We start from the raw sequence: 72089 nt of genomic DNA on the forward strand, positions 1-72089 counted from the left end.
AACGATGGGAGCCGAGTCGCGTCTGGAGGGGAGCCGTTCTTTCTGTCGTTCTTTTGTTCTTATGCGTGTTTCACAGATGCACACAAATTAGCTCCTCCGCGAACAGAACAGTTATAGGGGGAGGGGCACAAAGTTTATTTTACTTATTTGCAAAGTTTACAGTAGTTATAGTAGTAATAGTGGACTGTACGTAGACGATTTAAACAAAGATTTTATTTATTCTAATTTTATCCACAGTATATCTCTAATAATTTAAATATTTTTTGTTATCTTTCAAAATGTTCTTTTGTGATACTGTTCTTGTATAGATTTTTTCACTAAAAGCTGTTTTGCACAGACATTCATTGCAGCCCACTTTGTTATTGTTCATTTAAGACCTGAAGGGGCTGATGTCCTATTTGCAAAGTTTACAGTAGTAATAGTAGTAATAGTGGACTGTATGTAGACATTTCCATTTTATTTATTCTAATTTGTGTAAGTGTTTGTAGTAAAAGCTGTTTTGCACAGAAATTCATTGCAGCCGGCTTTGTATTGTATTGTATGAATAACATAAGTCAACGTAGCTTTACCCATACACACACTTTGTACTAAAGGTAAATCCAAAATAGTGATGTCACTGTCTAAGCAGAGGGATGTTGTGCAACCCTATGGAATATAGTCCACACATGACAAATTAGGTAATAATCAATATTTCAGAATAATTAAAACTCAGATATTGGTGTGTGATATCTGAGTTTTAATTATTTGACTACATATCTCACCTCATCATTCCTCCCAGTTATTATTTCCAGGATAAACTGAGATGCCCCCAAGCTGGCTTCTTAAAACTGACTAAATATTTAAAAAGAGCCAAAAGAGCCGTTCTTTTGAACGGCTCTTTGAAAGGAACGGATCGCCAAGATCCGGATCCCCTCAAAGAGCCATAAATCCCATCACTATGTACAATACATTCTACAGACACAATCCACCCCATTTCCTCTTCGTCTTTGCACGAAGATTTGATAGATATGAGGATTGTCATGATTAGATGATGTATAATGCATAAAAACTCAAATAAACACAATTTTTTTTAAATAAAATTGTGACATTGGAACACTGAACTCCTCCCCTATGGACCCTATTGATATATGTCTTCTAACTTTTGTGTTTTTACAGTCTGTAAGATGTCTAATAAACAAACGTTGATGATCCACACCTGAAATATTGTCACGTGTATGTCTTTTCTGGCTATATTGGTTGCCTCCTTGGATTTCCAAAAAAAGCAAAAAAAGAACATTTACACAATGTCTTAACTGTACATTATGTAATGACAAATGTCTTTTTCAAACTGGTATATATTTGTAATGCTTCAGGTGTCTGATAAACATATTCCACATTAAAATATTGTGCCAAGTTTTTTATTTAGATTGGAATCAATTTGAAACTTAGAGCAATAAGTGTGGTCGAAAGTTAATACCTCTGAAGGCCTTCAGAAAGTCTAGACTTAGCAAGCCCAAAATACAAAAAAAGCTGTTTGGAGTAATCCAGTGCCACACTGTATCAGTGCCGGCCCATCTTCCCAGCTTCTCTTTTTTTGCAATTGATGCATGCTAATTATCCTCAAAAAAGAGAAGAATGATATCGATGGTGAGTCTGAAAAATATACTCCTCCACCAAGTTTGAAGCTGCCTTGAAGACATTAAGGAAAAATAAAGTCAACACTTATATACTATAATAGCTAATTGGCTAGTTGGTGATCATTGCTAATCATGCCCAAGTCAAAGAAACACAAGGACGAAAATGATAGTGAGTCTGAAGAGTTTAATCCTGCTACAAAGAAATCCAAGAGAGATGATGGTGTCAAATAATAATAATAATAATAATAATAATTTGTTACATTTATATAGCGCTTTCCGGCAGCACTCAAAACGATTTACATATGAAAGGGGGATTCTCCTCAACCACCACCAATGTGCAGCATCCACCTGGATGATGCAACGGCAGCCATATTGCGCCAGAACGCCCACCACACACCAGCTTATTAGTGGAGAGGAGACCGAGTGATATAGCCAATTAGTATGAGGGATGATTAGTAGGCCAACGGGCAAGTTTGGCCAGGATGCCGGGGCACACCCCTACTCTTTTTACGAAAGACATCCTGGGATTTTTAATGACCACAGAGAGTCAGGACCTTGGTTTAACGTCTCATCCGAAGGACCACACTGGTGGCCATGTGGAAGGACTATGTGAGATACCTCAGTTGGATTCAACCCAGGAAGAGACTGACAACCGGGTTGTTCTGTACTTGCTGTATGTCGCTCAACTGGGGCACAAGGTGGCTGTGGTGAAGACTTCAGACACAGACATTTTCTTCATCCTCCTACACCACGCCCAATCCGTCCCGCTGACCATCTATGTCGACATTGGGATCGGAAAGCACAGGCAAATCCTAATGTCAGCGAACTGGCAGAATGTAAGGGGGCAGACTACTGCACAATACTCGGCCTCTACATCTTCACAGGGGAAGCTTTACAAGTACCTTTAGAGGCAAAGGGAAGGTTGGGTCTCTGAAAAAGCTGCAGAGTAATCTCAGTACCATGCAGCCTTCAAGTGAGTTTTTAGATATTCTGTAGCATGTAATGGCAATTACAGTTTTTTACAGATGCTAGGACACATTTCTCAATACATAGGTCACTTTTGCAAAACTCTTCACACAGTTCTCCTATCCAACTTTCAGCTTGGCAAAGCAGTTCATTTCACATTCTAAATGCACTACAACTACCAAAACCCTTTATTCAGGTCTCAAATCAACTCATTCTTCCAGAACACTAGCAAATGTTGACAGCCAACAAACACACTTTGTCACCCACAAAACAATGACCTAAAAACACTAACAACATGTAGCATTATACATTGTTTTCTTGTGTAAAACAAGGACACATCTCTGTTTATAATTCACTTCAATATATGTTACTGGAATGAATCAGACATGATGCAGAATTCTTCAATATTTTATATAGTTTACTTTTTATTTTTTGCACTGAGTAATTTCAGAATACAAGAATTTGTATACACACCATCCACTGATACAGATACAATAGTAATGCTAATCTACTCGGTCTTCCATATTTGGCCAATTGTTTTTATAGCATTTGATTTTAAGATTTAAAATATATATCATTAAAATGTTACTGTAGAAATGTCTTATTCAGTTTTGTATTATGTTATTGTTTTGAACATAAGTTTAACAGTATGTAAGCATGTGCAAATTGGCCTGTATGTAAAAGAGTTTTGTCAGTTGTTGTGTCTGAGTGAGAAAAGAATTCATGAAATTTGAGAGATGTAGTTATTGAATGCATTTTGTGCCAAAGCAATGATAATTGATTCTCAGTTTACCCCACATAGACTTCTGTTGTGCTCACTGTGTGAAGAGTTTTGCAAAAGTGACCTAAGTATTGAGAAATGTGTCCTAGCGCCTGTAAAAAAAACTGTAATGCTGAACATAGGTATTGATACATTGTGACTTTGTAATACTATAATTATTTATGTCCTCAGAAAACTTTGTGATCAATGGTCTGTGGAGCCAGATGTGGTGGAGGACATCGAGACTTTAGATGTGTGATGTATGGCCAGGCTCGCGAAAAATCTGTGAACAACGTGCGCAGCATCATGCTGAAAAGAATGATTGGAGAGGATGAGACGCTTACCACCAGATCCAAGGTGTATCTGTCCGGGCTCCCACCCTGCAGAGACAACCTGGTCCCACACATCAACTGTGTCAACCACCGTCTGGCCATCTACAAGAGAGCAGCCACGCCGATATTCTGGTGTCCCAAGCCCCATGATCCTGGCCAAGGCTGGGAAAAGACTGAAGAGGGTACTCTGGAACCAGTGTGGTCTTGTGGACCTATCCTCCCCACTTCACTCAATGGCTTGCTGGAGGAAACAGTCGAGGAGATGGATGGAGATGGTGAATATGACGAGGAGCAAGATATCGATTATGAAGACCTGGGCTGTTTCTCAATTCCAAGAACGCAAAGCACGGACTTGAGTCCTTGTGGAGATTGAACTTGCCAGGCGACCTCGGAAGAACGAACTCAGAAGGTCGCGAGAACACAGAACGCACTTATGAGAATTGAGATGTGTGCGATCTTCCTGTTGGTCACCTGACCTCGGCCATTGTTTTGCCTCAATGACTTCTGGGGCGTAAAGCGATTTCAGCGCGCAAGTCTGCACTCGTTGCATCCTCGATATCAAGAACACATCTGGGGATTTTCATGCGTCCTCTGTACTTGCGTTCTTAAGAATTGGAATGAACTTCGACTGTTAATGATGGCGTAGAGCGAGGACACGAGAACACAAGATCGCTGAAGAATGCATATTTAGAAACAGCCCTGCTGTATGATGAATAGACTTCATTGCCCTTGACCTTTTGACCTTTGATTAGAATCACTTTTTTCTATTTCAGTTTATTCTAATGGGGATTTGTTATACCCTATATATACACATATTTGACTATATGAGTGGTTTTCTCTTTTGTTTCTATAAATATAATACCAAAATAACGGTTTGAATAGTAACTCCTTATTATGGAAGATGTTCAGTTGGACCAACATGTGACAATATTTTAAGTAGGGATCATCAACATTTGCTTCTTAGACATCCTAAAGACTGTAAAAATACAAAAGTTAGAAGACATATATCAATAGGGTCCATAAGGGAGGAGTTCCAGTGATCCAATGTCACAATTTTATTTAAATTTTTTATGTTTATTTGAGTTTTTATGCATTATACATCATCTAATCATGACAATCCTCATATCTATCAATTCTTCGTGCAAAGACGAAGAGGAAATGGGGTGGATTGTGTCTGTAGGATGTATTGTTCAGATTCTATGTAGATTTAAATTTACACTTTTCACAGCCGAATATCAAGCACGGTCACAAAAGATGGTACAAAAAAATCACATATGGGACAATAATTTGCATGGGGAACATCAAAATTCCTTTACTAGACACCTTAAGGATTACAAAAAACTAGGTTAAAAAAATATACCTTTCGGGTGCAGGTGAACCCCCCCTTCCTACCAGACTAAAAAAAGTGCATTTGCAACAAAGGAAAGTAGTTTCACTAAAACTGTATTGAAGGTAATTATGATCACACAACTTCGTAATGCAAGACATTTCTCCCCTAATCCAGCAGCAGTAATTCTTTGTTTAGCACAACGATTAGAGACTAAATCCACCAACGTGTCATCAAGACAGCAGAACACGTAAGTGTAAGAACTAATTTCTGCGGGCACAGCAAGGGATCACCGACCTGTAACATTAGACCTTCTCCCTTCGTTTGTGTATGGGCCAGAAATATGGCAAGAAAAGGTTAAATCAGCACCTGCTGCATGACAGTCCATGTGAGCTGTTGAAAACCACATCATCAGAGTCTTTTCATTTATAAATACATTTCCTAAAATATAATGTTCCCCAGGGGTTTAGTTTCATGTGTAAATCAACAGAACATGATGATTATGTCTCTGTTTGGACAAAAACAATACAATAAATAAGCCTACACGAAATGTTTTACTTGTATAATTATCAGATTAACAAAACGACATAAAAAGTAGCCCAACTATATTATTTTCTGTTCTTTTTTATGACGTGCATTAAAACAGATGCAGCAGAAAGCGAATATTGTTTTTTATGATTTTAAAGAAGCACAATCTCTTCCTCTTATTGTGAGTGTACACAAATAAAACTACAGTTTCAAATGTTGTTTTACTTTTATCTGTATGACCCATCGAGCCATTATGCTGGCTGAACTGCGGCAGATACAAGTTTATCAATCACGTCTCAAGTGCATGCACAATACTGCCAGGCCGTTACATCGCCGTCTACTGATAAAAACCAAAACGGCAACCGAGGTCCGATAGATAAATGTTTACAGGCATTATTGTTATTCAAAATAGATTTAATAAATGTGTAATATACATAGAGGAAATAAATATGGTGAGATTTAACGCGATAGCGCTGTGGGTCCGTGACCGGCTGAGACTACACCCCACCCCCGGCGATAATGGTACGTTCCAGCCACAAACGCAAACACAGAAATGGAAAATTAGAATAAGAAGTCATTTTTCTGTTTGTTTCAAAGCCTGAAATTCTAAAGCAACAACCTAAACATGTAGAATTGAAAATTAAACCAAGAGACAATTATCCGTTTGTGAAGTAATCATGAAAATTGAAAAATGAAAGTTTGAAACCAATTTTTCATTTGATTCATTTTGATGGTGCAAATTGAAAAAAAACCTGCAAACCGTTACACGGACCAAAGTTGACCGTTACGCAGCTTTTGAACACAAGTTAATCTGCCTGTATAATATAATAAGTTATACTGTGCGCAATGGATATTGAAATGTTTGTGGAATAAAATAATTATCTTCTTAACTCTTTCGCCGCCATTGATGAGATAACTCGTCAATTAAGAGAAAACGCTTCCCTGCCAATGACGAGATTTCCATCTTTCCGCATTACCGCTATTATCCACCAGCTGGTGCACTTCCGCAACTTTTTACAACCTGGAAGTAGCGCCTCATGTCAAAGAAAAAGAACTCCGTGTATGTTTTTTAAAAATCGCTCTGCATCTGATCTCCATCAAAATGGAATTATTTCAGCTTTTTGCTAAAAATTGGGTGTTTTTGAAGAAACCTACCCATATTTGAGAGATGATAAAAAGAGAACCAATGAAGGTAGGATGAATCGTTTTTTTTTTTTTTTTTGAAAGCAGAGGGTCTGTTGTTTCATTTTATATTGTGCGTTTATATATTTAAAGAAGAAGATTTTCTGGAAGGCATTAAACTTTTGTGAAAATCATGAAAAATGCTGGCGCTGGCTGGCAACTTTTTTCTAAAAAATGCTGGCGGGGAAAGAGTTAAAGGAGAATTTCCCAAAGATGCAGACAAACATCGGCGATACATCTTAAAAAGAAGAGCTCTGAATTTCTGCCTAATTAGGAAGATTAATTAACAAAGGAATAAATGGTCAAGGGCTAATTTTATGAAATAAATACAAAATTGTAGTAATATGTCATAAGGTAGAGGTGGCCAAAATACAGACGTTTTTACAATTAATATACTTTAATGTACTTTTTGTCCAAATTTATGTCACAAAAGAACTTTGCTTGCCCAGCTTATCAATGATGTTGGTTTAACTATTGGTTAGTTTAACTATTTCAAAGTTATTTCACAGTTTTACTATGGTTAAAGCCTTACCTTTATATTTTGACTCACTTATTAGAGTCCTTGCAAAACTGGTACAGGTCAAACCCAGTACCTGGAACCAGTTTTTAGAACCAGTTATGTTTGTACTAAGAACAAAGAAGCAACTCACAAAACAATTCTCACCATTTTACCTGATGTTTGGGAGAGAAGCCAGATAACCTTCAGAAATCCCAGAACATTATCAGGTAAAACACAAATGTCACATTTTGTTTATTGCAATTTGACATACATCATTTTCAATTAATATTTTAGATAGTTATGCACTGAATATACACTTAAATGTTACAATTACTTTTTCTAAAATTTTTGCATAGGTGGATGGTTCTTTTGACAGTGTTTACATGGAAGAAACAGTTGCCATTGACATTGAACGGCATGAAAAAATTATGAACATTGTGGAGAAGAACACTGAAAAAAACACACAAGAACAAGAAGGCGGTTATCCAAAAAAGGACAGCAAAGCTTTCTGGTGGGAGATATGGTGTGGAGAAGGAATGTTCGCAGTGAACAGCGCAAATGAGGAAAACTTGACAGTGAATATCTTGGTCCCTTTATGATTACTTAAATAGAATGGAAATGTGTAGATCTTGTTAATTCGGAAGGTCAGCCGTTTTGCAAGGTCAGCATTGATCACCTCAAGCAACATATTGAAGAGAGCCCAAGGATACCTCATAAACTAAGGACACACCAACCACTTACCTCATCTCAGCAACCTGATGCAGCCTTATCCCCTCCTTCAGCTTCAGTATCTTTTCCTTCACCAGCTGAAGACATCTCTCCTCCAACAGCTTTCCTCCACCAGCTGAAGACATCTCTCCTCCACCAGCTTTTCCTCCACCAGCTGAAGACATCTCTCCTCCACCAGCTTCTCCTCCACCAGCTGAAGATATCTCTCCTCAACCAGCTGAAGACATCCCTCCTCTACCAGCTTCAAGTGAAAAGTGTATGTAACTAACTGAACTATGTTTCAGTTTAAATTAAAGGTAGGGTAACAGATTTGATCCTGAAACATTTTTAGTTATGCTGGTTAAAAATCTCCTCACATCCTGATAGAAATCACTGTGTTAAGTTGTTTAAATGTATTTGTAGAAATTTATGTCATCTGTGAAAGGCGTAGGACCAAAAAATGTTCAACAAATCATAGATTTCGGTCCGAACGGACGTTTCCTTTTTTGTCCCTCATATGTAAGCGTAATTTGAATTCCCACCGCGCAGCGAGTCCACGCAGACACCATACGTCATCGGCGCGTTCACGTGCGCTCACCTCCTGTCTGTAAACAGCAAGAACAGCAAACTTTTCTGCTGAATTGACAACCTGCACAGGAGCCACAAAACTAAAGGCATCTTTTATAACAACAACAGCAAAAACTGCCTGGATCAGCAAGAGCAAAAACCCAAATTAAAGGGGCGGTGAATTTGTCGATTTTATTGTTTTATACTGTTGTCTGAGGTCTACTTATGATGTTCGCGTGGTTTTTACATCCAAAAACATCAAAAACAATAAGTAACTCCCCCAGGAGTTATACTCTCACCGGCCGGGACTGAAAGCAGAGATGGATTATGCAACACGGGTAAGGAATTCACACGGAGGTAAGTACTTTACCAGCTGAGACTTGGCGTTCCTCTTCGGGGCGCGTCAGAAGCAAAGGTAAGTTACACCATAAGGTGAAGTATCACACAACAGCAGGCAAGTTCAGACTGGGACTATATGCTCCTCTTCGGGTTGTGCTAGAAGCAGAGGTAAGTGGTTTCATGAACTGGGGCTTTGCGTTCCTCTTCCGGGCGTGCTAGAAACGGAGGTAAGTTACACCACACAGGTAAGGTATTCAATGGTTGTCTCACCCAACACTTCTCCCGGGGGGGCAGTGGACTTTCGGGGTGCCTGCTGCACACAGGGGACGTCTGGTAGGTGCGTACGGGGCCTGAACGCTTCCCTAGTTCCCCCCTCCTCTCTGGTACTGGGGGTGTTGAACTGGGGCGGACTCTTGGAGAGGCTCCATACGAAGATGGAGGATGTGCATGCAACTGCCCTCGAAAATACCGTAGGGCCACACAATAGATGCCAATCGCTTTTACTCACACAGTTACGCAGGTATGATTTCCCACTGCCCTCACTCGGGATCGGCACGGGCTGGCGCTGACACACCGGAGATCCCACTTTTCTGGTTGTCTTCTCTTGCGCTGGTCTGGCCACAACGCGCTGGTAACTTCCCACGGTTCCACTGGACTGAGGGCGACTCCTGTTTCTAAAAGCACAGCACCACACTACAAGCTTTAGTGCACACACCCACAAAGTAAAGTTCAAGACTCACCCACAGCAGTTCTCACACATTTCACGTGACACAAGGAGTTTAACCAACTCAGCCCAGGTCTCTCGAGTGCCTCGTTGGGCACTATTTCCAGCACAAGGGGAAAAGGATCGTTGAATTTGTCGTTGGATCTCCCCTTCTGTTCCAAATACACCTCACTCGGCTCGCCCACGCTTCTCTCATCCAGTGGGGCCGAACCCTCGATCGATAAACTCACAACATAAGTTTAGAAAAACATAGACTGGCTTCAATAATGCTCTGTATGACAATGTTTGGGGTACTCACATATGGTAGGGTTTGTCCACAGGGGGTGTTCTCCTGCTTACACTTCAATACTAGCTGCCGGCTCGCCTACGCTTTTCTCCCCCGTAGGGCCGTCACTGCTTAGCACGCTCACACACACTTCCAGTAATTCTTCTTTCGTAACACTTGTGAAGATTTTTACTGTTACTCACATGTTCATACATCCGCAATACACCGTTGTTCTTCCACTGTTACTCGATCCCGTCACGTAGATTTTGTAAGTTTTCTTTCACCCAGTCACCTCCAATCTCTATTCCGTCCAGCTTTACCGTCAACAAGCTCCCGTTCTCTTCCCCAAGGGATCGGTTTCCAGCACGTACATGGATCTGCACAGCAGCGATCAAACACACCAAAAAGCACACCGTTTGAGTTTTCAAAGGCCTTGTTATACTCTGCTTCTCCCCTTCAACGACCTATCAGCGATCGCTTCACTTATTGCCCACACCTGTGCGTAATACGGCTTGATTTGCCTTCGGGGAAACCCCGGAAATTCCGGTGTTCGGAGTTAGTCTTCGGGGCGGAACCCATCTTCCCTACTTTTGGTTCCGCCCTTACAGATCGTCACCCGGTGACATTAACGTCTGTAAATTCTACAGACCAATGGTGTTCGAACCTGCAAAAGGGCGGGCTTATGCTCTATATATGCGGGTAGAACACTATTTCGCTTACCTAATTTCTTCTTCAGCTTGATCCTCTCTCTGCTCCGAAGAAGAAGCCTTTCCTGCTCGCCGTCGATCTAAGCCCTCAGCGGAATTCAGGCCCAGTGTTTTCCCCTACCGCTTTCTGGCTGAGAACCAAAGAAAAGCCTTTGCTTGCCATGGTACGAGCCCTGTGCAGCGGACACATGCCTAAAGCGGTCTCCCCTGCGGCCATCCGGTAAGAACTATATTCTTATAAAGCTATAAAAGCTAAAAGAGCAAGTCGCTGTTGTAATAGCGTCCCAGCACAGCAGCTCAAGTGAGCCCCCCTGCCCCTATAAATTTTCCTCAGAGTGCGTCGCTGGCCTGGGACCCCCATGATGCATGGCTGTTCTTTCTGTGTTACATGCTCCCCTGCTGTTCCTCTCTCACTGAAATAAGCAAGCAGCAGAACCGTGAGACTAAAGATAGATGCATAAGACAAGCAAACACGCGCTGGTTCAGCCCCTGTGTTCTGTCTCTTTGTCACAACGCAGCCAATCATGCTCTACACTCGCAGAGTCCCTCACTCCTCCCACACTCAGCCTCCAGGTCTCTTTCTGCGGGCGCTTCCCTGACATCCCTCTCTGGCTGAAACAGACCAAGGGACACAGCCGCACTGGCTCATTGCCACTGTAGTGCAGCCACCTTGTGTTCAGCGATCACAGAGCTTCACGCTCTGGCTCGATAGGGCGAGCACGCCATTATTTGAGCACTAAGAACACTTCATTTTAGAGCTTTGACCGGCCTGGGTCTGCCTCACTCTGGTAGAGCTCACACAAACTCTCACAATGCTCCAAGCAAGTTTGCTTGCCACGGCAGAATGAGTTTCATCATGACGCTCGGCTCCAAAAGGACGCAAGCTTAACACCAGAGCGCGCTCACAGTCAGATGTGTGGCGATCTTGTTTAAAGCGGGCTCACGCACCCCCCTACTAACAAGTCCTAGGAATGCTGAATCTCGTGGCGAGGGCATCCCCACATATTTGTTTCCTCTAGGCATTCTGTTCAGAAGACCACTTCAAAGAGTCCTGCCCTGAGCTGACGGTCGGGACGCTTATGCATAAAGCTGCGTGAAGTGCTATCGATATGAGCTCGCTCTGCATCTGCGGCACGGTGGGCACCCATTGCGACGGCAACCAGCCTTCGACTCATGCAACGCTCGCCTGTCTCATATCAATCACCTCTTAATGGAGTGATTTAAGCGCTGCAGCATTCTCAACCAAGGTATCCGGTGTGGTCGGGAAAATGACGGTGGTTTCATTGATAATCAACAAGACAGGATGAGATCTTGCCCCCTGTACAAGCTGACGAGTCATCTCCTTTATGAACTCATCACCTATATGTTCAATCAGAGCGATACGCATCTCGTGCTTATGCCACCACAGTGCAGACATGCGCTCCTGTAACAGCGGGAGAAACAGTCCACAATTGTAAATTTACAATAAGACCATGGAGATTCCACAACATTTTCCGTTATTTCCTGATTTGTCAGGATTTGTAGGCTATGAAAATGAATTGTACGCCTAACCAGAATGTGTAGCCTATTTATTTATTGCTTTATTTTATTAATATAAAACCACTAGTTTGCCTGTTAATTTGCCCCATGCATTTTTAGCTTCAGTTTATTTATTTAAAGTGGTGTTTGAGGTAAATGTAGCTTAAAGGGATAGTTCGCCCAAAAATGAAAATTTTGTCCTCATTTTCTCATCCTCATGTTGTTTAAACCTGTATGAGTTTCTTTTTTTCAGATGAACACAAACAAGATATTTTGATAAATGATGGTAAGCACACAGCTAATTGTAACCATTATCTTCCATAGTAGGAATAAAATATAATGGAATTCAATTGCTACCATCTGTCAGGAAATAACAAACAGACAAGGATCCAATTGCAATGTTTTTAATAAAGTCACCAAACACAGAGAGAGAGAGAGAAGAGATCCGCTGCTAGAAGAGCAGGGTAAAATATATGTAAAGACTCTAGCTGGAGAGCTCAGATGTGAATATATCCGCTGCTAGGAAACAGGGTAAAAAATCTCTGCTAGATCATGTACGTATCCACTGCTTGGTGACAGGGTGAAAAAATCTCTGCTGAATGATGAACGTCTCTGCTGCTAATGACAGGGTAAAAAATCTCTGCTAGATCATGTACGTATCCACAGCTTGGTGACAGGGTGAAAAAGTCTCTGCTGTAACTGACAGGCGAAGGGACAGCGCGGTGATGCTTGATTTCTGACACTCGCTAACTTCCAACTGTGACGAGCTCCGCTGCGCGTAGACAGGAAGATGAGATCGCTAGTCGTAACCAACGTGTAGAATTCTCTGTATAAAAACAGGGAGAAGTAGTGGTAGATTACAATGGAGAGAAAATCCACAAATACCAACACTACGAGAAAAAACTCGCTGTAAACCGCAGGGAGAGAAGATAGTAGCAAACAGTCAGTAGAGTCTCTGAACTAGCAGCGAGTATGGTCAGCAAGCACCACTGGACAGCGCCAGTACTGAAGACCTGTCAATCACAGTCCAACACAGCAGAGGTACACAGAGCGTAATCCTGAAGCAGAGAAAGTGACAAAAGCACACCAGGCAGCACGGGCAAAAACACGACAGAATGCACAAGAAAAATCCTAGACTAGAAAACAAATAAACAGGGCAAGACTAGAATGGCGATAAACATAAGACAACGGACTCGCAGAGAACTGCAGGAAAAGGGGAATTAAATAACAAACCGAGAGGGAGAAATAATTACCATCAGGTGCGGGCGCAGGTGAGAATGATGAGTGAAGGGAGGAGCACCCGAGTGAAACGGCGCGCACATCAAAGCTGTCAAAACAAGAACACACAGACACAACACAAAACCCAAAGCAAAGCAATCGACCAAACCGAATTCGTGACAGTACCCCCCTCCCAACGACCGCCTCAAGGCGGTCCAGGAAGGGGCCTACCTTGTCGCCGACGGAGGTCTTCGATCAGGCCAGGGTCCAGAATATCCCGGGCCGGTACCCAACACCTCTCGTCCGGACCATACCCCTCCCAGTCAACTAAATATTGAAAACCTCTGCCCCGACGACGCATATCTAGTAACCTCCTGACAGTGTAAGCAGGAGACCCGTCCACTAGTCGGGGTGCAGGAGGAGCGGGGGCAGAGGGAACAGGGTTAATGTGGGAAAAAATCACAGGTTTGATCTTAGACACATGAAAAACCGGGTGAATCCGACCGAGAGCAGGGGGCAATCTGAGCCTAACCGCCACCGGACTAACGACCTTAGTGATAGTGTATGGCCCAAGGAACCGAGAAGCAAGTTTGCGAGAAGGCTCCCGGAGAGGCAGATCCTTGGAGGAAAGCCATACTTTCTGCCCGCAAATATAACGAGGGGCAGGTCGCCGGTGACGATCGGCCGTGACCTTGGTTCGTCTTGCTGCCAATAACAAGGCTGACCTAGCTCTGTTCCAAGTGCGCTTGCAACGTCGAACAAAAGCTAGAGCAGACGGAACCGCCGCATCGGGTTCCTGAGAGGGAAAAAGAGGGGGCTGATAACCAATCGAGGTTTTAAACGGGGACATATTGGAAGATGAAACAGGCAGGGAATTATGAGCGTATTCTACCCAGGGAAGTTGTTGGCACCAAGAATTCGGATATCGCGATGTCAGACAGCGGAGGGCTCGACCGAGATCCTGATTAGCACGTTCACATTGGCCGTTGGTCTGCGGATGATAACCTGAAGACAAGCTGGCAGTGGCACCGATCTGTCTACAGAACTCTTGCCAAAAACGGGAAACAAATTGAGGACCCCTATCAGATACCACGTCAGTAGGCAAACCGTGTAACCGAAAAACGTGTTCAATTAATACCTGGGCCGTCTCTTTGGCAGAGGGAAGCTTGGGCAGGGGAATAAAATGAACCGCTTTGGAGAAGCGATCCACCACCGTAAGAACCACGGTGTTGCCTTTAGATAAAGGTAAGCCGGTAACAAAATCTACGGCTATGTGTGACCAAGGGCGGGAGGGAACAGAAAGGGGATTAAGCAGACCAACAGGTGACTGATGAGAGGTTTTACAGCGTGCGCAAACCTGACAGGCCAATACAAACTGTCTGACATCCTGACTCATAGAGGGCCACCAAAAACGTTGACGGACGGTAAGCAACGTTCTCCGAATTCCTGGATGGCAGACAAACTTGGACTCATGACACCACCGGATGACCTCGGAACGGAGTGCAGCCGGAACCCACAACAGACCCGCCGGGCACCCTTCTGGCACTTCTACCCCTCGTCCGGCCTCCCTCACCCGCTGTTCGACTCCCCAGCGGAGAGCTCCAACCACCCTTCCTTCAGGAAGGATGGTTTCGGCTCTCACAGCATCGGGACCCTCGAACAAACGAGAGAGAGCATCGGGCTTAACGTTCTTACTACCGGGCCGGTACGAGAGGGTAAAGTTAAACCGGTCAAAGAAGAGAGCCCAACGAGCCTGTCGCGAGTTCAATCTCCTGGCTGAACGGATGTATTCCAGATTCTTATGATCCGTCCAGACCAGGAAGGGTTCCGAGGTACCTTCCAACCAATGACGCCACTCACCCAAAGCCAGTCTGACCGCTAACAACTCCCGGTTACCTATGTCATAGTTTCGTTCAGTGGGATTTAACCTATGGGAGAAAAAGGCGCAAGGGTGCACCTTCCCGTCCTTAGAGGACCGCTGAGAAAGGACGGCGCCTACCCCGACATCAGATGCATCCACCTCAACAATAAACTGAGCCTTAGGATCTGGAAAAGAAAGCACAGGAGCAGAGATAAACCGGACTTTTAACTTATCAAAGGCCTCCTGAGCATCGTGATTCCAGAAAAAACTCTCCTTAGTGGAGGTGAGAGCAGTAAGCGGTTTAGCAATCTGACCGAAATTTCTGATGAACCGCCGATAAAAATTGGCGAAACCCAGAAATCGTTGCAACGCTTTACGTGAGTCGGGAATCGGCCACTCGGCTACCGCCTTAATCTTAACTGGGTCAGGACGGATCTCTCCGGCGGCGATAACAAAACCCAAAAACGAAACTGACTCCTTATGAAAATCGCACTTCTCCGCCTTAACAAATAACTGATTCTCAAGCAGACGCCGTAAAACTCTGCGAACGTGTTGAGTGTGTATCTGTAAAGAGGGAGAAAAGATGAGAATATCATCGAGATACACAAAGACAAACTTATTAATCATGTCTCTCAACACGTCGTTGACCAGAGCCTGGAAGACAGAAGGGGCGTTACAAAGCCCGAACGGCAGAACGGAATATTCGAAATGTCCGGACGGGGTATTAAATGCTGTCTTCCACTCATCTCCCTCTCTAATACGCACAAGATGGTAAGCATTGCGTAAATCCAATTTGGTGAAAACACGAGCTCCCTGCAGCAATTCAAAGGCTGTAGACATTAAAGGTAGGGGATACCTATTCTTAACAGTAATGTCATTTAACCCTCTGTAATCTATGCACGGACGCAGAGAGCCGTCTTTCTTTTTAACAAAAAAGAACCCTGCTCCAGCTGGAGAGGTAGAGGGACGGATGAGACCGGCGCGAAGAGCATCATTAATGTAACTATCCATAGCCTCTCTCTCAGGAGCAGACAGAGAATAAAGTCTACCTTTAGGCGGAAAAGTGCCTGGGAGGAGATCGATAGCACAATCGTATGACCGGTGAGGAGGCAGAGAAGTGGCCCGGGCTTTACTGAACACCTGAGAGAGATCAGCGTACTCCGCCGGGACTCCAGTAAGGTCGACCGCTGGAACCTGAAAAACAGAAGAAGAGCCCGAAACAGCTGCACCAAGACAGGACACGTGACATGAAGAGGACCAACTCAAAATAACATTACGCTGCCAATCAATGTGAGGATTGTGCTGTGCCAACCATGCATGACCCAAAATAATGGGAGATAATGAATCATGCAGAAGGTAAAGCACAATCTCTTCACGGTGATTACCAGAAACAAAAAGACTTACGGGTGGAGTGCAATGAGTGACCTGTGCAGTCTGTTGTCCCTTAAGTGTCCATACTGCCAGAGGTACCCTGAGTTCACAAAACGGAAGTCCCCACTCTCGAGCCGTCCTCTCATCCAGAAAGTTTCCTTCAGCTCCCGAATCCACGAGAGCCCTCGACAAAAAATCCGTACCCTCAAAAGAAACCGTGACAGGTAGATGCGTGGAGGAAGAAAAGGAGATTTCGTTCACAGCAGTGCCCACCAGAACTCCCGGAACTACCGGTGGGCGTTGGCTTTTAACGGACAGCTCCTCGCCAGATGTCCAGACCTCCCGCAATACAGACATAGTCCATTGCTGAGTCTCCTCTCTCTCTCTTTCGGTGTGAGCCGCATTCTGCCTAGTTGCATGGGTTCGCTGGGGACAGCAGGATTAACAGGGTTAGAATGTGAAACAGAAGTAACGGTCTCGTCAGAAAAAACCCGATGACGAAGTGACTGGCGCTGGCAGCGATATAACATACGACTCTCAATGCGAAGGGCCAGCTCAACCAGTGAATCCAAGGTGCGAGGAATCTCGTGAACGGTAATCTCATCCTGGATATCATCTCGTAATCCTTCCAAAAATTGTGCCCGTAGAGCCGCATCGTTCCAACCACACGCAGTAGATAATGTCTGAAACTCCACAGAGAAATCCGTGACTGTCCGGTCACCTTGCTTCAGTCGAACCAACCGGGCTGCAGCCGCCTCTCCCTGTGCTGACCGATCGAAAAGTCTCATCATCTCTGTCTTAAAATCCTCGAATGAGTGACAACACGGAGCCTGAGTGTCCCATACTGCCGTTGCCCACTCTCTAGCTCTTCCGGTAAGAAGAGTGATGACAAAAGCCACACGAGTACTTTCGGCAGTGAATCTTCGTGGCTGCAGAGAAAACACAAGAGAGCATTGAGAGAGGAAGGAACGACACGAACCTGGGTCACCATCGTAAGTGGGAGGATTAGTGATGTGAGGTTCTGATTCATTAGGACGGCGAGACTCCAGCCGCAATCGATCCATCTGGGTGGTTAATTCTGTAAGCCTGGCAGTGAGACCTTCAACCTCTCGAGCGGTGGCAGAAAGCTGGGAATCCTGCTGTCCCAGCCAAGCTCCTTGTTGTGCGATTGCATTCCGTACCGTATCCACATCTGCTGGATCCATTTCTGGCGAGTCCGTCTGTCAGGAAATAACAAACAGACAAGGATCCAATTGCAATGTTTTTAATAAAGTCACCAAACACAGAGAGAGAGAGAGAAGAGATCCGCTGCTAGAAGAGCAGGGTAAAATATATGTAAAGAGTCTAGCTGGAGAGCTCAGATGTGAATATATCCGCTGCTAGGAAACAGGGTAAAAAATCTCTGCTAGATCATGTACGTATCCACTGCTTGGTGACAGGGTGAAAAAATCTCTGCTGAATGATGAACGTCTCTGCTGCTAATGACAGGGTAAAAAATCTCTGCTAGATCATGTACGTATCCACAGCTTGGTGACAGGGTGAAAAAGTCTCTGCTGTAACTGACAGGCGAAGGGACAGCGCGGTGATGCTTGATTTCTGACACTCGCTAACTTCCAACTGTGACGAGCTCCGCTGCGCGTAGACAGGAAGATGAGATCGCTAGTCGTAACCAACGTGTAGAATTCTCTGTATAAAAACAGGGAGAAGTAGTGGTAGATTACAATGGAGAGAAAATCCACAAATACCAACACTACGAGAAAAAACTCGCTGTAAACCGCAGGGAGAGAAGATAGTAGCAAACAGTCAGTAGAGTCTCTGAACTAGCAGCGAGTATGGTCAGCAAGCACCACTGGACAGCGCCAGTACTGAAGACCTGTCAATCACAGTCCAACACAGCAGAGGTACACAGAGCGTAATCCTGAAGCAGAGAAAGTGACAAAAGCACACCAGGCAGCACGGGCAAAAACACGACAGAATGCACAAGAAAAATCCTAGACTAGAAAACAAATAAACAGGGCAAGACTAGAATGGCGATAAACATAAGACAACGGACTCGCAGAGAACTGCAGGAAAAGGGGAATTAAATAACAAACCGAGAGGGAGAAATAATTACCATCAGGTGCGGGCGCAGGTGAGAATGATGAGTGAAGGGAGGAGCACCCGAGTGAAACGGCGCGCACATCAAAGCTGTCAAAACAAGAACACACAGACACAACACAAAACCCAAAGCAAAGCAATCGACCAAACCGAATTCGTGACACCATCATCTGTGTGCTTTCCATCATTTATCAAAATATCTTTTTCAGTTATCACAATACTTCCAAAATTTTTTTTTCCTACTATGGAAGTCAGTGGTTACAATCAGCTGTGTGCTTACCATCATTTATAAAATGTATTTTGTGTTCATCAAAATAAACACAACACAAAATTTACACCTGTCCCTGGCATTTTGTATTGTATTGTAAAGATCAGCCTAATGCATGTTATATTGTACATGAAGTGTAATATAATTGTACAATGATTTGTAATGCAATTTTACATTTTAAATTTCTGCTGATATTGAGGGAAAGAGTGCCTTGGGCTTTCTGCAATCACTGCATGGCAGCTTTAAGGTCGCCTTGACAACCTCATACATTGTTACCATTTGAGCAGGGGCCTCAAACATTTTACCATAAGCTAAAAAACAACAAAAAAGTTTTCCCACGGTAAGGAGACACATGAGTAGCCTGGCTGAATCCATCTATGCACTTCTGCTCAATTTCATTTTCCTTCAGTACTATGTCTTGGATTTCGGTCTATTCTAGCGTTTCGAGAAATCTAATTTTTAGAGGACCAATCGGCAAACAGAGGGAGTGGCTGAGAATGATGACGTGGTGCGTCAGTTTGAGTTGAAGTTCAGTAATGGCAGCGGAGAAAGACGTGAGAAAAGCTATTCGGTCTGTTGTTGCAAAACTGTCGAATATACAGAAGTTAAAGCCGGAGCAAGAACAATGTTTGCTAAGTTTTGTTGGTCTGATCATTCGGACTTGTTGTTTCTGGACGGTTTCGGCGCATGATATACGTCACGATCACACGTTAGCGATTGCTGATCCTGAGTGACTCTGGGCAGATCCAGAAGTGTTGAAATTTAGCAGAGAACTCGCCTGCAAGGAAGTAAACGTTTTGGGCAGAAGAGGAAGACACTACAGTTCACAAGAAATGTATTAGTAAGTACATTTTCATTATCACATGCATAAAAATTTTGTCAAACATTTGAAGAGTTTTGTTGCAAAACGAGATAACTCCGTCTTTTGAATTTTTCAGAAATCTCGTTTTTTGGTTTTGCATTCCAATTAATACCAATTCAACTGCAGTTGGTTTGTTTTGATTTAAACCTTCATAACTTAAAAAATACAGCTAAGTAGCACCATAAAACAAAATAATAACATGATAACATAATAATAAACATGTTTTGACAAAAAATGTTAAAAAACAGAGTTATCTCGTTTTGCAACGAAACTCTTCATTTGCAGTAGTGGGTATTTCCTTAGAAACACAAAATCTGTTAAAATAAAGAGCTAGATTGCAGGACAGTGAATTAGGCTACTCATAGCTGTCTTTGCTGCTAGCTAGCATAGGAAAGCCACTCACTCATTGTAGATTAAAAAAAAAAGATTTACATAGTAAAAATATCAGCATTTCAGTGCTGCCTGGATTGACGCCTTGCTTGGGTCATGATCTCTTTGAGGGTGTTGTTTCCTTTGATATGGCATTGTTGATTAATCAGTGTTTCAGGAAATTTTGTTTTACCCATTTACAGTTAAACAAAGCAATTAATCACTTGCAGTTTCTTGGCAATGACGCTAATGACAAGCCACCAGAAATAAACTCAGGCAATGAAACTGGTGCCTTTTAAGAGTGCTACCTTTGCTAGTGGGGAAAAAAATACAGAGCCTGGCTGAGAGTAAAATATGGCATATGGTTCTGCTCCTTTGAAAAATTGTTGCGTACATATGTGCTCCTGCTATAACTTCAGATCAGGTGGCATATTTGCAAATTCTAATTGAAGAGTACATTTCTGACAGAGCTGAATTCTTTCCTCAGAAGCCCTTGAGACCAAAACACCACTACCTGTGCCATTATCCTGAGCTCATCTTGAAGTTTGGGCCACTAATACGTCTTTGGACCTTGAGATTCGAGAGTAAACACACTTACTTTAAACAGTGTGATCGAAAATTGCATAATTTCAAGAATTTGTGTTCCACTTTAGCAGAAAAGCATCAGCTTCTGCAAGCCTACTTGAGTGCAGGCAACATCTTTCCTTCTTTGATTAACAGTGACAAGGGAGATGAATTTCATTGTAATGATTACAACGCAGATATTGTAAATGCAGTATCTCAGTTCAATTTTTCTCCCAATAACACTTTCGCTACCAATGATGTAACCATCAAAGGCACAAAGTACAGAAAGTGACTCTATGTTGTCATTGGAATGGAAGATGATGTATTGCTTGTTGGGGAAATTGTTGTACTGATTCACACTCAGTCTGAAGCTTATTTTGTTGTTAAGAGATATCAAGCAATTCTGGAAGTTCATTTGGATGTCTACTCAGTGCATGACTTATGTTGGACTTTAATGCGTCCATTTGCATGTTCATAATTTAGAGGAAAGGCACAAGATACCAATATCTAAGTTCAAATATTTATTGATCAGATTGAAAAAGTTTAACAGCGCTGGGTCCTCTCAAGTAGCGAACAACCAGCTCAGGAAGTAACATGCTTATTTATAAAATATGTGACGTCGATCTTTCTTCAGAAAATCTCCACCCACAAAGGCCGTTCCCCTCGTCCATCTGACTCCATCACCACACCCAATTTTAGCCTGTAGGCAAAGATGGACACACATAGACAAAGAAAAACAAACTGTTCTCCTCTCATCCCTGGGAGCCCTGCAGTTCCTCTCCAGTACTCCTCCACTTTGAATAGCATGTTATAATGCTTTCTTAAAAACAAATCATTAATAAAACATTCATTTATAAAAAAACATAAGCTGTAAGATGAAAGTGATTATTATGTAAAACATATTTCAATATCATGACATCATTTCATTATTTGTAAAATTGGTTATATGAATAAGGCACACATTAACTTCTTTAGATAGATAAACACATATTAAATCTTTTACTGCAATACTACTTCTAAGCAAACACTTTAATCATTATTAAAAACCATCTGTTAGGAAAGAAAACACAGACACACAGGAGATTCTGTTCTTCAAGGTTGAGCTGCCCTGCCCCCATTAGGTTATTCTATATGCAACCTTCATTTCATTGGTTAATACAAATTTATCAAAGACAACATCTTATATTTATTACATCAATTATTCAATGATTAATACTGATTAAGTAAGAAATACATTGCATATTTTATCCTGTGAACATTAAGGCATTAGTTAATGACATAGTCGCCTGTTTGCTTTCCCCCTCAGGCCTCTCTCTTATCTTGATCAATGCCAGGCGTAAATTCCTAAATTCCTCCTTGCAGCACACACACAAAAACTGGTAACTCTCCACTCTCAAACATAAACACCTCATTTCTACATAATAGCTCAGTGCATATATGAAACACACAATGTTTATAGAATAAAATGATCAATTAAAGAAATATAAAAATGGAACAAAATCAATTTCCACAGTCCTTATTTGGACATCTTTGTAACTTTAACACTTTTAGCAATTAGCAAGATTAATAAAACAACATAAAAATCCCACACTTACAACAGGGCGCCTGCTTTGTTTGTCTTAGACATGAAGAACAACTTGATTATTATCCCCTGCCAGTGTATAAGGTTAATGATTTGTCAGTCCTCATCCTTCACCACTCATTTCCTTCTTTATAGAGCCATGGCTGAAGAAATAAAGGAGGCAATCCTGCAGGTATTACCTACATTATCAGAAGGCAAGCTATCTTTGCTTCTGACCAGATTAAACAGCATTGGGGTGGACTGCAAGTCAGATTTGAGATATGTGAAGGAGGAGGGTCTGTCAGAACATCTCCGACCTATAGAATCGCAAAACTGCTGAACAAATGGAGCACTGATGGTATTGAACTTTGCTTTGTTCTTGTCTTAGAAAATCACTCATACTTTGATTAATTTTGTAAAAAGTTAATTTTCAAATATGTTTTATGAAAACATAGTTGTTGCAACTGTGTGGAATTGCCACAGCACTGCATAGGGAGAAAAGTGATGACATAGGGGCAGTCCCAGAGCCTTTTAGTTGTACACTGAAAAAAATGATTCATTCAATTTACTCAATTTTTTAAGGTAAGTGGTTGCAATCAATTTATTTAAGCTACATTTAAACAAAAGTTTTTTGTTTTGTTTTGCTTTTCTAATTTTTGTTGTTTAAATGTAGCTTAAATAAATTGATTGCAACCACTTACCTTAAAAAATTGAGTAAATTAAATGAAATGAAGTGTACATTGAGGTTGTATAGGTTCCATGTTGTACATACGAATGTGAAAGTTGATTTATGTGTGTTTTTTAAATTGCATATCTGACTTTTTTCAGGGCAGCTGCAGTGTACTGAAAATGTACAGAGTGAAAATTCACAATCAGAATCCACACGTAGTCTATGCAGACTGGATTCATCTTCATCCTCCACATCCTTCTCATCAAGCCCAGCCAGCACAAATAGCAGCTCCGTCACAGTCGACTTACGATCTTGGCCAGAGTGTTTTGAAGTTCCTTGGTGCAAAATGCCTCATTCCATATCAATGGCTGTGCATTCACAAAAGCTCCCAGCTCAAAAGACCTAAGAGAAATGGTCCGGAGCATAGTAGATGAAATGAGGTTGATTGAAGCCAATCCTTCAAGATCTGATTGCTTTTCTGTTGCTAAGAAAATAGTTAGGCAGTATCCCAAGAGCTTTGGAGATGTCTTGAAAGATGGCACCAAAATTGGAAGTGAATATGCTTCTCTTGTCAATCAGCTTAAATCCAGGGTTGAACACCTGAATAGGCACAACATTACAGCAAGACGCAGAGAGGAAAAACACTGCCAAGCTCATCCACCACCAAGAGCACCAAAGGACCATCAGATCAATATGGGTGTGTCAGTTGGTAGCCTGAGTGTCCTGCTGGGGAAACCGAGGACAGCCTTAGGGGAAAAAAAGAACAAATACAGGAGATGTTTTCAAAAGAAGGTCCAGTTGGGGGGGGAGGATTTGTCGACCAGCTAATGCAAGTTACATACTACCTGCAACGCAAGTCCATCAACGCAAGTCCACCTCACACAATTGCTGAGCTTAGAAAAGATTGGCCATATCTCTTCACTCAGAAAGGCCTCTACAGTCACTTTCAGCATCTTACAGACATATCCATTCTGGAAAAAATGAAGGGAGCAATAGCGGAAAAGGGAAAGATGATCCACCAGTTTTTTTGCCAAAAGCCAACAAACTCGGAGGTAAAGCAGGTCCTGTCCATGTTTGAGGCCAGTGGGTCTACTATACTTGAACCTTGTGTAATCCTGTGCTTAATGGCACACTTCAAAGAGAACCCAGATGGACTACTGCTACAAGTTGATGTAAGTATACAATATTCTCTATATCTGTCTATGTCTGTGTATAGTTTGTCTATAATCATGTTATGTAATATTTTGTTTTGCTATTCATCTGTTTCAGGAAACAGCCACTCCTGCAGATGTGGAGAGATTGCCTTTACCAGATTCTCCAAGATTAGTTATTCAAGGTAGGTGTTCCAATTTAGCCCCACCTTTTTGGTAGTGGTAAAATATTGAAAAGGGCAACATACAACCATAATAAAACTTAAGAGAAAATGTTTTATGCATAATTTTTGTCTTTTGCCGGGTGTTTAATTTGGCAGATTTTTTTGTAATCTGCAGTATGATAAAGACCTATAAATTAATCTGTGTGCCCAAACCTTTGACTGGTAGTGTGTGTCAATATACAGTCATGCAGAAATTGTTGGCACCCCTTCATTTAATTCTCTTTTGACAAAGAGGATTATATGAAGGGGTGCCAACAATTTTGTCTGGCCCATTTTTGGGTAAAATTATGTAAACTTAGCTTTTTTCCTCTGTTTTTTTGTTCCAATATACACAAAGGAAATAAAAGTTTATAGAAAATAAATTTTCTGGGAAAATTTTAGGGGTGCCAACAATTTTGGGCTCGATGGTATTTTAAGCCCCCAACAAAGCCTTCAAGGCAGCGCTGCATGGAAGGCACTCCCAGCCCCCGAGCGTTTCAGCCAATCACAGTACAGGCGCTAGATATCGAGCGCTTCTGCCAGGCTCCTGCATTGCAGCATTTCGAGCTCGCCCCTAGTCAGGTGAGTAGCGCAGATATGGTAAGATAGGAATGTGTCTTTACTTGAATTCAGCTCGAAATGTTTCATGTTCAAGTTACATGTATCCACGATTTCACGTGTCAGTTTCACGTATTGGTTACTCAATTGTTTTTCCTATTTTCTTACCATTGTTGCTTGGGATTGGGGTTAATATTACTTTGTTACATAAAATTACACCCTAACCCAAGCCTAACTCTAACCCCAACCCCAAGTGAAAAAAGTTTAAAATTCAGACGAAGAAAATCTGTCACAGGTCGGAGCGGACCACAGACTGTGTGCGTCTCGCTCCTTCCCAAGTTCCACCTCGAGGAGGTCCCAAAAGCACACCAATGACCAAACAACGAGAGATAAGTATATTAAAATTTATTTAAATTATTTGAAAGGTAATAGGGAGTGGGGAAAGGGAATCTAAAATTATCGCTTCTCGCCCTCAGGGGGAATACTACGGGGCCAAGGACGTTGGAGGGGAGAAGCCTTCTCTTCGGGAACAGGGGACAACAGGGCAAGGGCCGGGCGAAGCTCCTTGGTCCACGGCCCACCTCCTGTGTACAAGGACTTCCCGTGGCGCGCCTCGTTACTCCTGAGGGCAGAATAAACACAATGTGAGTTCTTCGTTGGACAAAACTCACACAATGCCTTCCTTCTAGGCACCTATCAGATGGAGTGGATTTAGCAAAGACTCGAGGCAACACAAAGGAAGATATTTTGAGAAATGTTTGTAACCAAACCATTCATGGACCCCATTTACTTCCACAGTATTATTTTTTCCTATTATGGAAGTGAATGGAGTCCACAAATGGTTTGGTTACAAACATTTCTCAAAATATCATCATTTATGTTTATCAGAACAAAGAAATTTTTACAGGTTTGTAACAATGTAAGGGTGAGTAAATGACGACAGAATTTCCATTTTTGGGTGAACTATCCCTTTAAAATCTTTTCTTAGAATTCTAATTAGGCCATGAGCTACGGGGCCTTACAATCACCCCCTCACCTCCCAAGGGAACCAACTTTTTTTTTGATGGTCAGACCATGCTGAACATGAATTTGTATGTTAACATTGAACATTTTTGGGTTGCACTACCTGTTTCAGCTCCATGAATAGATTTACATAGAAAATCAATCCATTTCAATACATTGGGAATGCATTACAGGAACATGACTGTCCATGACATAGAGGAAGGTGTGACATATTTCTTTGTTTAATCACAAGATAGATATGTAAATAATAGAGACCAAAATGTATACGTTTGTTTACCAGAGTCACCGGGCAAATCAAGTAGAAATACTATTATGGTTTCTATTGTTTTAGGAAAAGCCAATTTAACCACTCAAACAATTTATTTTCTGAAACCTTATGTCCTCTAGATGTGATGAAACATACAAATACAGATGCCACACCTTCATGTTATTATCATAGACTGTCATGTTCCTAAAATGCATTTCCAATGTACATCTCTTAGTCTTCATGGGGCTGAAACAGGTACTACAACCGAAAATGTTCAATGTTAACATTCAAATTCATATTCAGCATAGTAAGGACCTGTAGCTTGAGGCCTCCATGTATATGTGAGTAAATATCTGGAGACTGCTCACCACTCCATCATTCATCTTTTATCGTATTGTCCAAACCTCTCACCCCAACTCTCTCCCCTTTTTTTGAAGGTGCTTTGTGGGAATCAACCCAGACACCGGCTCCAAGGCCAAACATGGTCAGAAAAAACATCCCACAATCAATGTAAATGTCTGTACACTTTTACGCAAGCTCATGGACTTTGACTGGCTTGGTTTTTAGGCACTCGCAAAGCCATTCTGTCATTTTCTAAAAAAATTCAATGTTTCTACATTTTTTTTCTAAAGGTATTTTCAGTGTTCCTTGCATTTCCAGCTGAATGAGTTGAATGAATGGCAGTCTTTTGGTTATATTTGAAATAAAGTTTTATTTTAAATCTGATTCTTCTCGTCATCATTATGGATTAGCCTAACTTCAGGGGATTAGTTTAATTGAAAAGCATTTCATGCGAAACAAGATTTGCCATTTTAGCATTAATTTCACAATAATTTTAAAGTTCTTTTAGCATGCAGTTTTTACAGTAATTAACAATTAAGTATTGTAAAGTCACAGGCTGGTGCTGTAAATAATAAACAACATTATACCGTATTTGTTCAGTTAAAAGCTGTAAAATAACAGCAATTAACCACAACACATTTACAGCAAGGTGCCGTAAATCAAATCAGTCACAGGTTGGTGCTGTAAATAATAAACAGCATTATACCGTATTTATTCAGTTAAAAGCTTTAAATTAACGGCAAAAAACCACAACACAACTCGGTGACGTAAATTAAATCAGTCACAGGTTGGTGCTGTAAATAATAAACAGCATTATACCGTATTTATTCAGTTAAAAGCTGTAAAATAGGTATTGTTGCCATCCCAGGCATCTTTTATGCCTGTGTGTGACAAAAATAAATAAAAAATAGATCAGGGGTTCCAAAACTTTTTGACTCGGGCCCCCCCTATACATATGGGTCACATTTCGCACCCCCCCCACACACACACACAAACACCGCTCTTACATGCTCTTACATTATGCACCAACACATTGAAGTAGGTCTATTGACATTTATTAGCATTTTACTACATACATTTTATTTCACAATTAGTAGACCAAACATTTATTGATAAATGTATTCTTAATACATCTGTAGGTAGGCTACTTAGAATTAGTCTAATAAACTTCACGCTGGATACGCAGCATTTGTATTCTGGGCTAATTACTTCATAGACCTTTTTACAGTAACTATGTACAGTAGCAGCCTACTTACCAGAATATCTTAAACATGGTGTGTTATTATTGTTGCTCTCACTCCAATTAATGAGATGGATGAGCCTGATTCTGGTAACACAACATTTGTATTCTGGGCTTTATGCTAAGATACTGATACGTAACGTTAGTTCATCTTTAACTCTCGTAAGTCGTGACCGTTGTTTGTTTTTAGTGCAAGTAAGTGAATGCTTACTTATTGGCTGGGAACGCAGCATTTGTATTCTGGGCTAATTACTTCATAGACCTTTTTAACCTGATAAGGAACACTGTGCCGTACACGGCACCCCCCCCCCCCCTTGCACGTGAGGCTGCATTACGTCATTGTAACTTTGAAGCATTAAATCTTCAAAATATACGGTCATGTGGCACATCGTTGTAAAGCTTAGACTTTCGGGATTCCAATAAGCGCACACAGAAAGCATAATATGATTTTTAGCAGTCATAAAACTGTAATCTAGTTGTTAGTTACCTGAACCGGGCGGCGCCGATTTAGGATATTTACTTACCTTCAAAATCTTTCCTTTATCCGCTTCGGTGAAATTGTCCAAAACAAATTGTTCATAAATCCCCAAAAGTCCAAGGAAATGGAATATCCAAGCCTTTTAATCCAAAACGATTTGTTCATCTCACAATCTTGAAGTTTCTGACCGAATTACGATATAAATAGTGTATACAATAAGTTCACTAACAGACATTCGTTCGAATCTCACTTTTCATTCATGATTTATAATGAATATATTCGGATGTCATGTTTATTGTGCAACGTCTGAGGAACAAATGCGCCCCCTTGTGGAATTTCAGCCGTTCCATAAGAGGCTACCTGTGTACAGTAGCAGCATACATACCAGAATATCTTAAACATGTTGATTAATAATGACTCAGAAAAATAGTTCATGCAAAAACACACCAGCAAAAGTGTGTCACATTTACTTGGTTTTGAAAGACAAAGAAAACTTCTTCTTCTACAGCTTTTATACACATACAGAAACATTGACAGGGCTCCACCTAGTGGACATGACAAAAAGTGAATGAAAGTTTACAAAAGACAGTGTTTAACTTAATACACAAATTTAACATGATTATTTAGAAAGAGTGTAATAATAATATTTCTCAACAAAACAGAGTGTTATTATTACTTGTTGTATCTTAAACATACAGTGTTTTTACTTGTTGTTGTATTTTAATCATACAGTGTTATTACTTGTTGCGCTCACTCCAATTAATGAGATGGATGAGCCTGATGCTGGTAACACAACATTTGTATTCTGGGCTTTATGCTTGATACTGATAAAAGTAGTTCATCTTCAACTCTTGTAAGTCGTACCCATAGTTTTTAATGCAAGTAAGCGAAGAAAATGTAACTTCACATAAATAGGTCGAGGCAAAGGGAATCAGTTCATTCAAAGCGATTTCAGATAATCCTGGGTATTCCCCTGCAACTGACAGGCAGCTAGAATTCATCCAAGGCAAAAGCTGTCCGCAAGGTCCTGTCACTGGATAGGTCCAGCAGTGAGTCCTGCAGTCCCGATGACAGGTTGCTTCCAGTATCGGTGGCAATAAACGGCTGTCGGATCCATTCATTGTTTTCGTTTTTCTCTTCCTGAAAGTACCACTTGAAATGTCCAATAAGTCCACGTAAATGATTCGTTATCAATGTTTTTGTCCCATCATCAAGAAGCAGGTCATTCTCCTCAATAAATTCATGTAGTGCATCAAACATCACCACACTTCCTTTTTCTATTCGTGCTGCCCATCGCTCCATCTTCTTTACAAATCCGATAACTTTGTCGGCTAATGAAATAATGTTTGTATTGGGGCCTTGCAGTGACATGTTAAGTCCATTCAGTCTATCAAAAATATCTGCCAAGTAGGCGAGGTTTGTCAGAAATGTAGGATCTGTCAGACTTTCTGCTTAGGGAGACCGTATATCCAATAAGAATAGTCGCACTTCATCTCTCATTTTTAAAATACGCCGCAATACTTTACCTCGCGACAACCACCTGACCTCAGTGTGCAACAGTAAAGATTCATGTTCAGATCCAATTTCTTTGCACATATCAGCAAACAGTCTCGTATTAATGGGACATGCTTTTATTACGTTAACAATTTTAATTGCTGTTTGAAGCATGTTTAAAATGCTGTAGAACTAATCAGTGACGGAGGAAGAAAGTGTTTGATGGGCGGGCCTCTAAAAAGAAAAGTTCTGCACTTCGCGCGTCACTGAATCGCATTTCAATCCAGTTTTTTATTATTATTTTTTTAAAGAGGATACAAATGTAGGCTATTATAATCCATGCAATTCATGCCATAAGCTATATTTCAGGTGTTGTGATCTGACTGTATACTGTTAGGTTTGGCGAGAAACAAACCTTAAATGCAGTTTTGTAAAAGCAAAAATCTTTTTAGTTTTAATTTAACCAACTAGCCCGTGGCTTACCTGAGCATTTGCCAGGTTTTGAAACAGAGGACCCAGAAGTGAAAAAATCAACACTGTTTTCAGGCCCGGATTGGCCATAGGGAGAACCGGGAGGATTCCCGGTGGGCCGGTCTTTTTTTTTTGGCCACGAGGGCCAGTGTTGTCATGCCACCGAGATGAAGGTTGCTGTCCCCAGGCTGCCAGCACTCACAGCAGCCCCATTCGTGTATTTGCGGGTAAGAGATGTCCCACCGCTTTATGCTCAAGTTGATTGTGTCCCGACTTATTGGAAGAATTCTTGCATTAGGATGTGCCGCTTTCTTCTGCTTTTTAAAGCGCTTACTTGTGAACACGAGTTTAGTTTCAGAAGTGTCTATATTTGAGTGCGCTTGCCGGCCGCGCGTCTATATTTCAGATAAACTTGAGCGTGTCTCGATACGAACGGCCTCTAAAAGGAAACGATTTACAAATCGTATTTTTTTTAAATCCAAGTCATAGATGTAGCAATGAATACTCTATGAATAGTCCTTTAGGAGCTTTCTTTCCTAAAGGTCAGTCAAAGAAAGGTTCTGAAGTCATAGATGTAGCAATGAATACTCTATGAATAGTCCTTTAGGAGCTTTCTTTCCTAAAGGTCAGTCAAAGAAAGGTTCTGAAGTCATAGATGTAGCAATGAATACTCTATGAATAGTCCTTTAGGAGCTTTCTTGCCTAAAGGTCAGTCAAAGAAAGGTTCTGAAGTCAGTTTCATTTTAAAGATATTTGATTGTGTGTGAAATGCCCCATGATAGAGCACTGTATGAAACTGGTAAACGTGAAACACTGAGGTTCTACTTAGCAACATTTGATAACGAAGAATCTGAAGATTCTTTTGAGGATCCACATTGTTCAGACACCATCAGAACAAGGTTTCGACTGCTACATAACAGGTGCAACCAGCCTGTCCTCTGACGATGACGTACAGTTTGGTCCAGTGGAGGGTCCTGAGAACCGATCTGATGAAACTCTTCCCATAAGAAGAGATACCATCCCAGTCAAGTGAGGTAGCACCTTTAGTAACACATGAAAATTCCACCTCAAAGGTCCTGAGAGTACTTTGTGTTAACATCTTGCATGATATGGTGGAACAGTTCAAAGATGCCAGTGTTGTGGAGGTCAAACTGTCATTTATCTTTGTTGATGAATGTGGTGTTGAAGCGTCAGGTGTCGCAAGGGATGCGTTTTCAGGCTTTTGGGAAGCTTTTTTTCTGAATTGTGAAGGTGGGAAAATTGAATATGTTCCAGCACTTCAACCTGAGTATGGAAAAGAAGAATGGGAAGCAGTAGGTAGAATTCTACTAAAAGGATTTCAGGATCATGTTTTTTTTCCAGGGAAGCTGTCATTAGCCTTTGCAGTCTGTCTTCTTCATGGGGAAAAAGAAATGACACCTGACATGCTGATTGAATCTTTTTTGAGGTGTTGTTTTGTTACCAGTCAAACACATTGAATGGTGTTGCTTAATGAAATGTTAAATAGTATGAACAATATTCCCCACTATGCACTGTAATTGATCTGTTAAATACATTCTGTTTTGTACAAGGTTTGTAACTCCATTTGAGAAAGACATCATTACCTCTGTGCTGGAAGGAAGAGAGTATGACAGAGATGACCTACTTGACATGCTGTCCAGAATGGGTGGTCACACTGTACCTGATGAAGATACCATGAAGGATACGATTATACAGACAGCACACAAACAACTAATACAAGAGCCTATGCTCTTAAAGTGCCCGTATTATGAAAAACTCACTTTTTCTGGGTTTTGGGGTGTTATTTTGTGTCTCTGATGCTCCCACACGCATACAAACTTGGAAAAAAATCCATCCACGCTGTTTTGAGTGAGATACAGGTTTCTGAATGTCCTCTGGCTTGAGTCTCAGATTGCGCCAGTTAAAACTCAGCTCCGTTGTGACGTAACAAACCGTTTCGTCACATTCAGTTTGAATTTTCCCACCCACCACCCCACTCGCAGGTCTCCACCCACCAGGTAGCTAGAGAGCATAGAGCAGTCACTTGAATGAGACCCTCTGTGCTGTTATCATCTCTCACAGAAATAACAACGCTATTTGGATATTATGGATTATACTCCCACCTACTTTTAAAAAAAAAGTTTTAACGCGTGGTTATTGGAACCCGGAGTAATCTTATATACAGTGTGTTACGACGCAAACAGTCCTCAGATTGTAGGCGATAAGACCTTCATGCAAAATCTGATGTAAACAACAGACTATGTATCTATATTTCACGGATTATAAGCATTTGTGGACAAAAATGGTCATTGGATGTATTTTATTGGACTTTCATGGATCATTCACACATCTGAAACAGACTGGATTCGATTCGCGATCGCGTTGTTTCATCACAAAAGGTAAGAAGTCACGTTGTATTTTGCATGTTGTCACCTTCTGTCACAAAATACTACATTTATGATGCTAGAGCTAAAAGCTTTTTGCCAAACTAACCGAGACCGTACGCCCCGGCTTTTCTGACGAGGCGAGTCTCTAATAACTTTACGGTCCGCATGGATATATAAGTTACACGGTCCGGACCTCCCGCTAGCTTCTAGCAATTAGCACGCGGTCCACAAGCAGTATACATCCCCCGCCGGGTCTTAATTTCTGTAATTTGCGAAAATAATGCGTTTGAAAATGTTTATAACGGGAATATGTTAGTATTGTCCAGGGAAAACGAGTGTATTGTTCAGACTGCTACATCACAATTTACGCTGGAATCTTTGTGTGTCATGATGTGTTTGACACACCGAGACCGGGCCTTACCGCCCCGGCTTTTCTGACGAGTCTAACCCCCGAGCCTCTTATAACTTTACAGTCCGGACCTCCGCTAGCTTCTAGCAATTAGCACGCGGTTCACAAGCAGTATACATCCCGATAATGCGTTCTAAAATGTTTTATAACTGGAATATGTTAGCATTTTCCAGGGAAAACGAGTTTATTGTTGTGACTGCTACATAACATCACAATTTACTCTGGAATCATTGTGTGTCATGAGTTTCTTCTCCTGTAGTGTACCTATTAGTGATACTTTTCTGCATGATGTGTCTGTTGGCAACATAAACCGTTAATAATAATAATATATAAAATAATAACACAGTATGGTCTGTACTGCTCACGATACCACTGAGCATGCGCACGATCACATGACGTTAGTAGTGGGGCGTGATCAAAGGAGCAGCAGCTCATAAATATTTAAGACTAGCTTAAAACGGCACAATCTGAACTGCCCTGAAACAGAGGCTACTAGAGATGGGTAACAATCTTTTCCTACAAGCTATTTTGAGCAAACAACTTTTGAAACATGCTTTATGGAACTCATACACCTATATAACTTGTGGAAAAGCAGTCATAAGATGGGCACTTTAAAATAATAGCTGGTAATGCTCAGTGCACTTTAAAAAGTTTACTTCCAACTGTGTCTTCGGTTTCAGCCCTTTATAAAGACAAAATTCCAACAGCAAAAGGCATTATTGCATTGCTTATAGCCAGTGAGAAGGAACCTTCTCGTACCAACATTATGCAGTTTCTGAATTATTGGAGCTTTTTAGATGCACAGAACCAAATGTTCGGCTGTCATTAAGTCAATTCTGGCACCATGAACTTCAGCCAGACTGTACACACTGCAAAAAATGACTTTCTTACTTTGTATTTTTGTCTTGTTTTGTTTATGAGCTTTCCCCGATTAAAGAAAACAATTTTACGCGTTTACATGAACCCACGTGTTATCAGTTTATTAAGCATAATCGGCATAAGACTGTGCATGTAAACGCACTCATTGAAGCATGATTATTTCTAAAAGAGATGAAATAACGTTACAATGTCTCGTTTTGGTCAAGTAAAATAAAGAGACATTTTAGCATAGTTTTTATTTTGTAAACCACTTTTAGTCTCGTTTTTATTCGTCAACGATATTGCATTATACATTTAATGATAGTCACATGAGCAGCATTTACGTTACTTCACGTCTCATTTTCGTCATGCGATTAAGGTTTGTTGACATGATATTTAGTCATACTTTTCGTTGACGAAAGCAACACCATTTGTGAGGTTAATTTGTTTCAGTTTGTTTAACTCTTTCACCGCCAGCGTTTTTAAAAAAAGTTGCCAGCCAGCGCCAGCGTTTTTCATGATTTTCACCAAAGTTTAATGCCTTCCAGAAAATGTTCTTCTTTAAATAAATATACATACAATATACCAAATGAAAGAACAGACCCTCTGCTTTCAAACAAAAAAAACCGTTTCATCCTACCTTTAGTGGTTCTTTTGCAATCAGCTTTTGAATATGGGTAGGTTTTTGCAAAAACATCATATTTTGAGCAAAAAGCAAAAATAATTCAATTTTTATGACGGACTTTTCATAGAGATCCCATTCAGAGCGATCTTTAAAACAGACACGGACATGCAGCAGCTTGCCATAGGGCAATACTTCCGGTTTTAAAAAGTTGCGGAAGGGCGCCACCTGGTGGATAATAGCGGTATTGCGGAAAGACGGAAAATCTCGTCATTGGCGGGGAAGCGTTTTCTCTTAATTGACGAGATATCTCGTCAATGGCGGGGAAAGAGTTAAATTATAATTGAGTTGCCTGTTGCAGTTATTGACACCTCACAGAAATGTTTGAGTGAGACTTTGCTGCTTCCCGGGCTCGGCGTGTTACACACAACACACTATCACATTTAAAGGGAATTATTAGTTATCTCGCCATCTGTTAGACGCTGGCTGTGTGTTAGACTTCATGCGGCGCCACATAAGACGATGGGCGTGTAGCACAGGGCTGTGCAAATGATGCAGGTTGCTATCGCGGTGCTTTGGTGTCATGTGTCAATTGGTCTGTGGGTCATTGCGTAGGCTCGAGTGTATTCATCTTGGAACACAAAGCTAATGCACTTGTGGCAGTGCAGAAACTTTCCGCCACTATATTCTTACAATTGTTGGACTTTAATCGTCCTGCATGTTCTTAATGAGGAGATCAGACACCTAACTCAAATCAAATTATTTTTAATAAGTATCTCAAATGAAATATTACAGAGCTCTGGGTCAAAACTGTCCCTGTCTTTACACAACACCAATGCAGAAACAAATCCCCCGAGGAGCGGTTGATCTGATCTGCCTCTCCCTCTGACCCAAAAAATATATATGTGCAGTTGGGTGGGGGCCTGTTCGATGGAAAGTTTTACTTCTTTCTTAAAGGTTCACCAGACCCGTTCGATGGAAAGTTGTACTTCTGTTTTAGAAGTTCATCCTGTTATAAATAACTATGACCGTTATTTCACCCTGTCGCCCCGACATCCTGTTTTTCTCCCCAGGTGTTTCTGCAAAGCAAAAGTTAAAAAAACACACATACATACATACCGCAAAAACTCCAAGCCTGCTAAATTTGCACATGACATTTAAAAGTCAACTATCAAAACCCATATACAATGGAATCATATCTCTAAGCCTGCTAGACTATTCTAACTTTAGTACTATATGCTAAAGGTTAATACTCAAAGCTATTCTTAAAATCTTTATGATTAAAGGCAATGCAATCATTAATAATGCAATAATAAAATCATGATTATTCAAAGCAAGGTTAATATTCATATTTCAAGGATATGCGGATGTGGGGATGTTCTAATTTTCCTTCACATTCTTATTATTATCCATGTTTGCGTCCGCGAATCGATCACATGAAAGGGAGGAGTAAGGGGTGGAGCTAACCTGAAAGAACCGGAAGAAGAAAAGGAGATAAAAGGGACTGCATTGCATCCGGAAGTACTGCGTCATTGTTTTTGTTTACCTGGGTGAGAGTGTGGGCCTGCTGTGAGAGGACGGATGTTGTTCGAATGCTGGCTTTTGAGTTTATTGACGAGTGCAACACGGAGCTTTGGATCGTGTGAGCATTTACCCCAGTCGATATTTGAGATAAGCTACGGACAACTGGATTGTTTTCCTGTCTGTTATGAGGAAAGAGAGCTGTTACACCTCACTCAGAGGACCTCCACTTCCGTAAACTTTGGTTAGTACCCGTACGCTATTTCATCGTATCCACCTTCATTCCTAACATTGATACACACACGCACACTCATAACATTCAAACATCACTCACAATTAAAGATTTAAGTGCCACTTTGTATGTTTCATGTTGAAAATGATCGTTTATTAGAGGATTTGTCATTTGATTTATGTATAAATGTTATATGCCGATTATTTACAAATGTTTTCTCTTTTTTATTTTATTTACACTCTGTGAAATCTTATGGAAAATGAACCATCAAGATGACGCAGTCCATACCCCGCCTGTATTTTTACAACATTGACATTTAAACTTCATATTTTTCATCTGATTTACCTGAAATAAACCACCAGCACCAAACTGCATCACTGGAGTACAATTGTGTTTTTTCTTCGTTGTTGTTTTGTTGTATTTTTTGTGTAACGGATGGTTTGTCGCTATCCGGGGCTATTTTTAGCTCATATGAATCGAAAAGGTAAGTCTTGTCTGAAGTGAATTTCACTAGAGGCTATTTGGGGAGTGTGGAGAAAACCTTTAGTCACGTGACTTTGTGGCGTCGCGGTAGTGTAACAGACTTGAGACACGGCGACCCGGGTTCGAATCTCCCCTATAGCAGATTTTTTTTTGTGTATATATAAACTTTAACCAAAGGGCCACCGTTACACACTTGTGTGACCCAATTGGAGAATCTGTTGGCTGAGCCAAAAGATTTATTAGCCGATGCAGATTATAAAAATGTCCAACGGTCGAGCGATATTTCGCTCACATCAGTATATCCACTAATTTTCACCCCAGCACAAAAATAAAGAATAAATATTTTGAAATCTAATAATTTAAAAGTGATTAAAAAGTTAATTTAAAAGTTAAATTCTGTCATTTGATTTAAAGCCATTGAAACAGAAACAGATCTATATGCGTGCGCCCTTTCTGTGTGTGAGAAGCGCACAACTGCTACTCTTTGTGTGAGGGAGGAGTGCGCAAGTCGCGCAACCGCTGCTCATTAAGCTTGTGAGCATTTTCCCGCTTTATTAGCCTTAAAGATACAATTTGTAAAATATTTGCAGTAAAATATACAAAAACCATTAGTCCAGTGTTATATATATTTTTTCAGCTGATTACTTACAATATCTCCACTGTTTTCCACTACTTGTAAATCGTGAGAAAATTTCCATTGTAAACAGTGACACGGGGCAGGGCAGTAGCATGTCGATGACGTTAATATCCATGTGACCGTCTGTTACCGCCTTTGCTGACGTTGAAACCACATGACAACAGTGTCGTGGACAAATACGGAAGTAATGTTTAGCGTCCGTCCAGCAAACCCCTAGCTTGCTTCAAGCAGTGCCTTATTTTCTGTTTGTACATTTTATGGTGGATTCTGTTACTTATTGATGGAACATAATTACGCTTTACCGTCTGCTGCTGGTTCTGTCGGCAAGGACAGCCCCCGTAAGCGTAAGGGCCAACCAAATGACCCAAGAGTTTGGGATAAAGGGAGAGAACGAGCAAGGATCAATATCGGTGTGGCATTTTATAGATGGAGAGAGCTTCGTGATAAACTTCAACTAGAAAGAGATGCCGATCTTGCTTGTGTTTTACTCGACAGGTGAGTTGTTTTGATTCTGATCATTACAGAAAACGTCTTATTGGACATACACACCAAACGTGAGGCATCACGGTAACTTAACTCGCTCTAGAGTTATTTACTCGCTTGATTTACCCATGCGAGTACGCGTCTGATCCATTGATTGATAGCGTGTAATCTACTCGCGCATCACGACTTTGTATATTATCGCGTTTGCTGTGTATGCCCCATTACTGGGTTTGAATGTGCACGAGTGTATATATTTGTTGAACAAGTGGTAGTGGTAATCGTATTTATATCATCTGACTAAACAGTAATCAATGAATGTGACGAATTACTGTTACATTATATTTGCTGTATTGTCGAAATTGTCTTTTTCAGACACTTACTAAATCCAGTATTGGATTGAGTATGTAGTAGCGTCTACAGTGTAGCTATCATAATTTTACATCATAACCTCACAATAAGAATAGTACTGTAAATATTTGATCATTATATGATGTGAGAAATCATTGTAGATTATACTTGTGTTGTTATGCTGTAGCTTTTTGTGAAAATCTAATGATATTTCAATGCCACTTTTTTAAAGTTACCAAGAAAGTGGACCATCAACGTCAAAACCTTACAAAGGACCTGGAATGCCTTTTCAAACCCTCTCAAGCATTGAATTCATCCATTGACTCACTATCAGACAGGTAGGCATTACCAAAATATAATTGTAATAGAAATGTTGCATAGAATTACATTGGATAAATTGCTAAAATATGTTTTACAGAGATCAATATATTCTGGAGCCTGGAATAGAACACCTTTCTATGGCAGAAAGTGATGAACAGCTGTTACACGACAGGTGAATCTTAGATGTTTTACTATGTAAAGATGTGTATCATAATAATTTGATAATAATAGCGAGCATCACAAACCACAAATAAAAGTGTTGCATAACCAAGCCAGTGTTATGCATAATAACAAAATATTGTGTACAGTTAAAATTAAACAAACAGTTTGGTGTTATTTATTAATTTTGTTAGTATCACTAATAATTTCTCAAATGTATTGTTATTAGTATTATACATTAATATTAATGTATATACAGTTGAAAAAGTAATCGCAAGTAGTTTATATAAATTGGGAAATTCACAGTTTGTATGCACATGATTAACTTTCTGTATCTTTTATTTCAAGATATGTTCAAATGGGCACAAAGTGTGGACTTGGAATTCACAGCCCATGCTAAAATTTGGAATGCAGGTAGGAGACTTCATGATGGCCACTAACATTCTGCTGTCGGGAAATAACTATTACAAGGTGTCACACCTGTTCAATTACATGAACATGGGCTTTGTAGGGAAGTCTACATTCTTTAACATTTAGGACACCTACTGCTTAGGAGCAATAAAGGACATGTGGGAGAGCAAGAGTTCATCCGCCGTTCAACGTCTGAAGAGTAAGGATGGCGTAGTTGTATTAGGTATGATTACCTATTATTTTGTAAAAAGTAAATAATCTATGCAATAACCTCATTACATTTTTATGGTAAAACTGTGTAAAAAACATACAATTCCCAGCAAACAATGACCTGGCGGTCCGCCGGTGGTTTTGGGGCGGCACGAAGTCAGCGGCTTGACGCGGTCGGACCACCGTCGGGGCACCTTCGGCAAACCGACCAACGTAAAAAAGCTGGCGGTCTGCCGGCGTTTCTTGGGTGGCAAGCCACCAGCGGCTTGCCGCTGCTGGACCACCGTTGGTACACCAGTGGCAAACCGCTAGGTTTCTACTGAAACTAAGAATTATAATAATCTTAAGAAAATACATGAAAAACAATATGAGACTGCATATAGGGCTTATTTAACGAAATACATACATATTTTTTTAATATTTCAGTTTAAAAGAATAAAAATAGAATAAAAAAATAAGAGATATACATAGTGTTTAATACAATATAGTACGTGCAGGCGTGGTAATTTGGACATATATGAATTAGACAACAAAACGAGTTTGTGATTTCATAATAATTTGAGGAGATTTTACATTGTTGTAGTGATTATGTCAATGTGTGACTTTGCCATGACGCGTGTGCTGTGCACGCTAAACACGTGCCCTTTTTAAAACACTAGGCTTGTTACTTCATGCGGCGCTGCAAGAACCGACAGCGATGACGTCAAAGTACCGCGAGAACGATTCGAGAACTCATACGAAGTGTAATTTCGTCTCGCTCTCGCGGCACTTTAACGTCATCCGCCTGTCAGTTCTAGCGTGGCCGCAGGAAGTCGAACAGCCTTCTTTCTCAACACGGATTACCATGAGGCGGACTGACGAGTGACGACTACAACGAGCTCCTCTTTCACGGGTTTCTTTACTGTTTTCAGGTAAGTTTAGTCCCTCAAAATACACAAATAATACACACAACTATTATTGACACGTAACAGAAACGCTTTTGTTGAATATTTATTTCATAGAAATGTTTTTTGTCTTCGAGAAAAGTCTGTTAGCATGTGGACGCTTTTCAAAAGTGATAATGTTAGGGTAACTAGCTTTTGCATTGTTTATTAAGTTTTGGCTTTTTAAAAAGCAACTTCGTGTGTTGATGAGATGATGTGATAGCTTTGTTCAGGTTGTCAATGCATTATTGGAAGTAACTTAGGCTAATTTGTTTAGCCTAAAATATGCAATGTACTGCACAGTTAAACAGTGAAAATAACTTTCATATAGCGTGAATATTTGGTGAAACTAGTACAAAAACATGTTTTATCGTAAACATATATAGACAAATATTCTTTGATTTTAGGAGTGACAAAATAACCTCTATAAAAGCTGAAGATTTCAACATTTTCTGAAGGGAGCTACAGACAGAGATGTAAACTCAGGTGAGTTGAGAGCGTATTAACTCACTTTATATGCACTTTTTTCACAACATATTACCATGGATCTTGTCATTTTTCTGCATTTATAGCAGTTATTCTAGGAAGGTTTTAACATCCAAACGTGAGTGGCACCATATGAGCAATATTAAATGAACAAGTAAACCTACAAACATAGATTCTGTTATATTTTGTATACTATAATTTTCTTTTCAGTGTTTCACATCCTTTTAATCAATATTGATTGCTTTGTGACAAATTGCATGTTATGTTTGTAGATTTTCCAGGCTAATATCCGTGCAGCAGATTGAAGCAGACCTGTCAGAAAACATCTCTAAGGTGCTATGAATCTCATAACTAGTAAGTAATACTCTCATAACTAGTAAGTAATACATTGCTGTTTACAGGTTTAAGGTTGTGGTTTATTTATTTAAAGTGCATCCAATTTCATTGGTAAAAAACAACTTTATTTTGTGTATTTGGTATAATACAATGTGTTTGCGTGGTGTACGGTTAAAAACACATACATTTTTATAGCTTTGTATTTCCTCCCTTCCTCAAACGCTTTGATTTTGTACAGAACTCATCGATCTGAAATGCGCTGTGTCCCTGATTGGCCAGCTAATCTGTACGTTGTGATTGGCCTGAATGCCTCTGACGTCAGCCGGAAATGTGACGCTCCTGTTTGAAAGATTCTGTCACAATGCAATGCTGACAGGAGTTAATGTGTAGGCTATGAGTAAAAGCGGGAGCAATTATAGAGACAGTGCATTTTTTGAAAACCACGCCCACCGGGGGAAAACAATCCAACCTTTTCCATTGACTGAAGGATTAGGATTGCTGCTGTTCATATTATTTCAATGACTTTAAATTGCATTTCTGGCTTATAACAAAAAAACATAACAATGTGTCACAGGCTGGAGCGGACCACAGGTGTCGTGAGTCACGCCTTTTCCTGGTTTCCACCTCGAGGAGGTCCCAAGAGCACCCCAATGACCAGACACACAGAGAGCGCAAGTATAATTAAAACAAACTTTATTAAATTACTTAAAAATATGGGAAAGGGGAAAGCTAAAATCCGATCCACCAACTGGGAAAGCACAGTCTCGAGTCTCTTCAAATCCGTCGCAGGTAAGTCTCAGGTGGGTCCTTCCTTTCCTTATCTCCTGACTATGCGACGACAATCAGCTTATTCACTAGGCTCCTTTGTGTTCTGCTTACAGGGGACCGATCCGGGGCTCTTTCCTTTTCCTGGGCGTAAGGAGGACAGAGGGTGAGTATTTAAAGGTTGGGATGTCGTATCAGTACCTGTGTTCGTGCGGGCTCAACTCCAGGATGGTCCAGCGGGGGCACTCCCGCTCGTCCTACTGTCAGGGGAACAGTACTCCTGCTGCCGGGCTTGGCTCCGCCCGTCCAGGTGGGTATATGAGAGGTTGCTGGTGTAGGTGTTCCACCGATCCCTGGATCGCGGCACAGATAAGCGCTTCGGGAAGGAGACCACTAGATCTGCGATGGAACAACAGGTAAGTATGCAACACAATGGGTGTGAGGGACGGACACGGGGTTTCCTTTGGCCTGCAGGTGAATGTACAACACAGTATACTGGCTTGTGGCTGTTGGCATACGGTAGGTATATTACAGGGGACTGGGACTTTTCTTGCACTTCAGGCGGGCGTACAACACAATATGCTAGCTCTTAGCTGTTCACATAAGGTAAATACTTTACAGGTTACTGGGACTTGACTTTAACTTCAGGCGGCGTACAACACAATATGCTGGCTCTTAGCTGTTCGCATAAGGTAAGTACTTTACAGGGGACTTGGGCTTTACGGTTGCTTCGGTAACATACAACTCGATCTACTGGCTCTTAGCTTCAGGCAGGAGTAATTTACAGATGACTGGGACTTTACTTCTGTTCTATGATTTCTCAACGGCAGGCGGGTACTTCACATAACATAACTCTTCCTGGGCGGTGGACTTATGATAAGTAGACTGCGAAACAGTAAGTAGATGAAGCTTACAGACCTTAGCGGCGAAAGCGTCTTGACACTGGCCTACGTAGAGGCTCCACTAGACGGCGGTTGAAGCTGGAAACTGTTAGGCTGAGCCGAACGCTTCCCTCTCCTCTCCTCCAGCTAACGGGACAAGAGATTTAGACAGGGGCGAACCTTTGAAGGGACTCCACAACAGGTAATGTTATCGACACAGCTGATTTTCCTCCTACAGCAGCCAAGCTTTCTCCTTGCAGATATATATACTTTCCACTCTACTCACACCAGTCTTTCTTACTTGGTTAGTTCACCTCCGCAGGGACGGGAAGATCCAGGATGTCGATGCAGGATGTCAATGCAGTGTATCCATACAGGATGTCGCGAATGGCATGAAAATAAAGATGTCACCTCACCAGCCTCGACGTCCACTTGCTTCACCAAGACTCATCCAGCCTAGAGGTGGTTACTGACGGCACAAACACAGCATAGCACTGCAAGTTATCAAGTGTACACACTCACGGCAAGGACAAGGACTCACCCACTGCACTCCACACACTCTAAGTGAAATAAGGTCACAACCACGGCTGACTGGGACTCGTCCTGGGATTCGTTGGTGTTGTGGATTTTTTTAGTGATTATGAAAAATAATTTTCAACAGAGGGTTCCATTGCCAAAAGATGACTTTATTGCATACAACAATAAGGCCGAGTTGGTGGCCAAGCAACTCAAGAGTCTTTTTCAGAATGCAACCTAATATACAGTTCTCTAAAAGTTGAAACCCCTCCCATGTAGTTGTTTTTAGCATGTTTTTATGTTTGACAGGTGTTGTGACTTCATTCCTTAAATGTCAGCCTATGCATTTTTAGCTCTGCTCTCAGTTACCATATTTTAAACTCTGCATACATTGCAGTCTTTAAGACTGCTAGTCTTCAGCTTACAAGCATGAGACATACATTCTTGCAAAACACATTTGAATCTGAATACCATGTTCACCAAAGATATAGTTCTGAATTAAAAATATAGTTCTGAATTAAAAAATCTTCTTCATTCCACCCTTTGAGACTTTCACAAGTCTCACCCAAAGTGCAACTTCATAGTCCAGTTCAATTAAGTCAAGCTAATTAATGGCCCAACTAAGCCATCTTTCCCTTTACCAATGACTAAATCATGCTGCCGCACTTTGGTGGAGTGTGGAACAAACATCTTCTCTTGGAGAAGTAAAAGAACCTACTCCTTCAATTAATAAACCTCTATGATCATGGAATATACTTCATTATGTCATTGTTGCTGTAAAATCAGAACTCATAAAAATATTCATCATAAGAGTGGAAATTAGTCAAATACCTTTTCAATACTTATTATTTTCATTATCTTTTTCTGATGTAATATTACCATTTTCTAACTTTTGCAAAACCCATTTTGATGCACTTTGTAATTTCCTATATGAAGTAACTTTTCATCTTGATATTTCCATTAACATTTGTTTCAAAATAGGGAGTACACATTAAAATAACAATCTATCCAATTAAAATCACAAATCCTTATCCTCTGATAATTTGCATCCTTTACCTTTTGATAATATTCATCCTTTAACCTATACCTTTAATCATTTGACATACAAAAATATGTCTGTGAGAATTTGACAAAACAATCACCCATTTTCCTAATTTTAAATCACACCAATTCCACATTAAGATTCTTTCTTCCTGTATTTGTTGCAGTTTCTATCATAAATTCTTAAGCTTATTGATAGCTTCAATGAATATCTATGTTGATGTTGTATTGTTAGCATAACATTAATCTCCATACAATAAACCTATACCCCTTTGTAGTATCTTATTGTTTTTCTAAGGATGTTAAAGCATCATTAGTTATAATTAATTAACCTTTGTTGATTATAGTAAATATTATTTATTAATTCTATATTAAATCAATATTTATTCTAACCCTGATTTGATCTCATCTCTTGCTTAAATTCTAACGTGTATATATGGGAATACCAAACCAATTTAGGGATAAGCTATTTTAGTTTTATCATTTGTTTTCTCAGTATTTTGTTCAAACTTAAAACCATGATGATTTCTTGAATTAACCTTAATCTAGTACATATATATTTCTTCTCCAATTGCAAAACTACCATAAGTTATCATTTCCCATCAAATCAAAATTAAACCAAAAGAATTCTGCTAACATTACTGTTTGATCTTCATATGTCCACTGCTATGATCTGATTCCCACATTCTTTTTACTGTATACTAGCATTGTCCACCCTTTCCATACCTAAAGCCAAAATCTTAAGGATTTATAATAGCTTTTGGAATTTTATATTTGATTTGTTCAAGTTCTATGTTATAGAATATTCTCTTTAAATATTTTTTCCTATTCTGCCTTTTTTCTATTTTAATTCTTTTATTAACTTTCCCAATATTGAAACTATTTACCAAAATATGCCCTATAAAATTGATATTTAAACCAGAATTTGTCAATTTGTTACATTGAACACCTTTATAATATCATGTTGACTTTTGATTATTATTACCTTTCATAATTCAGAGCATAATAAGCAATTGTTCATACCAATTTCTCTTAGCTTTGAAGTTACCCATTTGTACTATTCATTCATAATGTTTTTTTTTTTGTTTTTTTTGTTTTTCCCATAAAATGTCCAACATATTTTTTTTTTTTTTTTCCTTCCGTTGACGTCCTTTTTCTTCTATTGATGTCCTTGTCTCCTTTTTGTTTTGGTATCTTCAGTATTTTATCTAGATTTTGTTCTTCCTGAGATTATTGTAGATTACATTCTCACTGGTGTTACTGGTCCTCGCTGAAGTGTTACTGATCCTTGCTGATAGGTGAAAAGTTAATTGAAGAGAAGTTTGATTATTGACTGTAGTCGTGTGAATTTACCACATGTTGCTGATAATTGTCAAACTGGTTATTAGCTTTATTTTTCAATTTTCATGGCTAATTCCTTGACGTTTTCTTTGTGTGTCCTTTACACATTACCAGCAACTTTGTCTCTGTGTATTGCTTGTGAACTCCACTGCTTTGCACTCATTGGTTGTTGCTCCTGAAAGTCTCTTCTCATTTACATATTTTTCTTAACTTTGTTGCCATTGCTTGATATGCCCTGAGTGGTCAGTACTTAGTTCTTTTATCTCTTTGTAGGCTTGAATTGCTTTTAATTTTTCTGTTGTTGTCTTCTGTATCATGTCTTTTATTATTTTCTTTTCCTCAGCTCTCCTCTTCATTATCGTGTTTTTGGTTCTCCTTTTCTCCCCAGCTCTCCTCTTCAGTATCGTGTTTTTGTTGTCCTCTTCTCCGACTGGTATTTTAGGAACTCTGTGCAATGGCTCAGATGACATCAGATGTGCTCCTTCCCCCTGGCCTGCTGTTAGGGCTGCTCTCCCTGGTCCTTGTTTTATGTCACTCTCTCCTGAAGACCCTCAGATACACTAGATCCCATGGCATAATATGGCATTTTATCTCCATCTCCTCATCAGGCTCCTTTTCTTTTTTCCTGCACACAAATAGCTTATGCATACAGTTAGTTTTATCACATAAGATCTCATCTTTATTTGTAATTGTTCCAAAAGCTCCATCTGCAGTCGTTCCAGAGGAAGTCCTTTTTGGGGATGAATTTTTGTTATATAGTATTGCGCAGACATTGGTATTGGCATTGGTCGACCAATAAGCATTCCATGCAGTGTTAGTTTGCAGTCTGTCACTCGTTATTGCAAGAGACAAAGCATCCAGTCAGTTCAGTTTCATGCTTTCACATTTTTTTTGCTGAGTTTGACGTTGAAGGGATGGTATACTTTTTATGATTAAGGATGGTAAACACATCTTAGTCTTTTCTTTGTTCTTTATTGTTGCAGTATTCACTTTGTTTTTTGTTTTTTAAATGAATGCTGATCCATCATATAAAATGATTCCTAATAGTATTTCAAATCTAGGGATTACGTCTTCTATCATTATTTTTTTTTTTATCATTACTCTTGGCACAAACTTTACCTGTCGAACAGAAACTCAACCATAAATGTACTCAAATATTGAGACCATTTTTTCACATATGGAGAATAATACCAATTTTTCCTCTTTTTAATCTTTAATTTTAATTAGTTATTTTATATCTCAGTTTTTAATTTGAACTTAAAACCACCCATCTGGAAAGGTAACATTTTACTGTACTATAGAATGATTTATCCCCAATGTGTACATTAGATGTCTTGAATGTCTTTCTTTGTTCCCCTTTAGGTGCCACAAAATATTCCTAACATCCAGCGTGTTCTTTTTTTCCCTTCTATCTTCTAAGTAAGGCTTTTGTATTAACACTATAGAAGCACTACTTCTGTATGGCATTCTGAGGCTTCTTTAGCCTCCAAATCTGCTGTGTTGTTACCATTAATAAAATTATCATTCATTTTTATATAAGTTTAATCTTTTATGATTGCCAATTAATTTAATGATATTGTAGCAGAAATTAACTCCACTTGTCCAGTACATTGAATATATATTCCCTCATTATTTTGAAAGCCTCTTTGTTCCTATACCAAATTGTATATTGTTTAATTTCATAAAAACATACAAATATTTCTTCTGTTTGAATACTTAAATATATAAAGCAAAGATCAATTACAGTATTTGTCATCTGGGAAAACATTTGTTAGCAATGTGGATCTGGATATCAACTGTTTAGCCTTATAATGTCATTAATTGGATACTTCAATTAGTACTTTGTTCTCTACATCTTTTAACAATTAATACATCTTCTTTATCTTGCATGTTGTTATCATCTGTATTTATTCTTTGCATTTGCAATTTATTTTTACTTTAGCACATAAGTCTAATGTTATTCCTAAGCATAATGGATTTATCCCCCTGGCTTTGTATAGCTTTTTGTTTTCATCATATCCCATAAATCCTTTTCTTCCCAATCTTTTCCAGTATACAAGAGACCTGTGGAAATAAATCAGTTACATTAAGTCATTATTCTATTAACTGATTTTCAACCATACTCTTAACTACTTCTTATTTACCTTCCTGTGATGGTATGTCAATTTTTTGTCCTATATTTTATTTTTTCCACTTTTTAAGTTGAATATCTTTCTCATGATCATATTATAATACACTGAAGTTCCCACTTTGATAACTTTGCATTAAAAATTTGTGCTTTAATACATTTCCCCCTTATTCATTGTTTGTTATACATCACTATTTATTACACTAATATACATTTGCTTTGATTCAGTTAATATCACTTTAATATACTTGTACCCTTCTGGAGAACACTAAATCCAATGGCTTAATTCAAATTATGCATATCTTCCTAACCAGTAAACAGTAAACAAGAGTGTGAATTTGATATGAGAATAGATATGGTCATGGTTTTGTTTATTGTTTATAGACATACATTGAATTACCAATACTTGTCCAGAGAATCATATTCTTAACAAATCTTCTGGACCATAAACTGGACTTTGAAAGGCTGCTGTCACCCTCCCCCCTTCACTCACAGAGCTGGTACATGGATATAGCGAAAGTCTCTCTTGGCGTGGCCAGGTTTTTTGTAGTCCTCAGCATGTTTTCTTTGTCTCTCCCAGTTCAAGTTGTTTTCTTTCTGAGATGGTGATGCTGCAAAGTCATTTATGATGGGTACAGGAGTCTGTTTTTTTGGAGGAATCGCTGAAAGTAGCTGAACACAAGAGTCATCACTGTTATTCACTTTGCATTTCAAAACAGTGTGGTCATTCCTGGGTCTCCTTCTGGATTTCCCTCAGTCTCTTTTTTATTGTCTCTGAACAAAACTGGATTCTCTGTGTCTCCCAGTTTTCTCTCTGTGCTTTAGAGTCCAAGCAGTGGCTGCCACACTGCTATGATGTGTTCAAAAATAGTCCCTCCTCATGTAACGTTAGTCCACCGGTCAAAGTTTTCTTTCATTTCTCCATTGCCACAACTTAGTCCTTTTCCCAGTCCCATGAATGCCTGAGGGTAAGTGATCAGCCTCCCAAGGTCCTTAATACCTTTATTAAACTAAGAAATTGTAAGGCCAATGGCCTAAGCCATCCTTTTTTTCCATATCCACATTTCTCCATCAGATGACACCTCCTCTTTACTCTCCCACTCTACTCTCTTCCAATTTTGCTTCATTAATTCTTTTTAATGTTTTTCTTATTTTTATTTCTTATTTTATTTATATCTTCCTACCTCATCTTCTTTTTCACATATTTGTGTAAACAATGCCTCTTGTCTTTTTACTCTACACACTTATACTCTTTCTGATAATACTTTAAATTTCTTTCATTTAGGATATTTCCTCATTTGTAAGATTCACTCCCAAACCCGTTTAATTTTCCTATTCCATAACTACTGATCATTTCATTTACATTTTACCTATAATTTCCACAGTGCCCTTGAGTACTGGAAATCAACCTTCTACAGTATGCATGATAAATATAGAGTAACATTTAACACACTTTCTTTTGTTCCATTATCAACTTCCTTTAACATTCTATCATATATATCTCCTTTATTCATTAATAATGCCAATGCTTTTTTCTTCAAATCCATCCTTCTTATCTTTCTTTTGATTTAATATAGGTTTATTTACAATATCCATTTCTTTACACATTGCAACATCAAATGTTCCCTTCATGACAATTTCTTAGACACATTCTTTATTAGATCTCTGCCCAATAGATATTTCCACAAGAATAACAACTATGACTTTTCACTACACCTGTTACTTCTCCATTCAATCTTTTCTATCATATTTAGCCATTTTTTAGCTCCATTAGACAATTAACAAATAAAAACACTTTAGCAATATTACAGTAGTCTTTTATACATAAACGTCAAGCTTATCATCCTCTCTCCCATATTACATTTTCTACACTGCAAATGTTTTTCAAGCAGTTCCTTACTTAATTAATGTTTCTCTTTCAATTCAATTTGTTTCATTTGTCAAGTAATACTATTTTTTCCTTTAGTCTTAAGCACAAAGATTTTTCATTGGATTAAGATTTAAAATATAGATGTAAAAACCTCCTTTCAACCTATATATACCATTTACTTATAGTTTTACCTATAATCTCTTATTACTTTATTATATAAATAATATATTATTATTATTATTTTACTTATATTATTTCACTTCACTGCTAGCTCCTTTCATCCACAGCACTCAGTCAGGCCTGCACTCACTCTATTTATAACATACACCCAGTCATTCACACTTTAAACATGACACCACTTGTTTTTCACTGTTGAGGATCCTTTCCACTTTTACTCACACAAACTTTTTATCATGCATTAGGGCGGTATCCACAGAATAATATTTTATCCATTCAGACCTCTATTATATAAACATATATAAAGAGCTGTTTCATAAAAATCAATTCTGCCCGTGCAGACCCCTGTCCACTTTTTAACACTTTTGTTTCATGCTCTATTTATTTATGTTTTATTTTTTATATCATTTTTATCCATACACTGTAAAATATGCAGCATTAATGTCAAATTAACATATATGTTTATTACCTTAAAATAACAAAATAAAACATGAATGGCTTGCAAAACCAAAGTACTTTTCCTTTTGCTGTCATTATTTTACAGTGTATCCACTTATTCCATAAGCATTTTTAATAGTCTGTTCCAGTCTACCTGTATCCGTCAAGGCCCTCTTACAGAGTAAACACAGATTATTTAATTTTATCTTTTTTTTTTTCATACACTGTAAATACAATGCAGTATTGATGTCAAATCAACATATATCACTACTTAACCTATTAAGGCAAAAACATGGATTGGCTTGCACCATCACATAACTTTGTCTTAATGCTATCATTCATTTACAGTGTATCAGCTTACACCATAAGCATTTTTAATAGTCTGTTCCAGTCTATCTGTATCCATCAAGGCCCTTTTACAGAATAAACACAGATTATTTAATTTTATCCTATTTTCTTTTCCATATATTGTATTAATGTCAAATCAACATCTACATGGTTACTTAAACTAACAAAGTGCAACATGTATTGGCTTCCAAAACCAAATCACTTTCATATTTATACAATTATGCATTTACAGTGTATCCGCTTATTACATCTATCAAAGCCCTCTTGCAATAAGCATTTTTATAATCTGTTACAGTCCATTTGTATCCGTCGAGGCCCTCTTACAAATGCACACAGATTAATTTTATTTCTGTTTAATGCTATCTTCGAAGCCCACTTAGCTATTAAACTATTATCTGTTCCAGGTTAATGCTGTCCAATCAAAGGCCCTCTCAGCAAAACCACAGATTATCCACCTGAGCTCAGGAATTTTTTCCTCTTTATCATTTCAAACAAATCACACCATGCAATCCTTGGAAGTGGAACCCTTTTTAACTGTATTAATCTTAGTTCTTATATTGGAAGAGCATTGTGAAAGTCTTTCCACCATGAGCCAACCCAGATGAGCAACACAACAGTACACCAGTAAATAAGCAAAAACTGCTTACCTGGTCCTGTGTATGCCGCTCATCCAAACTTAGCCCACAACGGTCATCCACCTCCATGCTCCTTTCCAATCCCATCCTCGTCGCCAAATGTTGTGGATTTTTTTAGTGATTATGAAAAATAATTTTCAAGAGAGGGTTCCATTGCCAAAAGATGACTTTATTGCATACAACAATAAGGCCGAGTTGGTGGCCAAGCAACTCAAGAGTCTTTTTCAGAATGCAACCTAATATACAGTTCTCTAAAAGTTGAAACCCCTCCCATGTAGTTGTTTTTAGCATGTTTTTATGTTTGACAGGTGTTGTGACTTCATTCCTTAAATGTCAGCCTATGCATTTTTAGCTCTGCTCTCAGTTACCATATTTTAAACTCTGCATACATTGCAGTCTTTAAGACTGCTAGTCTTCAGCTTACAAGCATGAGACATACATTCTTGCAAAACACATTTGAATCTGAATACCATGTTCACCAAAGATATAGTTCTGAATTAAAAATATAGTTCTGAATTAAAAAATCTTCTTCATTGGGCGCTGAGTACAACGGAGGATCGAAATGTGACCGTCGCCGTCACGACACCCCTGCGTCTTTCTCTACTTGTGATCCCCGGCTCACCCACAACTCCTTTCCACAGTGGGGCCGCTCACCTGTATGCTAGAACTCACAACACTCGCTGAAGGGTTTACTCCAATATGATGTGGTTTACAAATGCTCAGAGGTTCTCACAGGCGGTGATAACACTCTCCCTTTGTCTCCTTCTCCTTTCAGATGTCGGATATTCTCCCTGCCAACGGTTATCAATCGCTAGAGGTCTCCCTCGGTGACACTTCTGGTGAGTATTCCTATTGCAGTTACTCAGAATATATCACTGACTTGCATGTGTTGTCTCATAGATCATCATTTAAATGTGATATACTCAGCCCAGTCACTCGTGTCCTTAAATCCTTCTTCACCCAGTCAATATTATTCTCCGCCTTCTCACCACTGAATTCGCCCAGACGCTCCACTCCTCTCACCAGATCGGCTAGAATAAACTGCCCCGTTTGCAACTACTGAGGCTCTTTTATATACTCCTCCTTTTCTCTCCGTTGTCCAATCCATAATAGCCACGCTCCCTTAACACACCTGTGCCTGATAAAGCTTAATTTTCCTCCCGGAGTTTCCCGGAAGTGCCGGTGTTTGCGTTTTTACGGTCCGGGCGGAACCAATCTCCACCAACTTTAGTTCCGCCCCAAAAAGTCACTTTGTGACAAATGCCTAAAAGCTGCTGCGTGACAGAGTCTACAGCGAACAAGCTGAACAACCCAGAAATAAGTTCTTTCTACCAGGCCATAAAACTCAGCCTTTAAGGAGACATAAGTGGATTGCTGATTACGTTTCCCTCCAGTGGGCAACTGGGCATAGTTCTAATTCTAGTAGTACCATGACAAGTTGCCTGTATCCAGTTTTGTGTCTTTGAAACGCTATTTTTTGGGGTCAACAGCTTATAAAATCTTATTTCTGGGTTTTTGGCTTGTTAGCTCTAGCCTGGTCCAACCAGACTCTCGTACATTCATTTAATTTGTACAGAGAGTCTGGCCACACTCCATGACAAACCGTTACTTCCATTAAGGAGAGTCCTCTGTTGAAGTTTAAAACTATTGGATCTGCCCAGAGTCACTCAGGATCTGCCATAGGCGATCGCTAACGTGTGGTCGTGACACATATCATGCACCAAAACCGTCCGGAAACAACAAGTCCAAATGATAAGACCAACAAAACTTAGCAAACATTGTTCTTGCTCCGGCTTTAACTTCTGTATATTCGGCAGTTTTGCAATAACGGACCGAATAGCTTTTCTCACGTCTTTCTCCGCTACCATTACAACTACAACTCAAACTGACGCACGACCTCAACGTCATCGTTCTTAGCCACCTCCCTCTGTTCGCTGATTGGACCTGCAGATTTTTGCAGGAGAAATGAAACTCTACACAGCAGTCCCAGTTGTACTGAAGCTAAATGAAAATTAAGCGGAAGCACGTTTGAGGGCGGAGCCAGGCTATGTTAGCTCTACACTTTTAGGCATTGTTCTGGTATTATAAGCCAGAAATGACATGGAGGCAGCCTCATGCAATACAAAGTTAATGGAGACGGTTGGATTGTCCCCCCCCCCCGGTAAGCGTGGTTTTTAGATTATGAAGCGTTGCGGTCTGTCTCTATGATAATGTCGGTCTTGTCTACGTAAACAAGCCCAGACAGTAAACTGTTGCTTACTTGTGTGTGTGTTGTAGTCCAAGAAAAAAGATTTACATTGGAAACGATAACTCTTTGTCTACTCATTGTTTACGCATATCGTTAACATGTACTAATACACACTTACACACCAAAGGAAATGTAAAATCGTGAGTCGGACCATAATTGCTCTTTAACAAAAATACAATATAAAGAAGGCTTTTTCACATTTAAACTTTCCCAGTCCAAGTAAAAAAAAATAATAAAAAAACACTTCTTCTAAGACAAGCATTCACATACACTAAAACATCTTATGACCTTGTTTTCCAGTAATGAAATAATAAAAAGTGCAAATAAGCTTTTGCTTGAAATAATATGAACAGCAGCAATCCTAATCCTTCTCATTTTGCTTTTCTGTTTTTGTCCATCAGGATACACATCATAAGATAACTAGAGCTTACGTCTCTGTTTGGATCCAGCCTCACTTGTGAAGACTTCAGATGGCGTAAACACTCAAAAAGACATTGTATGATGGCATCTATAGATGGACATACACAACTGGCAAATGTAATATATTGTAATTACTGCACCAAAGCACAACTCTGCAGATTTTCAACTCACTTAATATTGTTACAAATACAATAGATGTTTATATTTGAAAAACATTTTTTTACTCTTTATTTACTTTTTAATTTTACTGATTTAATTCCATTTATTTGTCCACAATACTCGTCCAAAATGATGTTTTGCATCATCCAAATATTGTTAATTTACATATTACAGACATTGTAACAACACAAAGTGGGTTGAAATCCTGCTAACTTATCCTATAATAATAACTGTCTGTTAACTAAACATGGCTTTGACACATGACTTGTATTATATTAGAGCTGTTGTGATATGAATATTGATTTGTTTCCAGAATATGCTCCTCAGTGTGTCACACTCACCTCTGGCTGATTAAGGGATGTTTTGTAATCTTGAAACATGCATTTTCTAAATATGAAATGTATGTGAAGAACAATCTACCCTTTAATGGTTTTACTTTGGTAAAACTGCAGATCATTTTTCAAACTAAGGTTTTGTTACCGTGGTTCTACTATACTGCCCTACAAAGGCTAAGTGCAGTAACTATGCAAACACTGAAACTGAGAAAAATGCCCTTAAAGTTTTTTACACCAGCCAGTCAAACATGTTACTGCAATTTTGGCAAACACATTTCTCTGATGGGACAAATTATACCAGGATACTTTGTCACAAGACACAACAGATCTCACAAAAACCCATTTCAACCTTTAACTCAATTTTGACCAAATGCATAGTTACTGCGCTTTGGCTTTGTAGGGCAATGTAGTAGTTTTATATTAATGCTGGAGTGAAACCATGGTAACCATATTTTTTTAAATCATGATAAAGTTTGTGGTTACTAAAATGTAGTATGCTGTTGTAAGAGAATGTTTATTCTTTATAATTGTTGTAAAACCATGGTTGATTTTATATTTACCATGTTTTACTGCAAATGATGGTAAAATCATGTATAACTTTGCATGGGTACAGAAAAGTGTAAACTGGTTGTTTTTATTTGTAAGTCACGTTGGTTTTAATGCATCTGATAAATGTATATGCATTTGGATATTTATTCTGTTTACTGACAATAATAAATTTGCAGTTGCTGATGTAAATGGTTGACCGTGGGCAGCTAGCAAACATTACCGGTATAAACCAGCGGACCTCTGCGGCTGCCGCTGGTGGTCCGCTGGAAAAACGATGGGTAAAACTCCGGTGAGCCGCTGGCGGCATCCGCCGGTGGACCGCCGCTGGTCCGCTGGCCTTATGTTAGCTGGGGCAGCGGTCCGACAGCGGACCTCTGACTTCTGCGGCTGCCGCTGGTGGTCCGCTGGAAAAACGATGGGCAAAGCTCCGGTGAGCCGCTGGCGGCATCCGCCGGTGGACCGCCGCTGGTCCGCTGGCCTTATGTTAGCTGGGGCAGCGGTCCGACAGCGGACCTCCGTCGAAAAAGTAGCGGCTGCCGCTGGTGGTCCGCTGGAAAAACGATGGGCAAAACTCCGGCGAGCCGCTGGCGGCAGCCGCCGGTGGACCGCCAACTTTGCCGCCGGTGGTCCGCCGTTGGACCGCTGGCCTTATGTTTGCTGGGTTGCAACATTTTTTTGGGCCTGTTGTCATTACTTTGATATATTTTTCCTCCTTGTTTTGAATATTAATTAAATTCTCATTTGTTGATTGATTGTGCCATGTACAGGTGATAGACGAATGGATAGCCCTGGCTACTGTGCCCAGTATTGCTCTTACACAACAATGGAGAACGATTCAAAGGAAATCATCTCTGTTGTGACTATAAATAAAAGGCAGACTGGGCGGAATTCAGTAGTCATGGAGAAAGAGGCGTTTGTAACAACAATGGACAAGCTTCTCAGAGAACTGAAGATTTCAGAAATATGCACTGATGCTCATGCACAAATTGCTCATGCACTACTATGAGTAAGTTGATTATCCAACATATACACTGAAAAAGTATTATATATTTATCAAGTGTTTATGAATCGTATGTTGTTTTGTCTTTCATTACAAGATCAAACGACTGGACAATACAAGGGCACAGGAGTTGTACACTCACTCATGGGACGTATGGCATGGAGCCAAGAATTTAGCCAAGATAACATCTATAAATGTTTTACTTACTGTGTATACGTTACTGTCGTGTCATTTTTGTCAGATCCAATATTAGTGGTGCTTTTAGTCACAGTCTCTCTGCAAATCCAGCATAGTCTTTTTTACAAATGAATCCGCAGTACACAAAGTAAACAAACACTCCCCACGCCAGCTGGAAGTTCTTCAAAACCAAACTTGAACCACCCATTCCTAATGTTATGTTCTGAGCCTCCGTTATCCAGCATCTGTGTTCGGTCGGGTTCGGGCTTCATTTCTAACATTTTACACGAACTCGGGCCAGGCTCGGGCTTGCGCTCCGGCTTTGCGTAGTAAATGAGCGGTCAAGTTCAATGCTGCTGGATGCACTATCAGTAAGCGTAGGACCGCGCTGAGGCCATTTACAGTTGATTTAATAATTTTCCTCAACAAAAACATGTAGCCTAATCTTGGTGAGTAAAGGTTTTTCAATGTATAACTAAATATTAATTGAGTCTTAAATACATAATTTAGACAGAGGATATTAATGGAGAGGATTGCCGAAGCAAATCCCGCGGAGCCTTTATCTTAATTTCGTTATTGCCAAATACCCATCTTAATTCAGAATGTATTATCTTAATTTAATTCGTTAAGAAATAATTATTTTTATTGGCATGTTGGCCTATTTATTGTGTATTGCAGGGGTCTTCAACTAAAATTGGTGGAGGTCCAGTAAATGAACCCTCCGCACCAGCCGAGGTCCGGACGTAAAAACATAAATCGACTGCTTTCGCCAGACTAAAGAAATTAGTGTAAATATTTGTTTTATTGAACAAAATATAGTGTTATCAAGCATATTGAATAATGTTTCTTCATATGTATAAGCATAAATAATCCTTCACAAAATGGATTTCATTTTAAAGCTGTTCTGTTACTGTATGTCCTTTCAGTTGCTTGGTACAAAATATCTAAATTTATCCAGTAACAATGTCTGACAAAAATATGAAGGGAACAGTGCAAAATGCATTCATCTCTAAATCTGCAAAACACACATTCATTTCCACATAACAACTTAATAGGAAAACTAACATGCACTTTTCTGCTAAACTGAGAATTACAATCACAATCAATGAATACAAACCTCTCTGGCTTAATCAAATCATATCACATGTTACATTCATTCTCATTTATTGTCTGTACTTAAATAAGTTCTGCTTAGCTGCTTCAAGTTGCACTGGTAAAAGATCATCATCAATATCATTCATAAACACAAACAGGTAAAAGTAAACTGCCAGTTTTGGAAAACTGAAAAAGTGCAGGAAAACATTTCTCTCTTAATTTGTACTGTTCCTTCAAGTTTATAAAAATGTTAATAAGTTCAAAAGACGAAAGAATAAAAAGTCCTAGTTAAAAAAACTATGCTCATTGATCATTCTTGACATGTTTTTACTTTTGATAATGTTAACTGTTGAGAATGCTGACTCGCAACTATACGTTGAGCCAAAAATGCAGCATCCACGCACTCCTTTACTATTTTCCCATCTGTAAAGAGCTTGTTATGCTTTCCTTAAATCCACTGTATATTCAGTGAACACTCATAGATGGCTCGATGACGCATAGCTCGTTGTTTGGCAATGAGTGAGTGTGGGTCGCTCATACTGGGCTTTTACAGTAGTTCATTTATTTTTCGCACCCTTACCTCGGACTGCTGAGGGTAAGTTTCTTCAAAGTGTCTTTGTTTAGTTTCGTAATGGTGTTTAATGTCCCCACTTTTGACAACCGCAACAGACTCGCAAGCAAGATTAGGCTCTCTGCTTTCTTCCCTGCACACCTGTCTGTGAATGTTCGCGCTGGCTCCGCACTCGAAACCTGTGTTGATGTAGGACCCATATAGCGCTACTGGGCTGACCATATATGTGCCTGATATAAATAGGATTTTATAATAACGTTAAATAGCGTTTGCTATTTATGTATTTTATTGTGTTAAAAGTCTTTGCGGTCCGGATGGACGCATCTCGCGGTCCGGATTCGGACCGGGGTCCGCCAGTTGGGGACCCCTGGTGTATTGCATATGCCTATTTAGAGTGAGATGTTACGATGTTACAGATGACTTCTTTTATTTCTTTGTTTTAACTTCCAAGTGGCGTGTAGCCTAGTTAGTCATAAATAAATAATGTTAAATGTGTAAATTACTCATTCTTGACGAAAGCTGTGTACGTGCGCACATTTAAATAATGTCGGGCTGCAAACAGGTTTGGGCTTTAAAAACGCTGTCAATCAAAATGTACTTTCGGGTTCGGGTCGAATTCTGTCGGGCTTGGGTCATTTCGGGCCTAACTTTTAAGGCCCGATTACAGCTCTAATCTGGGTTCTTCCACAACCAAAAACTGCATTTCCATGGTTATTTAATCATAACAGATCACCGCGTCAAAATAAAAGTCTCTCAGAAAAAATGTATTTAAAGGAAATTTTGGTTGCATTTAGGGCTGTCACTTTTGAGAAAAATCTAATTAGAACGGATATCGAATATCATGTAATGTATCTGAATATATTTGAATATCTAGGTGCCCCCCACGCGTATAAAAAAAACGTAATGGAGATTCAATTTATTAACAGTGGATTACTTTTTTTGAAACAGCAGGTTATCAACTTATTAATAACAAGACTCAGAACAGGTGACAACTTAAACAGCAGCAGGAGTAGGCATATAGCCAAGCCCAAACGAAATCCGCGCCCAAAGATTTCAGCAGAAAACTCTGCGGAATTCCGCAGATTTAATGCCCGTCATTGACAAGCACACACATCCCGCGCTTGAGCGTGTTTGTGAGAAGAAATCTTATTGACAACAAGCAAACATACATAGCCTATCCCGCGCGTTTGTGAACCGTCATTGACAAGTACATTAATAACCCTGCGTGTGCTTGACCGTTTTCAATGATAGAGAGCACAAACTATTTGATATTTGAGATGAAATTAAACTACTGCTGAGTTAAGCATATCTCAACTTGACTGTCTATGTAACGCGCGACAGTCAGCACATGATCATTTAAAATCCGTTTACAAGACAAATGCTGTTGTTGTTTAATATAAAGTTTACATTGCGTTGGAAAAATACAAAAATGTTCTTCATATATGCTAATTTCATACATGCTAATTTCATAATGCGAATGTATAACACATGCTTTTTATTCTGCTATAATATTTAACACTATCAACAATAATTTGTCATTTTATATACAAACTATAATTCTATCTAAAAAGAGAAGTATTTATTCTTGCAAGAATAGTCCCAGTTGCCACACAGCAGTTACCCTGTGGAGTGAGTGAGACCCAGATAGGAAGAGCTGAGCACACTTTATACTCCTTTTTACAAGGTCTTAACACCAATAAGGGCTCATATAAGTCCCACATGCAACAAGCCAGAATAGGCCTAATCCAAGTACCCACTTGCTGCTTGCTTCGATTTATCACCAGCTGACCTTTAGAATCCCCGAATTTGAATGACTTCTGACCTCAAAGGTCAGAAGCCCTTGCTCAGCTGTTCCATTGTCTCAGTACTCCACTTCAGGTGTCTAAACATTAGAGCTGTCAAAATTGCTCAAAAATGACGTTCGAATATTCTCCCTAAAAAACCCACGAATATTCAAACTATTCCAATATCTGGTTGCCCATTTTTCAACGATGTTTAATGACGCATTACGTCAATAACAGGACAAATTAATATAAAGAGACATAACTACTTCTATAGGTAGTCTATTTAAGTTTAAACATATTTGACAACGTATATTACATACAGAGAGACCTGTCATGTCCATGATGCACGTTTAAACACTTTATTAACTACCAGTTGTTCAGTTCGGTTATGTAGGCTACACACTAAGCAGAGTTTCTGTAAATGCGGTTGTCACTTCCTGCGTTTTGCGGGAGTGTCACGGTGATCCGTGTCATGTTTTGTGTCTGTTCCATATTGTCATCACCTGGACATTGTTAATTATCACCTCATTCATTCCACCTGTGTGTCATTAGTCTTTGTGTATTTATACTGCTGTCTGTGTCACACTTGTCGCCGGAAGATTGTCATTACTTCCCTGTCTGTTCACTGTATTGGATGTTCCTGTGTTGCTCCTCGTGTGTTTGTTCCAGTTTTATCATTAAATGTTATTTATTTTCGAACTCTGCGTTTGCGTCCACACTTCAGTTCTGTGTCATGACAGAATCTTCCGGCCAGCATTGGACGCAGCGAGTTTGGGGAGGGCTGCTTCCCCAAGTGTTTCGTCGGGGGGGAGTAGTAACATCGGGTCCTGCATGTTGCCAGTCCCGATGTACTTGGGGATCACCACGAGAGATCGCTCGCTCCTGCGGGAAGGGGATCGGCCCAGGCGGTCCACCCGACGGTAGAGTCGTCGACTCTGGTTCCGCGGAGGTCCACCGCTGTGCTCGACTGGGGCCCAGAACGGACACCACGCCCGATCATTTCCCCGGGGTGGTCGCCACTGTGAGGGAGTCCGTTTCCCGAGATGGCGGGACGCGACTTCCGAGGACATCGGATTCCCGGCGATTCCCAGAAGGGGGTAATTCGTCTGCCTCGGTTCTCATGAGGGTCGCTCTGGTTCGGCCGGCTCACCGCCCATTGGCTTCGTCCCGGCGGCTGCCGGTTTTGTCAGGGTCTCCAAACCCTCCATCCCTCCCCTGGACCCACCCTACCAGACTTTGTTTGTTTTTGTAATGAGTGTCTGGTAGCCACTCCTAGAGGGAGGGGTAATGTCACGGTGATCCGTGTCATGTTTTGTGTCTGTTCCATATTGTCATCACCTGGACATTGTTAATTATCACCTCATTCATTCCACCTGTGTGTTATTAGTCTTTGTGTATTTATACTGCTGTCTGTGTCACACTTGTCGCCGGAAGATTGTCATTACTACCCTGTCTGTTCCCTGTATTGGATGTTCCTGTCTTCCTGTGTTGCTCCTCGTGTTTTTGTTCCAGTTTTCTCATTAAATGTTATTTATTTTCGAACTCTGCGTTTGCGTCCTCACTTCAGTTCCGTGTCATGACAGGGAGTTAATGCGTTTGTAGAATGCGATTGTCAGTCCCATAAATTACTGAAGTGTGTGTGTACAGAACAGGATTAAGCATTAAAAGTTGAAGTGACAAACAAATTAATATGCAGTGTGTACAAGATGCCATGCTCATTTGGGTGCACATTTTCGAGATGTGACATCGTGTTGCTAGTGGTTGAATGGTATGCTAACAACTTTATCTTAGCGGCTCAACAATTTTACCTCCTACCGACCAAAATCCAAAGTACTTCCAGACATAGCTTTTTAGATTTTTGGGGGTTAAAATCGCTTTCTCTGCTGCGGTCGACTTTCTGCCATTTTCCATGCAAGACGCCAACTTTTAACAGTGACAGTGTGACTACTGTGACCTGTCCCTGAACCAAGCGCACTAGTGCGCCCACTCACAAAGCAGACAGCCAAAATATATAATAATTTATTTGAATATTAATTTTCATATTCAAAATTCGTTTTTTTTTAACTATTCGAATATATATTCGAATTTAGAATATTCGTTGACAGCCCTACTAAACATACACATATAGAAGTTTCCCAAATGATAAAACCATATTACGTCTCTTTAGAACATCTACAAAGAATCAAAGAAAATCAAAATTTTCCACAACAGCTGTACTACTCCGATTGCACCAATTTTGACGGTCTCAGTCTTTTTTTACTTTGTCTTGTCTCTGACACAGAAGACTACTTTAGTAAAGGTAAAGAACACCTCTAGTCTGACTCACCATGGCCCTGTTTTATAAAGCAGGTTTAAAAGACGTAGCATTTACTAGAGTCAACTTTCCTTAATATATGTATTCATCTGTAACCTTACAGGACAAAATGATAGTTGCAAGAACTGAACTGAACTGATTGACATGTCATATTCGGACCAAGAAATGATTGGTAATAGAAGGCAGGACTGGGCAAACAATAATTCAACAATCTGAGTACATGTATATGCTACACTAGTCTACACTTTTGTCTGTATTAAATAAGTACTGCTAATGAACAATGACTTTTCGATTTTCACTGGAAGACATCATTGTCAGCACTGTATTAAGTGAATTATTATTTATGTTTAATGTAAGAGCATTTTCTTTTTCATTACATTTAATTAATTTAGCTGACAATTTTATCCAAAGCGACTTACATATAAGTCTTAACTCACTTAACTTAAATGTAAATCTGTATGAATTTTAAGGATGAGAAAAATCAATATTTACATTGTTACATAAATTTAATAAAACATTTTATTATAATACAGGGTTTATACAGAAATCCTTAAGTTAAATTTACTACTTTTTACTACCTTTTTTACTACCTTCAGAATATTTTTTAAAACCATCACGACACTGAATTGCAAGTGTTAATCAGCGACTTTTCTATTATTTACACAGATTTTGACATATATAACATACAAAAAAAGAATTAAAGTGAAAAAATTCTTCTGACTGAAATATTTTTCAGGCCAAGTCATATTCCTTTACCTAACACTTTATGTAGGCGAGACCAATAGCATTTTAAGGGGAGATTTTTTTTGCCATAAATTCCACATTGAAGTCTCATGTGGCATATATATAGCTGTAGTTTGCAGGGCATTTCAGATTAAGGCGAAACAGCTAAATAACTCACTATATAAAAAGAAAACATGAATATCACCACCTTTAATGATTGTTTTATTAATTATTTATTAATTGTAAATGTATTTATTTTAGCATTTACTAATAATTTTTTAATCAAAGTTGAAACTGTTAACATTAGTGAATGCACCATGAACCACCGTCAATTACTGTAATGACATAAACAAGAATTAATTAATGCTTATATACTTGCAATATATTTTTCATTGTTTGTTTGTTATATAATGCATTTACTAATGTGAACAAATACAACTTTTTAATATCATATTATTCAGTAAACATAAACAAATAATCCACGGTCTGTTCTGTTCACACAACAGTTTACAGTCACAGCTCTAATACAGTAACGTTATGCATGAATATAAACCCTGAACGAGTAACTCCAGTCAAACTCGTGTTGAATTCGCACAGGATGTCTGTAACCATAGTGACAGTTGTTAATTGAATGACTGTACATTTCTCAACAAATTATTATGTTACAATAGAGGCAGCGCTGATCTGCTAGTTTATGCGCAATGTTTCTGCTGTTTACTTTCTCCTAAAACCTAAATGGTCGTGTTTATATGAGGATATTTGCAAAGACGGGATTTTTGAGGCATATGTGTTATTTAAGGCCAATAAAGCGGCAAAAATACATACAACACATGCTCAATGAGAAACGAATGCGCGGCTAGCGTGCTCTTCTGACACAGAAACTGCGGACGCACTGTTGTTTGTGTTTGAATGGCTTAAAATCACCTGTTTTTAAACTGCTGTGCTTAAATATATGTACAAATGTTACGTTTTTGTGACCACACACAAATGCAACTGCAAGAACCGACAGGTGGATGACATCAAAGTCCCGCGAGAGCATTTCGGAAGCAGTCTCCTCTTATGATTCCTCGTCAATCGCTCTCACAGGATTTGGATGTCATCTGCCTCTTGGTTGTTGTGGCGCCACATGAAGTTTACCTACGAGTTTAACAAACCCGTTGTACCAGACACTGGCTATATCAGCATAGCATGTAAAAGCGTGCCGCGGATGATCAGTAACGTGAGAAATCATTTACCTCCAAAATACAGGACCCCTTACGTTAGTCATACTGTGCAAAGACACGCAATTACCTGTTTGGTTTTCTTATCCCACGAACTGAAAGGCTTGCCAATCTTCATTATTTCGCTAAGCCAAGTCAATCGTCTTTTACACCTTTATCGATCTTCAAAACATCGGAGCCTTCCTGCATTATGAGTTTGACCATGCTAGCTGAAAAAGTTTTACCTCAGCTTAACGTGACACAGTCAGAAAACCCGGAGTGGATCCGGTCCGTAGTGATTACAGAACGCTTACAGCGGAGAGAGGAACGTGATTTGGCTCCACTTCAGGCTTTGATCACATCCCAGAGACGAAAGATCTTTGATTATTTTCCCAGATATGCAGGTGATTTGAACTAATTTCCAGGCATCATAACATTACAAAAGGCAATCAAAAATTTACTACCTCGTCAGATGACGCTTACTACTTTTTACTACTTTTTACTGGCCTTAATTTGGCATAATTTAATTTACTACCTTTTACTACTTTTTACAACCCCGCGGAAACCCTGTAATACTCACTCACTAGCGGTCCTCATCCCATGCACAACTCTTGTCTGTTGCGGGTCACGTTATAACATTCACTCACCGGCAGCAGGTCTGCTAGCTATATATCGGCTCCATTAGCGCTCGCTCGCGGATCTGCTCATCATATTTAACAGTAACGTTACATTACATTGCACTTTATATTTTTCTAACATTAATGTAAAGGTTGCGTTTAGATCGAACATGTTCGGTGTTGGTAAAATGGACGAGGGAAAGGTGTTGGTTGAGGAAGAGGCCTCTCCATCGTTACTGGAAGCCTTTTCTTTGTCCAAAACGTCCAGCGCCTGTCTCAATAAAGATTTTAGCTCTGGCTTTGCCATTGTTAATTGATGGCAGAGCACGACAACTTTCACTTTGAAGAGGATGCTCTGCCAGTGTTCACCTTAGTACTGGGAGCTCCCTCTGCTGTCCATAAGGTGCCTCTGCACACCAGCCATTTCAAACCCAGCCTCCAGTATCTGGGCCACGCCTTCTTATTTGCATACACTCATCAATCCTCAAATGCCCAATCCTAAATGATTAAATGCCCAATCCTAAATCCCTCAAATGCCCAATCCTAAATCCTAAATGATTAAATGCCCAATCCTAAATCCCTAAATGCCCAATCCTAAATCCTCAATAGCTAAATGACCAATTGCCCAATCCTAAATACAAACTGCCCAATACTAAATACCAAATTATTTTTCGCCTTAGACTTTCAGTTTTAGACTTTTAGTTTACAACCTGACCTGAAAATACCTCCATACCCTGATTGGTGGTTTGATGTGTCACGCGTGCATCTTAGTTTGCCCAGTTAAGTTTTTTATCCACTGGTTAATTAAAAGGAACAACAGATTTTTCAAAATGTAGTAGAGTAAAAAGTATGATATTTGACTTTAAAATGTAGTAAAGTAAAAGTTTCCCAAAATAAAAGTACTTGAATAAAGTATAGATACGCGAAAAAACTACTTAAAGGGATAGTTCGGCCAAAAATGATATTAAACCCATGATTTACTCTCACCCCCAAGCTGTCCGAGTTGCATATGTCCATAATTTTTCAGACAAACACATTTTCGGATATTTTAGAAAATGTTTTAGATCTTTCAGTTGATTAAATGTAATGTTACGGGGTCCACCCATAGTCCACGACCTTCAAGTCCAAAAAAAGTGCATCCATCCTTCACAAATTAAATCCAAACGGCTCCAGGATGATGAACAAAGGTCTTCTGAGGGTAATCCGCACAGTGTTGTTGTAGAAATATCAATATTTAAAACTTTATTAACGTAAATAACTACCTTCCGGTAGCGCCGCCATCTTAGTCGCGTCCGCTTTCAGGATGAGAGCTTACACAGCCTACGAAGGCTACTCTGCTGCTGCTCTGTGCCCCCGCCCTCAGAATTTGTCATACGTCACTAAGAAAAGTGCGTACACTACGCTAATACTCTCTCCTGAATACAGAGGAGTCTAAGATGGCGGCGCTACCGGAAGGTATTTATTTTCGTTAATAAAGTTTTAAATATGGATATTTCTACAACAACACAGCACGGATTACCCTCAGAAGACCTTTGTTTATCATCCTGGAGCCGTTTGGATTTAATTTGCGAAGGATGGACGCACTTTTCTAGTCTTTAGATTTTCTAAAGGTTACATTTATCCTCTGGGGTCTAAGGGATTTTTAGGGCCCTGGAGAAGTTTTGACCTGCACTGACATTTGTGACCAGTCACAGAAAGTAGTGACACAAGTCGGATCTGGGGCATTTTTAGATATTCACAGATTCTGAAAGTGCAGTTTCTAAGCTTTCCAACTATGTGTAACACATGAAAATCTGATAAGATTTGGAGAAATTGTGGCCATTTGAATATAACACATTCAAGAAAGAGAATGCTGAGAAATTTGAGAAAGAAGAGTTAACACTTTTCCCGGCCTGGAGAGACAACAGGGCTCATTAACATCTTATTTAGCTAAGCCAAACCCTGTAAAGCTGTTTTGAGATACAGATGTTCTAGCATCAAATGTAGTATGTTGTGAAAGAAGTCCGTATGACAACAGCCAGTGCAACCCCAGCCGTGTGCGCAGTTACTTCACATTAAATGAAGCTTCACTACACTGAAGCTACCCCCCTAGAAAATGTAGCAAGCTAAGCTACATCAATAGTAGCTTGCTACATCCAAGCTACTTTTTTATTTTTAACCAGTTTTATTATGTAATTATTAATTCAGTTTCAATTTATCATTTTGGTAATTATAGGCAATACAAGCATAATGTAGGCCTAGGTACTTCACACTGCATGAAAAGTGGAATTTTCGTCAGAATGTGGCACTGTAGATTGTTGTGAAACTCCAAGTATACGACTGCGCATGACAATTTGCAGCCAACACCGAAAACTGCCGTAAGTTGTCAGAAGTTGCCGTGGGTCTTGCTCTGAAGTTGTCCCCCCTTCCCCTAATTCTAGGGGAGGCTTTAACATGTAAATGAACATGGTGTGAGCTATACAAATGCAAATCAGGGTAGCAGCTGGGGGAGTTTTACTCAGGTGACATTCTGAGAGGTTTTAAACTTTGATTTTAATAAAATCTCTGGTATCAGTATAGCCAAATTACAAACTCTTAAATTGTAGCTTGAATTGATTATTTTCAAAGTATGCTACACTGTTAACCCAGATATTGTCTTAATGATGTAAACATTACTTAATATTTTGAGTTTTGGACATATACTTAAAAATATATTATACCCATAATCCTTTGTCCCTGAATATTATGATTATTTAAGCTTTTTTACAGAATTAAGAACTAATAAGAACTTTAACTACTTAAATATTTGTTAAAATGTCATAGAGGTTTATGCTCTAATATTATTCATGTTGTTTAGTTTTAAATGATAAATTACCTTTTTTGTTAATGAAAGTCACCGTTCAGGTGATCAGTGTTTATTGACATAAACAGCACATTGTATTGTATTTTTCGCAGTTTTGTGTGTGTTCAGTGGAGAATCAAGTTTATTCAATGACTGACTTAGTCATGAGTTTTGTGTTATAATACCATTTATAACACTAAGAGAATTATAATTATAAATGAATTAAAAATAGAAAATCTTTCAACTCAGTTAACTAAGCGGAGATGTTGGACAGAGTAATTCAAAATCATCTTTAGGTTTAATGACAATCATTTATCAAAATATTTTCTTCATCATTTATCACAATACTTTCAAAATATTTTTCCCTAATTTTTTTTAACTATCCCTTTAAGTAGATTCAGTTTGTCCAGGCTAACAGTATATATTAATATCTCTGTATGTCATTAGCAATAACCAATGTTAGGTAAAAAAAAGATACACAAAACAATTTATTTCAACAATTTTAATTGTTTTAACAGAGTTTTAATCAGGCTCAATTTGTGCATTCTATGCAAACAACATGTCAAACAACAAAATGTCTGTCTGGAAGGGAATGAAGCAAGGAAACTTGTGCAATTACATCACAGCTCAAATACTGTGCATAGTGGCATGACTACAGTTATTGAATTCACATACTGGTAATCCTGCCATACTTGTCCATCATATACATCTCCTAACACACCCTTTGGCATTTCCCGCTTTCGCCTTTCATCTAATTTCTCTTCAAATCCTAGTCTTTTAACAAGTCCTCCCAGAGACTGCACAACACTCTTGTATCAGTAAGAACGTATTGGATGGACATACTCTTCACCGCTTTCTTAGCAAGGCAGAGCCACATTTCTTCCTTAATGCAGACCTCTGCTGTGGGTGAATGTAGAATGGGATGTGATCACAAGTCCTGCAAACCTTTGTACCATCCCGTCTGAGCTCATAGGTTTCAGTAAGCATGTACACTGTCATACATTTTGGACAACCCACATACTGTAAGAAGTCGTCACGGAGGATACCAGTCAATTTCATCATGCCCAAAAGTTTCATTAACAAGTGTTCTGGTTTTTCACTTCTGGCCTGATCACTTCCATGCTCCTCCCCATCTTGTATGTGAGGATAGGGTTCACTCTGCTCCTCAGCAAGGATTTCCCCCTCTTCATCCATAGTCATCCTATGAAAATTTAAAGGACATATTTAAAACACATGCAATGCACATACTCAGCACCACCATTAGACCATTAGAGATGGAAAAGCCCATCGTTAATATGGCCATTTGAGATTGAAAAGTCCATCATGAATGTGGCCATTTGAGATTGAAAAGTCCATCATGAATATGGCCATTTGAGATTGAAAAGCCCATCGTTATTCGTTAATATGGTCATTTGAGATTTAAAAAGAACATAATATGTTCATTTCTCATCAATAGGGCCATTTGAGTATGAAAAGATTTGAAAACTGTAGTTGAAAAAGATCATGTGCATCTCAAACAGCTAGCTTTAGTGCAATGAACCAGTTAAGTACTTTGTGGGAACTTCATCCACTTCAACTTCATTTTAGGATTTTTTAATACTTTATAAAGTGTGTTTATACTTTAGTTGCTTTCATTAGTTAACTAACAGAAATTTAAGAGTGGAAAACAATCATGTGGGTGAAAATTGTTAGGTTTTCCCATTTCAGCTCTGGATTAGCATGTATTGAACTTTATACTAGTATATCCAAATGTAATTTCATGCTTACCACACAACAGGAGATGTCCAGGAAAAGACGAATGCTTTGGTCATCTGCTGTTTCGTCTGAAAAACAACAAACAGAAGATAACGTTATGCATTATAACGCGATATTCCTATTCAATTATAATTTACTATTAAAATAACAACAACAGTGATAATCAACCACATTTAACTCCAACGTTTTTGTTTAACTTGTTGATTTTATTTTACTTTACTTGTTGATATGTTTTAGTATTGTTTAAAATGATAACATACGTAAAGCAAGCCAAGCTTATATAAAAAATATGTATTTATGCTCACCGTTGTCTGAACTGAAATTCGCTGGGTGCGTTTCTTCAAATTCTTCAATCACTTCTTTTTCTGGGTCCTCGGAGTGCATTTCACTTTCACCAATCTCTCTAACTCCAGTAAAGTTATCTTCCGGGTCTTTACACATGACGGGACATCACTCACAGCGGATTCATGACTGGGTAGCAGCAGGCTCTGTACGTTATCTGACGTAGCCCTTTTGGATTTTTTTCTCCCAAACTCCATTTTTTAAATAGCGCTTTCTGTGGTTAAAATACTGTATATGACACACTTCAGTGTTGCAATGTTTACAGAAGCGCCGAGGTCGTTTCTTCAGTCTTGGGACTTTCAACTGACAGCACACTGTGTTGATTTCACACACAGCTTCGTTTGTTGTTTATATCATACGCATGCGCACACGTCTCACAAGATTTTCCTTATATCAATAACCTCGCATGTGATTGGAGGAGCCCGACAGGCTTCTCGCCTTCGTCCAATCATGTGCGAGGTCATGGTCACGGCTCACACAGCAGTGTCGACAAGCGTAACAGACGTTTGGTTTGGTGTTTGTAACTCTCCAAGAAGAGCAGACGGGTGCACAATCCCAAGATTGCGGTAAGAATAATTTTATGTATAAGCATATTTTTTGAAGTAGCCCAAGCTGTGTGTTTTATAACTAAGAGGTATTTTTTGTCTTGTAATTTACAGGAGGCTGTACGGCGTCTCTGAGGCACACTGCAGGCGCTATGAACCAGAGCAAAGGTAACGTTACGATTTAAAGAATATGTTTTTATTCTTGTATAAGGAAATAGATACGTTAATAGATCCGAGCTTAAACCCACACATTTTGTTTTCACAGACTAACGTCGCCTCATAACAAAGCCGTGACCTCCGATTTGCTTGGGGCTATTTCAGCAAGTCCAGATTTACTGCTGAGAATGACGACATTGTTTGTAAGTATAACTTCTAATGTTTTTCCTCATTTCTTGTTTAATTGTACCGTGACTCTTTTTATTAATACCAGTCTCATTTAATTGTTTTCCAGCTGCCCGTAAGACGTATTATGAGTCGGTACGCCGGAGTTTCAGATACAAACAACCTGAACTCGCATCGCAGGCGGAAAATGCGAAAAGTTTAGCTCGGAGTCGATCCAGAAGAAAAATGGTAAGATTTATTATATTAGATCAGTTTTTTGTCAATGTGAGTATTTTTCAGGTCACTTATTGTCCTTATTGATTGTATTACAGTTGCTGGAAGCGAGACGAAGTGTGTTGGCTGAGGATGAGATGGACATTTGGAAGTGCGCCACCATAGATCTCATATCTGATGAGGAATACGGCATTGTTGGCGGGGTGTCTGGATGGATTGTGCGGCCACCGCCCTCTCGCAGCCTGGAACTCTCCGAGCTCTGTGCCACGCTGCAATCCAGATTAGAGGCGATACCAAAGTACCGGGCAACTCACCATATACGCGTGAAAAAGTGACTTTTTTTACAACGTTTTTGAGGTTTTTTTTCAACACTTTGATCACTTTGAAAAAGATTTTTAGGGATCTTTCCCGAACGTCTTAGGCACTTTTTGACGTGTTTGGAGTACAATATAAGAGACATTATGCTGCTTTGTACATAGTTGTGTGTTTATAAATAAAGCTCTTTCTTTGAATAAACAGCTGTATGTTTATAAATAAACCTCTTTGTTTTCTCTTATATTCCTTGATGTTGTGAATAATGTAGTACATAGCACAATGACATTAATATATAAAAAATGATAACATAAATTATTTATTATTATTATTATTATTATTGGGGTTTACATTTATAATGAGCCAGGGTGCCCAATAACCCCCCTCTTTAGAGTAACGGCCCGACTTGAATTTACTCACTCGGTATTGGCTGAAGCCACTACTTTTAAACAAGAAAAATCCCTTGTGATTGGCTTGAAGTCATCTGCCAACCATTCACGGGGGATTTTACTTGTTTAAAAGTTGTGGCTTCAGCCAATACTGAGTGATTACATTCAAGTGGGCCATTACTCTAGTTTTGCTGCTATTCACATGCTAATTAGGCCAGAGACGCTCTAACTGGCCGGCAGAGGTTTCGCTGCTATTCATATGCTAATTAGAGGCATCGCACCCGCGCGGGGCTCTCCACCTACGTCATGGTTCGTTTATGACAATTTGTGACACAGACAAACGCGAAGCTCGCTGCTGGTAAATTGAGGAAAGCTGCCGAAAATTCGGGAGATTTTCGGGAGCCTACAGGCGCTTACGGGGACGAAAATCCCACTTTTCATGCAGTGTCACATTTTGGGGCTGTTTGCTGGACTTATCCTACTCCCAGAATAAAATGCATGTTTGAGCTGCCTTTATTCAAAAACACCTGGCCCTGACATATCTTAACACAAGGGGCTCCAACGTGGGCCCGCAGGCAGCAGGTAGCCTGCACAGAGTCTGTGAGGTGCCCGCCAAAGCACACTATATTAATAGTTTCAATTGTAATATTTATTACATGTTTTTATATTGGCTTGGCGACATAACCCAGTCAGAGGTAGAGCACGAGTCTTCACAGAATGCGAGTGTTAATGTTTTGTATGAATGAAGGCTGCACAACTCGAAAATACGGAACAAACGACGTCCTGTGTCGATTCAAATGACTTGCTTATTCTCAAATTCAGGACGACTTCAGAAATGTTTGGAAAATTGTAGCTTCCCATATGAAAAATAACTATATGGTTCATATACAACAAACATATATCTTTCTCCCTTAAAATGGTCAGAGGAACCTTCATTGTTTCATGTAAGTCCAATATGTGTCATATACAAAATCAGACCGATTATGGCCACCTTCATACTAAAAAGCACACATAAAACTTGTAAGGGACTTTTGGGTCATATATAAATATTGTAAGAAATCTTATATGAGTTCTATATGATAACAGTATGCAATGGTGTATGTTATAAGTAGAAAATATAGTAAATA

The 72089-nt window shown here is 39.5% G+C and overlaps 5 long non-coding RNA genes and 1 pseudogene across 5 annotated transcripts; 3 read left to right on the forward strand and 3 right to left on the reverse strand.

Moving 5' to 3' along the window:
• Positions 1-17736: 17736 nt before the first annotated feature.
• Positions 17737-18743, reverse strand: LOC135718389 (uncharacterized). Its single transcript, XR_010520748.2, has 2 exons — positions 18602-18743; positions 17737-18174 (listed from the first exon to the last, which is right to left on the reverse strand). It is a non-coding gene; the product is annotated as an uncharacterized lncRNA (long non-coding RNA).
• Positions 18744-22369: 3626 nt separating this feature from the next.
• LOC135718087 (uncharacterized) lies at positions 22370-24790 on the forward strand (annotated as a pseudogene).
• Positions 24791-38492: 13702 nt separating this feature from the next.
• On the forward strand, positions 38493-55635 carry LOC135745068 (uncharacterized). The gene is made up of 4 exons (XR_012337849.1): positions 38493-38559; positions 38895-38960; positions 39058-39180; positions 55531-55635. It is a non-coding gene; the product is annotated as an uncharacterized lncRNA (long non-coding RNA).
• LOC135718143 (uncharacterized) lies at positions 39335-54230 on the forward strand. The gene is made up of 4 exons (XR_010520583.2): positions 39335-40078; positions 40498-40576; positions 40849-40930; positions 53702-54230. It is a non-coding gene; the product is annotated as an uncharacterized lncRNA (long non-coding RNA).
• LOC135718142 (uncharacterized) lies at positions 45263-50512 on the reverse strand. Its single transcript, XR_010520582.2, has 2 exons — positions 48078-50512; positions 45263-47520 (listed from the first exon to the last, which is right to left on the reverse strand). It is a non-coding gene; the product is annotated as an uncharacterized lncRNA (long non-coding RNA).
• An 11916-nt stretch (positions 55636-67551) lies between the features above and the next one.
• On the reverse strand, positions 67552-69505 carry LOC135718141 (uncharacterized). Its single transcript, XR_010520581.1, has 3 exons — positions 69125-69505; positions 68832-68887; positions 67552-68265 (listed from the first exon to the last, which is right to left on the reverse strand). It is a non-coding gene; the product is annotated as an uncharacterized lncRNA (long non-coding RNA).
• Between the last annotated feature and the right edge of the window lie 2584 nt (positions 69506-72089).

Source organism: Paramisgurnus dabryanus, chromosome 10, assembly GCF_030506205.2.
Source record: "Paramisgurnus dabryanus chromosome 10, PD_genome_1.1, whole genome shotgun sequence".
Taxonomy (NCBI): domain Eukaryota; kingdom Metazoa; phylum Chordata; class Actinopteri; order Cypriniformes; family Cobitidae; genus Paramisgurnus; species Paramisgurnus dabryanus.